Below are 72,089 nucleotides of genomic sequence, written 5' to 3'. Positions count from 1 at the left end.
CCAGGAGGTGGCATCGCCATCCTGCACAGAGACACCATCAAGGTCACCACCAACACCCTCGACACCCTCAACAACGCAGAACACATGCACTTCCTAATCCACATCAACAACAACACCACCCTCAGAGGCACACTCGTATACAGACCCCCAGGGCCACGCCCCCCCTTCTGTGACACTATCGCTGACACCATCAGCCCGCACGCCCTCACCTCCATAGACTACATCCTCCTTGGCGATTTCAACTTCCACCTGGAGAACCCCCATGACCACAACTCCTCCTCCCTCCTAGACATCCCCACCAACCTTGGACTCAAACAACTGGTCACAGCCCCCACCCACTCAGCAGGACACACACTTGATGCAATCTTCACCTCGAGCCAACACATAACCTACACCCACACCACCGAACTCCACTGGACCGACTACCACTGCGTCCACTTCTCCTACGCCAAACCCCCCACACACCTCCACCATCCCACCACCCTCTACCGCATGTGGGACAAGATCCCCACAGAACACCTGAACTCCCAACTGGCACAGAACCCCCCCAACACCAACGACCCCAACACTGCCGCACATAACCTCAACAAATGGATCAATACCTGCGCAGACTCACTTGCTGCCCTCAGAAAAAACATTACCACCCACAACATCAAGAACGCCCCATGGTTCACAGAGGAACTCCAAGAGTCCAAAAGCAAATGCTGCAAAGCCAAAAAAACTGGAGTCTAGAACCCTCCACCACAAACTTCTCCTCCCTCAAAACCTCCACTCGCATACACCACCAACTCATACGCACCACCAAAAGAGCACACTACAAGGAATGCATTGACAACAACTCCCAAAACAGCAAAGAACTCTTTTACATCATCAAAGAGCTCTCCAAACCCAAAGCCAGCAACCTGGACCCCACGCACACACAAACCCTCTGCAACTCCCTCTCAAACCACTTCCACTGCAAAATCCAGGACATACACAACAGCTTCATACCACACACAGCCACCACACACACACCCCCCACCTGTCCAACACTGACCCACCTCACACACCCCCCAGCCTTCTTACCACCTGGGCCCAAACCACCGACGAAGAAACAGAAAAAACAATGCACTCCATCCACTTTGGATCTCCCTCCGACCCCTGCCCCCATCGGATATATAACAAAGCCAGCCCAACCGTCGCCCCCAAACTTTGTGCTATTATCAACAGCTCATTCGAAACCGCCATCTTCCCAGACCCCTGGAAGCACGCAGAAGTCACTGCTCTCCTAAAAAAGCCCAAAGCTGACTCAGACGACCTCTCCAACTACCGCCCCATCTCTCTCCTCCCTTTCCCCGCCAAGGTTGCAGAGAAAATAGTGAACTCCTGTCTATCCCTCTTCCTCAAGGAAAACCTCACACTCGACCCCTCCCAATCTGGGTTCAGCAAGAACCACAGCACGGAAACCTCCCTCATCGCATGCACTGACAACATCAGAACCAGAGTCGACAAGGGCGAGGCCGTCGCACTCATACTCCTGGACCTCTCCACAGCCTTTGACACTGTCTGCCACCACACACTCCGCACACGCCTCCACAACTCTGGGATTCGGAACAAAGCCCTAGACCGGCTCACCTCCTTCCTTACCGACAGAACCCAAAAAGTCAGTCTCCCACCCTTCCAATCCACTGCCACCAAAATCACCTGCAGAGTCCCCCAAGGATCCTCCCTCAGCCCCACACTCTTCAACATTTACATGATCCCGCTGGCCAACATCCTCCAAACTCACAGAATCACCATCCTCTACTACGCCGACGACACACAACTCATCTTCTCCCTCACCTGCAATCCAACCATCGCCAAAACCAACCTCCACGCTGCCCTCCTTGACACCGCCGCCTGGATGACAGCTAACCACCTGAAGCTCAACTCCAACAAAACCGAGATCATCATTTTCGGCCCCCACAAAAACATATGGGACGCCTCCTGGTGGCCCACCACTCTAGGCCCCGCACCCACCCCCGCAAACCATGCACGCAACCTCGGCATCATCCTAGACCCCCTCCCTTTCCATGGCCCAGCAAATCAACGCCGTCACCTCCTCCTGTTTCAACACACTCCGCACAATGAAAAAAACCTTCAAATGGATTCCCACGGAGACCAGAAAGACCGTCACCCACGCACTCATCAGCAGCAGGCTAGACCGCGGTAACGCCCTCTGCGGCGGCACCACACTCAAACTCAAGCGCAAACTTCAGCGAATCCAGAACACAGCTGCGCGCATCATACTGGACCTCCCCTGCCATGAACACATCTCACCACACCTCAAAGCTCTCCACTGGCTCCCCATAGACAAAAGGATCACCTTCAAGATCCTCATCCACGCACAAAAATCCCTCCACAATACCGGCCCAACCTACCTCAACGAAAGAGTGAACTTCCACACTCCCACCCGTCACCTCTGATCCGCCGACCTCTCACTCGCCACAGTCCCCGCAGAGGCAGATCCTTCTCCTATCTCGCCCCCAAGTCCTGGAACTCCCTCCCCACCAACCTCCGCAAAACCCAGGACCTCCTGCTCTTCAGGAAAAACCTCAAGACATGGCTCATCGAACAGTGATCACCCCCCAGCGCCTTGAAACCCTCACAGGTGAGTAGCGCACTCTATAAAAAAAAATTTGATTGATTGATTGATTGACCATTGGTATTACCCTGATGCCAGACTGCCATCCTTACACCTGAAGGAGCACAGATACCACATCTCAAACTCTTGCTACTACTAGCTGGGCTTGGTTCAAACTAGTGCGCTTCTGAGCGGAGACACCCTCTATCCCCCAAATATTCCACTCATAAACAATCCATGGCTTCTACTTCCACAGGAACAACTAGAAAAACCTATTCTTCAGGCATGTGGTTTGCTGGTCCTGGGGACCTGTTTGCCAATGGGGTGCTGAAAACCCGCACTGATGCAGATGGTGGCACAGACTCCATACTTATGGGTGGCTTCATACTCCATCGCTTGCACAGTACACTTCATGAGACATTGCCAGATTACCCATAAGAGCCCAATGCAATGACTTTCCTCCTCTCACACTGGTGATCACCTCCTTGGATAGTTGTCACATTATATCCAAACTGTACCATACTTCTTTTCACCTGAGGCCCACTGGCACAGAGAAGGCTAGGGCAGCTTGGGAGCGCGATCTTGGTATCTCCCAAAAAGACAAAACCTGGTATCATTGCTGTACACAGACCAAACTTGTCTCTGGTAATCACCTTCATGAATTACTACACTAGAAGTATCGCAACAGAGCCTACACAACTCCACGGGTGCTTACCAAACTGAACCCTACCAGACCAAGCAACTGCCCTAAATGCCAAGAAGAACTAGCTGATTTCCTCTACTTATCACGGACCTATGGGGTGATTGCAACCTACTAGGGGGCATTTATAATGTTCTGTTTCTCATGCTTGAACAAACGCTTAGACCAGACTCTGTAATGGCTCTAGTGGGATATGTTATGCCACTCCCCCAATGAATACTTTGTTACACCGCCATAGGCCTCCTCATTGCTAAGTGGCAGGTCTTACTCCACCGGGGTGAAGCTACATCTTACACTGTGTCAACCTGGCTGAACGACTTATCCTACTGTGACACCAACTCCAAACCTTATACTGTTGTGTAGCCATTTTAGTTTTAGCTCCATGCATGTTATTTTAACACACTAGCACTTTAACCTAGATATATTTTATTCAGCTTCACATTATTATTATTCCAATAATCATTTTTACGTTCTTGTTTTATTTTCATCTATCTAACTGTTTTTGCCTAGGCCAGCACTCTGTTCTCAAACAAGACATTCTTGATCACTCTGTGCTTCATTCAAGGCTGCAGTTCGGTACATTGCCGGTGACGTGGTTGAAGTTTAGTCTCCAACATTTGTAGAAAATACACATCCTTATGTAGGGACATTTTCTCAGAACATCAGCTGTGTTATTATATAAACACTTCCTTGTCCCTTATACGTTAGAGGGAGATTCCAGCCAGGGAACCACAACTGTATGCTGATTGCTGAATGCTTAGCTACAGATGCTAATGCAGACCACAGGCCTTTGCTCAGGTATGGGGGTTGATGTGTTCCCAGGGGAACCTAAAAGGCAGAACTAGAGCTTAACATGCTGTGCTCAAATTATAAGTTAGATAGGAAATAGTCCATTGATCATAGTGACAATATGATAGCTTTGTTTTTATGCTTCACTCTTCTCGTCACAATTTTAATACTGTCATGTTGTGTCGTCCTGGTTATTGCAGCTCACGCTTCGCTATCTAAGATGCAGTCATTTTATTAAACTCAGTATTGAAACATATACTGCCTCTGTTTGTCGTTTATATATGAGACTGAATTATAAATGAGAGAACCGGATGCGACCTGAGTGACCACGACTTCCCTGAGAAGCCTAATATGTCATGCGCTCGGCTGCCCGATCATCACTATCCTTTGGTAGAGATGAGGCACTGCTAGTTAGCTGGAGCAAAACCCGGATTAGAGCGACAGGTGTCACCCGCAGTGGGTTAGACTCAGTCTCCCACACCGCGGACTATTCAGCTGCTCAAAATCCAGTAGTCTCATTAGAATAATGAGAGCCTATGTGACAATACCTCCCAGCAACTGGCCACTTCCAGACCCAAAGATATTTGGCAGCCAGTGTGCGACTGTATCTCAGCACTGCCTTCTGATGACGCATACTGACACCTTGCTACTCAATGGGTGCCCTAGGGGGTTGGGTTCCCTTTATTCAGGTTGGGATTGTGGTGCACTACTTTCTATACTAAATTCTTGCTGTCATATATTCTTTATTTATTTGACCCTCAGTCTTGTCATTTCATTTTTTCCTTGCATGTTTTTGCAACTCTGTGCATTTATTTCTCTTTTACTTTACTTTGTGTGTCACACAAGACATTAATGTTCATCTTACTTGGATTTGGTTTCACTGTTTTGTATTATTTTGGGGAAAAAGAGTAATGCTTAAATTAGGAAGAAGCTAACATATTATATCATATCTTCAAAATGAGTTGCTTGGAGTAAACTAAAATAGAACTGTGCACCTACCAATTAGATGTATTTATCATTCCACCAAGTAAATAGCCAAATCATTCAAAGTGTAACTCACTGAGTAATATACCCACCTAGTCTCTTTTTGCCACATGTTTCTAACTCTTACACATAATGGTGGGGTGAGAGTTAAGGAAAAGTGAAACACAGACATGCTGTAGAGAAGGACATAAATGAATTACTTTAAAGGGTGGAAATTAGTGTAGACATAGAATGAATCCTCTAAACAACATATTTTTCCTCTGGGGAATAAACATTAAATGCACTTGCTCAACAATGATCCTATGACTATCTAAACTTGCATGTATTTTATTTATATATATGGTTTTGTACGTTGTATGACAGAACCACCCATGGCAGAATCACTCATGGCTCAACAACATAGTCGGATCAATGACCCATCTTAACCACACATGCTTTTACCCTGCCCCCCACCCTGAATCCTAAAATCTGCCCCACCCTGTCCTAAAAACTATCATCACCCTTCCCCTCTGCCCTGAACTCTAAAACCTACCCCACCCTGCCCTTAAAAATTCCCCAACGCACCCCGGTCCCACTTACCTGGCTGCCGCTTTCCTCTTCCGGCTGTTCCTCCTGTGTGCCTGAACCATGCAAATGCATTGTGCCCCAACCATGCACTTGCGTGATTCATACATATGTGTGGTTCAGGGCAAGCGTGGTAACTCTAGCATGCTTATGGCCTGCGTGGCTCCGGCTGCGTTGTTAAGGCTGTTTTCTGGTTTTGAAAAGTGCTGAGCAGGCATCATGGGTGTTGGAGCACTGTACATACGTTTGCATTAAACTATACCTTTGAAGCAGAAGACATAATGCAGGACATTTAATGGAGCAGTGGGTATAGGATAACGGAAACACAATTATCAAGGCATCAGGAACTGATTACAGACAATCACACCATCATGCAGGTTGGACATATTAGTCTATCAATTGAATAAAGAGAAAATCTGAACATTTGAAGAAATTCAAAGCTATTTTTTGTGTCCAAGAAAAAGGTTTACAAGAACAAAGATCACATACAATGGCAGGTTACTCATATGATGCACGGCACAATGGACGTAATACAGTGGCGGTCGGTAATTCTAGGAGGGAGGGGGATGGATGGGAGGCACACATACACACTCACTTACACTTATTTATTCACATACATGCGTGCGCACACACACACACACACACACACTGTTGGAAATGGCCTTTCTGCAGGGTCACCCCCAAACTTTTTGCCTTCCTCCTTCTCTTTGTGTGACCTCATTTTTGCTAGCTTTAGGACTCTGCGCACTTTACCACTGCTAATCAGTGCTAAAGTGCATATGCTCTCTCCTTAAAACATGGTGACATTGGCTCATACACAATTGGCTTACTTAATTTACTAGTAAGTCCCTAGAAAAGTGCACTACATGTGCACAGGGTCTGTAGATTAAATGCTACTAATGGGCCTGCAGCACTGGTTGTGCCACCCACATAAGTAGCCTCTTAACCATGCCTTAGGCCTGCGATTGCAAGGCCAGTGTGTGCAGTTTCACTGCTACTTCGACTTGGAATTTAAAAGTACTTGCCAAGCCTTAAACGCCCCTTTTTCTACATATCAGTCACCCCTAAAGTAGGCCCTAGGAAGCCCATATGGTAGGGTGCTATGTAGGTAAAAGGCAGGACATGAACATGTGTGTTCTGTATGTCCTGGTAGCGTAAAACTCCTAAATTCATTTTTACACTGCTGTGAGGCGTGCTCCTTTCATAGGGTAGCATTAGGGCTACCCTCATATACTGTTAGAGTGGTAGATCCTGATCTGAATGTAGTAGCCAGGTCATATTTAGTATGGCCAGAATGGTCAAACAAAATCCTGCTTAATGGTGAAGCTGGATTTTATATTACTATTTTAGAAATGCTACTTTTAGAAAGTGAGCATTTCTCTACACGTAAATCCTTCTGTGCCTTCCAATCCACGTCTGGCTAGGTTTAGTTGACAGCTCCTTTGTGAATTCACTCAGACAACCCAAAACACAGGATGCTCAGTCACACTTCATACTTCTGCATATTGAATGAGTCTTCCTGGGCTGGAAGGGTGGAGGGCCTGACACTTTCATGTCAAAGGACAGTAGCCTGCCGTCACACAAAGGACTGCCACACCCCCTACTGGGTACCTGACAGACAGGATGGAAATGAAAGACATTTCTTGACAAGACACTCTTGTAACAGACACTTCCTGGGGAAGAATCAGAACCTGCAACCTGCGAAGAAGAACTGCCTGGCTGCCCAAAGGACTCACCTGACTGCTTTCTGAGAAGGACTGCTGCCTTACTGTTGCCCTGCTGCCTTGCTGCTCTCTAGCTGTGCTGAAGAAGTGCTCTCCAAAGGCTTGGATAGAGCTTGCCTCCTGTTCTCTGAAGTCTCAGGACTAAAAAGACTTCCTTTCTGCAAGAAGAACTCCCAGTGCCACGGAAATTGATGCACAACTGGCAGAAAATGGCGCACAGTCTGCATCGCGATGAATAATTCACTGCACGCCGAACCGGAATGACGCAGCCTGACTTCGCAAGGAGAAGATCGACACTGTGCCAGCGTAGCGATCAGAAATTCGACGCACAGCCCACTGGATCGATGCAAAGCTGAGCCAGAACGATGCAGCCCGACTTCCTGCGAGAAATCGATGCAGCGCCTGCCGTGCGGTAGAATTTTCCACGCAGCGCCCACCAGATCGAAGCAGCCCCTGTGACTTCGTCCTGCCAGCTCCGGATTTCAATGCATCATCCCTGGGGCGTCCGAAAACTCCGCAACCCAAAGAGGATTCAAGACAGAGCGCTGGAAATTGATGCAAAGCCTTCCCTGCATGGAAAATACACAACACATCGCCATGTGCGGCCCGAGAAATAGACACACACCTCCCTGTTTTCCATGGATCTCCTCCTCTGCGGTTCCTTGTGGAGATTTTGAACACAAACCAGGTACTTTGTGCTTGCAAGAGACATTTGTTGCTTTTAGGAAACTAAAGACTCTTTATATAATTTCTACAGTGATATTTTCAACATATACTTATTGCATCTTAATCGTTTTGACCTACATTTATCCAGATACATATTATATATTTTTCTAAACACTGTGTGGTGTATGTTTGTGGTGTTCTACTGTGTTATTACATGATTTATTGCACAAATACTTTACACATTGCCTTCTAAGTTAAGCCTGACTACTCAGTGCCAAGCTACCAGAGGGTGGGTACAGGATCATTTGGATTGTGTGTGACTTACCCTGACTAAAGTGAGGGTCTTTGCTTGGACAGGGTGTAACCTGACTGCCAACCAAAGATCCCATTTCTAACACACATACACACACACACACACCACGCCCCCACACACACACATCTTTTCACAACACTCATTACCAAATATCCGAACATACACACACCAAACATTCATTTAAAAAAAAAACACGCTCTGCATCAGAGGTCCCACGGGTGTCAACCAATGAGGGAAGACAGCAGTCCCATCCTCGTCACAGAGTGGGATGTGTCAGTGAAACTGCTGATCCCACCTCACTCTCTGACAATGTGCCACTGATTGACACTCTCCCTGGGCGCTTCAGGGCTTAAAGCTGAAGTGCCCAGGTTGGAGTCAATTGGTAACACTATCCTTCTTCACGAAGGGTACCTCACATACATTTTCTGAAATGAGGATGCAACGCCCACAGGAGTTGCGACCTCCTCAGTCCAGCAAAGTTCAGCTCAGACAGTCAGGATTCTGCACAAATAGCACAAGACTAGTTCCTTGCTGCCTGACCTGACAATGAGGGGTGGCTGTAAGGCTGACCTTTGCTCAGCCTCACAGACACTCTTCTTGAGGGGCAAACGCAAAGGGGGCATGGCCCCTCAGCACTAAAGGATAGGCTGCGGCTGATTATTGTATGGCCAAGTCTATTCTTAGGTGGTCAAGCTGTTGCTTTTACAATGTAAAAGTCTCTTTTAAGTTTGGCTTTAAGCTTTGAGAGTAACAGCAGTAGCAGAATGCTGTAGAGTCAGTGTCGTAACAAAGCTTAAACAGGCCCCTCTGCAAAGTACCTGTAGGTGGCCCCCTTCTCCCTGGACCCAGTCAGGGGCCTGCCACCCGTGCACAGTGTACTGTGCTTATGGGGCCCCCTGGAGTTCACCCCCCCCCTCCCAGAGGGGTCTGCGGGAGCCTTTGTTAAGCCCCTGTAGAGAGTTCACTGTCGGGGCTAGAGGTTGGGTTGACTGCTTTGAGTTTGGTGAGCATAAAGGAGGAAACTCCAAGCCCACTCAAGCTGAGCCTTTCATAGAGAAGGAAAGGGAGGCGGTCCCTGTACAGTTTCAGAAGTGTCCTGGTTTCGTTTGGGCACGCTTGGTGGGCAGTTCAGTTATTTTGCAGTTTATAATTAGTTTCTTTCTTCAGTAATTCCATAAACTCTAACTGATTTCACGCTTTCAATATTTCGCTTACTGTTGTTTTATTATTAACTTTCCAAAAATGTTTTAGCTTTTCATTGTATCTCTTTGCTTTACGTGTTAACAATATCAAGTGATTGCACAGTTCATTTCCCTCTTCGGGACGAACGTGTGGGTGTATATATTCTTTTAAAAAATAAGAGGAGGTCAGCATAGAAATAAATGGAAGAGGAATAGAAGAACAGTGACTTCATGATAATGAAAGGCACATTAAAATAGAAGAGAAAGGCTGAGGAAAAGGGAAAAGAGACTGAAATATTGAGAGCAGCTCGAAATAAGCACAGAAAGGCAAAACTGATATAAAACTAAAAAACGGAGAAACAGAGAAAAAATGAAAAATAACAGAACGAAATGCAAACAACACCCGCACACTAAAATAGGAGCAGACAAAGATAGAGGGTTGGAAATGAGAGAGAGAAAGACAGAGGAGAACGTGAAAGATGCCTATACATGGAGAGAGAAGAAAAAGGACAAATAGGCAAACCACAAAAAAGAAAGGAACTGAAAGGCGGGAAATGAGCGAGTAGGAGAAACAGATACTGCCACGAAATGGAAAAAAGCCTCTGCTGGGACTAATGCTTTTTAAAGTAGGTAATCATTTATTATAATCTCAAAGTCATTTAAGGAGTCTTACTCCATATTATTACCTTTATAAAATGCTGCCTTCAACAGTATACTCTTCAACAGAATACACACTTCTTTAGTGCAATTTTTCAGAGCATCATTTTATGTTACTGATTATATGGATGGCATCGACCAACCGCAAACACATGGTAAAACACATTTCATAATTCCATGCAGGAGTTACGTAATAATAGAATAATCCTTGTAGACATGCACACAGTATACCTATAAATATTGATAAATTGGGGCCATGGTGGAACAGGATAAACAAAACTTTGGAAACCTCGTGGTATCAGCAGATAATGTACATTTTACACTGTTCTTTTTTCTATTTTCTCAATAGAAATAATATGTGCGCATCTCTACTTACCTGGGAGAGAAAAAAACACTTAGGGGACGATCCCTGACTTTGCAGTCGGGGAATTATGTATTATCACCTCCACCAAGATTGATTGAGATATCCACTGGACTAGGCTATTTAAGGAAAAGACGATATTTGAGGCATTTCACAATATTGGGGCATGTCCTATTGAGTTTTCCACCAAACAAAACAGCCCATCTGGGCGCATTCAAAGTTATGTGAGAGGTCTTGTGAGAAAACAATACATTTACCAACTGTCATCTGTATATATTGCTGCTCACTGTGTGTTCAAGGTTATGAGGTCATTATGCATGGTTCCTGGTACTCAGATGCCAAGGTTTTGTGGGTGAACAGTGCCGTACCTGCTGAAAAAAAGCACTGGCAGCCATAAGGAGAAGGACACACTCTTTTAGTGGCTTCTTCGGAGAAAAGAGGCTTCTCTTTGCGCAATTTGTATTGAACAACAAAGAAAAGATGGTTTGTCCCATCTCCTTGGTGTCAGAATAATATCTACAGCAATCCAATATATGATAACTGAATGATAAAGATGTGTGGGAGTGGCAGAATGTGGCTTTCAGTCATATTTAAGGGCTCTAACAACGGATATGAGTAATCAAAGATAACTGCCAGTAGTAGAAAAGAAGAAAATACTATTTCTTCTTTAATGTACCTTTTGATTTTTTAATTATATATGCAATCTCTGTGATCTTTTATTAGTCACATGGCCCCACCCCCTCGCTGCCAGACTAGTCTTCTCTCCCTAATAGTAATACATTATTAGTTGAGCAGAGAGGAATTCCAGTGTGAATTTCCACTCCACTCAGTCACGTGTGAAGAGTTATTTCTGCACCTTCATGTACTAGGAAAGGGACAGTAGACCTGTATGCAATGGGAACAGCTGCATTACAGACTGGACTCATTCTCTGGCCAAAGCCTATTACTCATCAGGGCATGTACCCCCATACACGTCAGCGTTTCCGCCCTCCCTTACAAATCCCACTCTTTTCCATCCACCCTGGCCTGATGCCAGCCACCATTCACACTCTTACCAATTGGAGGTGGTAAATGTACGTGATAAACCCCATGGAAAATGGATTATTATGTGGAATTCTGGCCAGTGATTCCAGATCCGAATCTCTATTCTCCGTTCCAAGATGTTTAACTTATAATTTAATTCAAATATAATATGTTTATACAGGTAAGTATAGGTTTACTATACTTAATGTCCATACATATATGTTACCTATTGACGGTTATAGTTAGGACCTGTTTGACAAATCTTCACAAAATTTTCCCAAAACAATAGACTACTGTGTCATTGTGTATGGTAATTTTGGGGGTGATTCGTCAAGCAGGGGATGAGAAAAAGTGGGCTTCAAAGAAGCGGGTTTCCCATATTAATTCTCACAGGGATTTTGAACACGACTATGGCCTGAACCGCTGGACGGAATTACACCAAATTTGGCAGAAAGCTAGCAGTTGGCCTAAAAGCATGCTCTCATAATTTAGTATACATCCATTCAGTAGTGTTAGAGATATTAAAGGAAAAATAAATATAGATATCTAGGTACACGGAGGCTCTGCGGTTCCCAGAGATCTCATGCTGAGATCTGATTGGCAGCCAACACTTCGACCTGGAAGTGTTGGGAAACATTTTAGGACTCAGCTTAGCTGAGTCCCAAAAAAAAGTAAAAGGAAAAAGAAAAGGGGGCAGGGTAGGTATACCATAACCGCATAGTCCTGGTACTGGGGTCCCCCTAGTACCTCACCAGGGCAAAAAAGCATTTTGTATACATTTTCAGCAAAATTGAAGGAGAAACTGCTGAAAAAAAAACAAATGCGGTCCCCTGCGCTTGTTTAAAATGTAGCCCCCAGGTGGTTCAGGTCCTGGGGCATAAGGCTATATAAAATATAAAGGATGGGGCTCATTGGCTGCACATAAACAATCATTTGAAAATTACTCTTTGTCCCTTTCGTGTGTGCTGCATTGTGCACCACACATAGGCGTGCCAAAGCGCCATTAGTGATTGTTTATGTGCAGGAAGGGACACCTTCCCACACATAAACAATCACACCCCTCAACACAGACATTCTTGCACAAAGGTGCAAGGATGCCTGCGTTGGTGCTGACAGCTAAACCTAGCGCCTGCGCAGGAGGAAACGCAGGGGTGCACCGTAGTCACTTAAATACAGCGCATCCCTGCATTTCTAAAGTGGTGCAGCACAGCACTGCCAATTTTGGCACAGCACCGCGCTGCGCCACTTTTCTTTAAATCTGGCCCCAGGATTTTTGGGTGGGCACTGGTGGCAAACAGAAGACTATTTCCCTCAGTAGGTTTGTGGTATAGCCTTGTCTCCAATTTATCATCTGCTACCTTGATCTCCATGTCCAGAAATTGTACCATGTGCCTACTGATGTTACCTCTGAAGTGTAAATTATAGTTATTGTGATTGAGGATTTCAATGATTCTCTTAGCAGCATCTTCATCACCTCTCCAGACTGCAAAAACATCACCAATAATTCTTAGCCATTTGCCACAATACTATGGCCCTCATTATGACATTGGCGATAAATTCTGCTTACCGCCGCAGTGACGGCCCGCCAACATACCGTTGCAGTGGCAAACATCCATTCACCATATTATGAGACACACACACCAAACCGACAGAATACAGCCACAAACACATATTCGCCAGCCCAAAGGTCAATGTTAAAGTGTCAGTATGAACACCGATACCGTTATGCCAACAAAACAACTCCCACCACATTATGACCCACAAATCACCACGGTGGACATCCAATTGGGGGTACACACCATTGCGCTCAGAATGGCCACTCAAATACAAAACAATACAACATTGGCCAAAACTAAAATCACACACCTGACATTCATACACCCACCACACACTCCCACCCACAGCACTATAAAACACACACTCACATTCCCCACAACCCTTTACGAACATCAAAAATTGACATACACGAAAATCACAGTCGACTACACACACACACCACAAACACCCATTCATCCGTCACGAACAACACATCACAAGCTCCACCACATTACTCAACACCCTCTGCACAACACACACCACACAACACCCATGTCCCCACAAAGGCACCCCTGTTTCACTGATGAGGGGTTGCGGGTCATGGTGGAGGAAATACTCAGGGTAGCAGCACAGTAGTTTGGAGCACAGGTACAGCAAATATCCATTGCCAGGAAGAAGGAGGTATGGCGGAGGATCGTGGACAGGGTGAACATCGTGGGACAGCATCCAAGAACAATGGACGAAATCAGGAAGAGGTGGATCAACCTTCGGGGGAAGGTATGTTCTGTGGCAGCAAAGCACCAGCTCGCCATCCAGAGGACTGGCAGTGGACCCCCACCTCCTCCCCACAGCTCACAGTATGGGAGGATCAAGTCTTGGCAATACTGCATCCTAAGAGACTCACTGGAGTAGCCGGAGGACTGAACACTGGTGAGTCAATATTTACTACTTATCACCCCCCATAACTGCATGCCATCCCACCCCCTCACCCTGATTCCCATTACTCCATTACATCCCACATAGTGCACCTACACGTATGACTGACTCCAATGCCAGGGCTGGGGGGGGTGTACAGCCCCCCAGCCCTGCATGTACAGCCCTCACAAAAGCATGCATAGCATGGAGAACTAACAATCACACAATACATCACCATACATAAACAAAGGTGGCAGGGCAACAGCAACAATAGAGGGGAAGCTAGGGATGTACAATATGTCACAGACCTGAAGCATAATACATTACTTGCATCCCCACAGGTGCTGCAGCCAATCCTAGCGCGAGGAGGTGCCACGACTATCCATTCTCCCAACAGAAGATGCCCTCAGTGATGACAGTAACTCTGAACTTCAGGATCTGGATGAACTACCTGGTCCATCAGAGACCACTGGTCAGTCGGCCACCACAGCCCTCTCACAGTCCACCACAGAGCCACCCTCATCAGTATCCAACACCACAGCACCCACCCAACATCCCCACACCTCTGGCCCCAGGACATGTCAATCAGAAGTGTGCCCACGTGTACAGGGACCCCAGTCCACATCTCACTGCCAAGACAATCAGGGACCTGGGGTAATTGGCAGTAGGCACACTATTCAGGGGACATAGGCACAGGGGAACAGGGACACTGGGAGGACAGCTGTGCGCCAGGTGGAGGGCAGGCCCAGGGAACCGACTCGCCAGGAGGCACACACTAATGTCCTGGGGGCTTACAAACAATCCGAGGACAAGATGGGTCAGATCCTTACCAACATGCAGGAGAAAAAGCGGCTGCAGGAGGTACACCATCAGGAGATCAGGGAAGATTTGCAAACCCTCCACACCACCATGCTGTCCGTAGCAGGGGTGCTTGCAGTTATGGCCAACATCGTGAGGGAATGGATAGCACACCAGCGGGCCCCTGCCACTAGCCAGTCTACTGACCAGCCCTCCACTTCTGCTGCAGCTAGTGGACATGAGGCCCTGACACAGGACCCAGAGCCCACCAGCACCTCACCTCCTGGGGGTGAACCACCCTGCAAACGTTCCCTGTGACCCAGACAGAAGCCAGAGACACTTTCTAAGACCAAGAACACTGCCAGGAAATGAGACTCTCCTGATTGTCCCCCTTGTGTCCTACTCTGTCATGTTGTCCACTGTGAACTGCTTTTGCTCCCCTTCCTATGGCCTCTTGGACACTGGACCTGTGCTACAAACAGACTGGACTTACCTCTACCATCACCCCATTCCATTGCACCTTACCATCTATATTTTGCACTACAATAAACACCCTTAAACACAACATGAGTGATAGTGTTTTATGTTATGAAAATGTGCAATTATGGAAACCGTCTCATCTAGTGCAAATGATCTGAACACTGTGATAGCAAACAAATGAAGACCTTTAGCTGTCTGTAGTCATCACATCAGTACACAGTTGTTATAACACCAACATCTGGTGACAGTCAGTTGAGATGTAAAGGAATTGAATGCCATCCTGCTACAGCCACACAGAAAACATCAATAGTCAGAGAAATGGTGAGTTACACTGTCTCACCTGTGTGTCACTGGAAGCATTGACCTATAACTGATGTTCTGTTGGCCACATCCTCATCCTCTGCCTCCTCATCCTCACTGTCCTCAGGGTCCATGGCTGCCACAGGGGCATTTCCAATCTCCGCCTCCTGCAGGTAAGGCACATGTCTTCTGAGGGCTAGGTTGTGCAACATGCATCATGTTACTACTATCTGGCAGGCCTTCTCGGGTGAGTAGCACAGGGATCACCCGTCAGATGGAGGCATCTGAACCTGGCTTCAGGAGACCGAAGGTCCTTTCAATAATTCTTCTGGTTCACCCATGTGCATCATTATACCGATTGTCAGCCCCTGTCCTGGCATTCCTCACAGGGATCAGGAGCCACGATAGGTTTGGGTAGACAGAGTCACCTGCAAGTATTGAGGGACAAACATTAGCCTTACACAACAGTATGGGGTAACTCCTGAAGGCACACACTGACATACATTGGGTGGGGACTCAGGCTCACCTATTAGCCACACCCTGTGCCTCTGTAGTTGTGCCATCACATTTGGGATGCTGCTGTTTCTCAGGACAAAGGCGTCATGCACCGACCCAGGATATTTGGCAGTGACGTGGGCGATGTACTGGTCAACCAGGCACACCATTTGCACATTGAGTGAAGGAAAACTCTTCCGATTCCTGAACACCTCTTCATTGTGGCGGGGGGACAAATGCTATATGTTTTCCATCAATCGCTCCAATAATATTAGGTATATGTCCCATTGCATAGAATCCTGCCTTCACAGTGGCCAAATCTTCCACCTGAGGGAATGCAATGTAGCTGCACATGTGGTTGACCAAGGCAGACAAAACCCTTACCAGCACGATTGGGAACATTGGCTGTGACATTCCTGCTGCCAAGCCCGCTGTCACTTGGAAAGAACCAGTTGCCAGGAAATGGAGCACAGATAGAACTTGCACAAGAGGGGGGATCCCAGTTGGATGACGAATAGCTGATACCAGATCAGGCTCCAATTGAGCACACAGCTGTGTTGGTGGTCCTGTCCAGTTTGTAGGTCAGTATTATGTTCTTGTCCTCCAGTGTAGCCAAGTCCAAAAGGGGTCTGTACACAGTGTCTTGTCTCCTACTCCTATTCATCCGCAGAGGTAGGTATCTAAGAGATACAAGAGTGAGTAGGGTGTCACAATTTGAACAATGGAACCGCCACTTCAATTTACATTGAGCATTAATGTGATGGCACTCTAGGAATGGCAATGTATGTGCAAATCATAGCAATGATGCATTTCTAGATTAGCTGAATGTTGTCCACCACCATAAAATGGCGAACGCCTGTCCTGTATGTAGGGACAGGTGGAAGTGAGGTAAATCCGCCAACATTGGGTGTCATGGCGGAAGGCGGTCTTGAACCATTGTGCAATTTCTCATTGGCTAATATGGGGCTCTGTGGAGTACAGTGGCCAATGGGGATCACCGTCGGCGGTGACGGTGTACATTGCCGTGGACGTGACCGCCATTTTATCTCTATGACTTCACATGATTCCTGATTTCTACAGGACAACACCTACACTGTGTGTGCTGCTGTGACCTGTGTCTAGATCCTGCAGTGGCCCGGGTGACCGGGAAAGGGCCCCTGCCTTCACTTCGGAGGAATTGGAGCGCTTGGTGGATGGGGTCCTACCCCAGTATGGACAGCTGTATGGGCCTCCAGACCAACAGGTGAGTACACCATGGGCATGATGCATGTGACAAGGTTGCATGGAGATGTGTGTGCAAGCACTGTGTCATTTGGGCGGGTAGTGTATCTGGTGGTAATGTACATGGTGGGCGACAGGTGATGTGAGTGCCAATGGAGATGGTAATGGGATTTGTGGGCCATATGTTTGACAGGCTGGGTTGTATGATGGTGTCCTCCTGTCTGTATTACCTCTGCAGGTCAGCGTCCATCAGAAGAAGGGATTGTGGTGTGCCATCGCCAAGGATGTGTGGACGCTGGGGGTCTACAGCAGATGGAGCATCCACTGTAAGAAAAGGTGGGAGGACCTGAGACGCTGGGCCTGGAAGACCGCGGAGGCCCAGCTGGGGATGGCCTCCCAATGAGGACCGGTGCTGTAATTTTATTTGTGTTTTCACTACTGACTCCAAGTTGCACTTAGCCTAGTAGCACACCATCACATTAGTGACCAACAGCTTAATTTTCCCCATTGACTTAATTTTAGCACTAGCCACCGCCACGTTAAAAGCTGCAAGTAATTTTCCATGCTCACGTTATACAATGTGTTCATGTTTTTATTTTGCATGTTTGCATGTTATTTTCCCTCCAAGGGCTTAGGCCGATAAGAATGTACTAGGATGGCAGGGAATGGTTTGGTTTTGTTTAAGGGTACCTTGGGATTTTGGCCAAGTTTCAAAGCTGGCCTAAAGTAATCAGCATTTTTTGAATAATAAACTTATGAGGAAGGAGTTTGAAGAAATCTCCTCTCTTGTTTGTTCAAAGTATAAGAGGTTGAGACCAGATGGACCGGGGAGTGATTCAGATCTCAGACATGCTCAGTACACTGAGGTGTGTCATCCTTCCTGTGAGGATAATTGATCTCTCTCTCTCTCCACGATCGATTCTGGGATCTGGCAATCTGATGCTGATAGGAGGGAGATGAAGCAGATGTGCCTGTGCCTCATGGTGATGCATATTTTTTAATTCATTATTTGCTTTTCATTGTGATATAGATACATATATTTGCTGTGTATATTGTAGTGGAGAATTATTTGTACATGTTTTCATTTCAATGCTGTGACCATTTTTAAATGGGTGCTTTCAGCATGCTGACCTTCCTTTACGAACCTTGCGAAATGACTTAATAAATGTCTTCTTAAGATGAAGAAGTGCATTCCAGAGATTTTTGTCAGTGCATGAGTGTTTCAGCACGGTCATTAGTGGAGCAAAACTGGTGCCCGTTGGAACCTGACCACCCTGATGGCCCCCATACTGGTGGTAGCCCACCCAGAGCTGATCGGTTGCTTGAGGGCTTCAGAGCAGCCACAAGGGGGTGAGTACAGTGGGCGTTACAACTATAATGGGATCCTGGTGGTGGGTGTCAGTTAGTGGGTGCTCCTTAATGCCACATCAGACATTGCAGCTTGATCCAATTCAAAGGTAATGGGTGTATTGCAAAATCTGGTGACCTAACTAGGTTGCATTCCATGTCAGCGAGGGCTTAGGGGGTCCCAGGAGGGGTGCAATTGGCCGTGTTTGGCTCTCATCTTGCTGTAGTACCTAGCCAATGGAATGCCAGTGCGATGGATGGTACTCAATCCTGATCCCTGTGTGTGACGGTAGTGTGTATGCCATCTGTGGTGTTGATGCTGTAATTGACCCAGTGCTTCCTTTCTCTCCCCCTTTTTTCTTCTGTCATCATGTCCATGTGTGCATTAGCATCATCTGGTGGAGGAGCAGGGGCACCGGGGACAGAGGGAGCTGCATCCCACAGGACCCAGGAGGCAGAGTCTTCCGATGCCAAGGGACCAGTGGGTCGGAGGGTGAGGGGAACATCACGGCGGAGACAGGAGGTGACAACACTGACTCTGATTCCTCTTCTGAAGGACGCTCTCTGGTATTGGCGGACACCTCTGTGACCACCCCAGCTACAGGTATAGCCCGTACCAGCACTGCCCTCCCAGTAGCCCCTCACCGAGTCGCCAATGCCTGCTCACCCAGGAGGGTGTGCATCTCCTTCGCCCCAGGCACCTCAGGCACTGCCCCAGTCAGCCCTGCTGCCCTTGTGAGGAGGCTATTGACCTCCTGAGATCCATATTTGTAGGACAGTCAACCATACTGAAAGCCATCCAGGGGCTGGCATCCCAAATGCAGCAATGCATTCCTAGAGGGCATCCATGGTGGACTGGTGGCCCAACAGAGATCGTTTCAGGCTCTGGCCTCCTCTCTGATGGCAGCCATCATCTCTGTTTCTACTGTCCCCCCTCCAACTACCACTTCCCAGTCCCAGTCTCCTCAACCCCAACCCATCCCATGCACACATACAGACAAACATGCACACAAAACATCACACAAGAGTGGCACAGACAAACGCAGGCAGCACACTTCAGGCCACAAGCACTCACACAAACAACAGACACTTGCACACACAACAACATCCACTGCCTCCACAGTCTCCCTTTCTCCTTCTCCTCCCTCACAGTCACATCTGCACTCACACCTGCATGCACTGCATCAACAGCCACCACCACCATCACCACACCAAGCAGCACACACACCTCACTTGCAGACACCTTGACAACATCAATCCACGTGTCCCCTGTGTCCTATCCCACCCTGTCTGTCCTCCAAGAGACACGAACGCAAGCACTTAAACTCCCAACAGCCATCCACCTGACATCATCACACTGCCCATGCACCTGCACACAAGTCCAGCAGACGTGCATCTCCAACAACCACTCCCTCAACCTCCACTCCCATCCATCCTCCCTCATCCCGCCTCACTGTCCCTAAGAAGCTTTTCCTTGCCCAACTTGACTTCTTCGTCCCTCTCCACCCCCCATCCTACCCATAATAGCAGGGTCCCAACGACCCAGCCCAGCACCTCAGCCAAACAGTCCACGGGGAAAATGGAGGCACCTCCTAGTCGGGGAGGCAAGAAAGGGAAGGATCCCACTCCACCACCCAAGAAAGGGAAGGATCCCACTCCACCACCCAAGAAAGGGATGGATCACACTCCACCACCCAGGAAAGGGAAGGATCCACTCCACCACCCAGGAAAGGGAAGGTTCCCACTCCACTAACTAAGAGAGGCAAGAGGCCACCTTCAACAGCAGTGGCTAAGGAGCACTCACCTCTAGCAGAGGCTGGCAGGGTAACACCTCCAACAGCAGTGGGCAAGAAGCCCTCACCTCCAGCAGAGGATGGTAGGGTAACACCTCTAACAGCAGTGGGCACGGATCCCTCACCTCCAGCAGAGGCTGGCAGGGTGACACCTCCAACAGCAGTGGGCAAGGAGCCCTCACCTCGAGCTGGGACACAGCAGCCCTCACCTCCAGCTGGGACACAGCAGCCCTCACCTCCAGCAGAGGGCACGTAGCCCACTCTCCAGGGACTGTTGTACAAGGTGCCCCTCCAGAACAAGTGGGCAAGTTCCCACCTCAGAGACTGTGACCTTGCACTTCCCAGCAGAGGAAAATGGCATGGAGCTTCCTCCAGAACCAGTGGGCAAGTTCCCCACCTCAGGGACTGTGACCTTGCACTCCCAGGAAAGGAAAACAGGCATGGAGCCCCCTCCAGAACCAGTGGCCAAGTTCCAGAACCAGTGGGTCAGTTCCCCACCTCAGGAACTGTGACCTTGCACTCCTCAGCAAAGTCAAATGGGCATGGAGCACCCTCCAGAACCAGTCGCCAAGTTCCCCACTTCAGCTGAGGTGGCCCCCACTCCCCTTCCCTCTGAGGTGCCTGCCCTTTTCCAACATGATGCCCCTGCACAGTGTAGTGTGGATATTGTCAGGAAACAAGTTGGGTCTTGGACTGTGCCCTGTGGCCATGTGGGCCTTTTGTACTTTGGACTGGCCATTGGCCATTTCTGAATATTTACTCCAATTTCTTTATTCACATGGACAATATGGTGGCTGTTGGCATCAAATTACAATATCAGTTATACCTATATGTTGTCCTTGCATTATTATGACGTGGGTCCTGTGACACTGGTTTTCTCCCTCCCTTCCTTGTGTGCTAGGCGGCTGTCCTCACCGTCATTTTCTTCATGGGCGTTGGTGTTCCAGGTGGAGCATGGCATAGAAGAGCATTGTGAAGACTTGAAGTTCCTTTCCATGGCGGCATTGATCTTCTCTGTGTCTCAGATGGTCAGGCTTTCATCTTGCGTGCAGTGTTTCCGCCATGGCGTTGGTACCGCCCTTGAAATCATGGCAGTTTGCTATGTCACAAAATGGTGGGCCGTACCTTGTCTTCCGCCTAGCTGTTGATGGCTGCCGCCATGTTCAGTGGTGTTAACACCATGGCGATTGGTGTGGTACATTGGCTGTCTATTGGAGTTATCACCATCATGATCATAATTTGGCTGTAATTACCGCCAGCCTGTTGGCAGTATTATCGCCACTTTAACAGTCACCACTATTGTTATAATGACCACCTATATGTTCACTGAACTCAGCGAGACACTCAACACCTCCTCCTCCCACCAGCCCACAAACAAATTTGCATAGCTGGGGGCGAAGCAAGTGCCCATCGCTATGCCCTGCAAGTGCTGATACACCTTGTTATCAAAAGTGAAAAAATTGTTAGTGAGACAAAACTAAATCATTTCCGATAACATCTCCAAATGCATTAGATAAGATTTACTCTGCAAGCATTCAGACCCGCTTCATGTTGTAAACTAGTGTAGGGGCCTGTGATTTCGAGGGTTATTGGAATGAAGTATTTTTCCTAATGGATGCTGAGTCCTTTAAAAAGGCTGGTAATGCAGAAAGAACTGGCCTAAGATAGTTATCTACATATCTAGAAGTATTCTTCAAAGGTGACCCAATAGAATACACAATTGTCCCTGGAGGATTAACAGCATCTTTGTGTAGCTTAGGGAGCAGATAAAGAATGTGAATCTTAAATTTCTCACATTTAAAAAAAAGACACTCCTCCCATTCTAAAAGACTCCTCTCTCGTCAATCTCCAAGCATGTCTATTTAGTTCTGACTCCCTGAATTCAGCCCTGCTGGACATAGCTTGTTGCATCAGACAATTGTCTCCTGCCTTCCTTTAAATACATTTCTTTGGATAATAGAATCACATTACCACCTATATCGGACTGGCATATGACCACCTAAGGGTCGGATTAAGCCTCTCAATTGATTTGAATTGATTAGGGATCAGGTTTTTCCTATGGTGAAAATGTTTATATTTGATGTTTTTGAAATCTTTAATGATACATGTTTCAAAAACATTGATCGCTTCACAAGAAATCATGGGTAAAAATATTGAGCCTGGTTCAAAGTTACTACGACAACTTCTGTCAACCTCAAAATCAAAGGTAAGTTAATTCATATAAGGATCTTCATGGTACGACTCAATATTCTCAAGAGAAGTCCAAGTATGTAAGTTTTCAATATCTCTAATTTGTAAATTTCTCAAAGGCTGTGACATTTGAGCATCTCTGGAATTATTGGGTTTGGTATTAAGCCATTTTTTATGCTCTAACTCTCTAGTAAAATGGAATAAGTCCACTCTTCTCTGTACATAATTGAAATCTGTAGATGGACAAAAGGATAGTCCTAGAGATAGCAGATCAGCCTCTGCTTCAGTTAATATATGTTTGGAGAGATTTACCACATTCATGATGCTCTCACTAGTCCCCTTGTTGTCATTCTCACTGGGGCCTTGTTTTCCAATCCCTGATCATTTCTGGGTCTTCCTCTGCCTCTTTTTCCTCTGGCACCTCTGATTCTTCGAAACCTTCGTTCTGTAGTTTTTTACTTTCCTGCTCTGATTTAGTAGCTGGAATTGCTTTAAAATTTTTGTCCTAGCACTTCTCTGCCCCATATAGGCAAAAGTAGTTTTTGAAGCACCTGAAACATTGCTACCTGAAACTTCACTTTCCGAAGTGATCTGATGACTCGTTCCTGAGTTTACACGGCCTTCCAAATCTTCACCATTAGATAGGTGTTTATTGCTCACAGTGTTTATTGCACTCTATTTCACTGTAGGGATGTTGAACTGCTGTAACCCGTGAGAAAGGGCGTTCGGCCGAAACGCATCAGGAGAAGCCATCTAATAAATGGTATCATGCACATTCCAGGAGTGCCTGAGTGATTCCTCTTACCAGTATGTTTTTGTGTGTGTGTGTGTGTGTATATATATATATATATATATATATATATATATATATATATATATATGTATATATATATATATATATATATATATATATGTTCATATATATATATGTTCATATATATATATATATACACACATGTATATATAGAGCGAGAGAGAGAGCGTATGTAAATGCAGGGTTTAAAATAGTAAATCTATTGTTATCTATACCATCAACGTCTTTGAAATGTTAGTTTCCGTTATTTTTGCTATGATATTCGGTTCTGGTAAATAGATATTCCCTACTCAATATTCCAAACTACCGCCACACTTTAGTATAGGTGAATGTCGAGTCAGATGTATTTGCGATTAATTTATATTGGGATATTGATGGAAAACGTTCCTATTTCTAGAAGGAAGTGCTAAACTCAGAGGAGAATATTTACCACTGACATTTCACCGCCATGCTAGCTCCAAGGTAAAATAAACCTTACTCCATATTTAGAACTTGCTAATGAAATTGGTGGATGTCCCACTATCACCTAGCTCGAAATCACTCTCCATGTAACCAGAAGAGAGGAATTTGTACACAGAAAGTTGTTTTAATGTTGGTACAGAAGGAGTTAACGTATGTTTTTATTTGTCAGATGCATTAATTTCTGAAAGCATGGCTTGTGTCCTAACACGAATTTGAACGCTGATGGAAATCTGAGCCGGCTGTCCATTTACATATCAAAATTATGCCTGTTGCTAAACTTTTGTGTAGCTCTAATTGGGCTGTGTTAGAAGACTGGCAGTAAACATCCATGCAAGTATTCGAACAAGGATCCCTCCTTCGGGAGAGGAGCTCTTCAAATGAGGTGTTTAAAGTCACCTCTGCTTTGCATGATAATTGTCATGCAAAACAATACATCGCGCGGGGCACCAAGCGCAGCACTTTGAAGATGTCAGGGTTCCATTTAGATAAAGATAATTAGGCATTTAAAACCTATCAATACCAATTTGTAGGCTCGCCAATTAACACAGCGCGTTTGCAGCATGCGGCTTGTAAATGTAAAGCTCTATTTTCTCCCAGGTTTCCGCGAGAGAGCATGCATAAGAAACTGCAGATGCAGGAGACTGTCTGTGGGTGGCAGTGAAGTACGAGTGGAGTTTAATTCATCCATCCATCAGACAATTCTTTTTCTGTTAGCATTGTTATAAAAAAATGCACCAACGGCGGGATTCCAAAGTTTGCATCAGTGCCAGGAAATTGTGCAGCAGTCATTCCGGATTCCAAACATTACACTGTTGCACATGCAAAATAGCACCAATATTTGAATGACCTGGAAAGTGCTAAGGTAATACATGCACCAGGTGATTAGTGCAAGTCACCATTGTGCACCCGTTGATCTGAACAAGGGTCTGTGAAAAAAGTGTACCGCACCAGAGCAATCTGTGTAATCTTGAAATGTCAGCAAAAACTTTGTATTCCGGCCCTCCAAAACTCCATAATCCGTTTTAGATGATTTTAGAAATGAACTCTGTGTTTGTAAAAGCAACATATTGATTCTTTGCCTTAAAAAGCCACAGCCTTCTGCCACCCTGCACTTACTGAAGAACTGTGTACAGCACATCCATTACATCTTTTAAGACATGGCTTGAAAACCATTTTTTTAATCAATGTCAGAAAGGAGTCAGACACATATGTTCAGAATGCATGGACCCCAGTAATGACAGTATTAAATAGTGGCACTCACCACCAGTAACTTTTACACAACATGGTCTGGTTTAAAGAAGGGGTGTGGAAAGTTGCAAAGTTGGCTAATTCACAATTTTCTGTATTTTTTCTAAACTTGTCATGCTCTTTAAAATGCATTTTGTTTAAATCAGAGCAATGTTAGCAGCCCACTGAGGTAACAAGAAACTATTCCCATTGCAGCTTTGTTGTGAGGGTCATCTGGTTACTTCTGCCACTTAGGACCACCGAGCTTACTCTCAACCAGGTGTTGGCACAGCTCTGTAAAACAAAGACTGAACACCTGCTCTCTTGCCATCAAACAGAACAGCCCTTGGTAAGCCTTCACTTCACTGTCCTTTACTCAACTATCCAGTGTCTTGCAAAAGGATTCCACTCAATCTAGCCAGGACTGATGGGGCAGCTTCTGGCCATCCCCAAACATCTGCATTTTGCCTGTAATTTTCTGGTGTGAAGCCATACTGCCTGATAAAGGTTTCCTTCATACAGGGGGAACTCATCCTGTCTCTTCTTTCTAGGACCAACAGGGCACCCTCTCATCCCTAGGTATGTGCCTCCAGAGACTAGCTACCCCCATCCAATTCTCTTCAAGGAACCTATGCATCTCTAGAGCAACTACAGAGGCTTCAAACCACTTATCAATGTAATCCTTCACAACAGAGGTAGACATCAAATCCTTGGGAATGTGGACCCTTGTTTCTCCAGAGGGCACTGTGGGTACACTGCCATCATTACTGTTGGAATCCATTGTCCTTGCCTTAAGTACCAACTCTCTCATGTTCAGTTCATGAGGCAGAAGTAATTTCCTCTCAGCCAAGGTTCAATCTGCATCAAGCTTCTTTTACTCTTCCTCCATGGCCAGTTTATTTTCCTCTATCTTAGGATTGCCCATCTGAGGACCCTTCCTGGCCACCAGCTCCTCTGGGTACAGACCTGGTGATGACTTACTGCTTTCTGCTCTAGAATGGAGTTCAAGTTCAGGGGACATGTTATCCCTTGTGTTCTGCACTTCGAGACCTCTGTCTAGATCCTCCACTTTCTCCTCCACAGCATTCTCCTCTTCCTGGTCATTCTCTGCTGCTGGCAGTGATTGATGAATTACCATCCAGGTCCTGTGAGCCTTCTGGAGCTCCAGCTTCCTGATGTTCCTTTTGGCTGAAAGTCTCCTCTCCTTACAGTACTCCTTGAGGACAACCACAGTGTAGTTTCAAGTTAGCCAGCTCACGTTCCAACCTCGTAGGTGTAGCCACAGGCACAGACAGTCAGGAATAATTAGGGTGCATTTGAAAAAAGCAAAACAGCTAATCAGGGAGAATTTAAAAGAAACTTGAAAAGGTATCAAATAATTTATCTGGGATGTTAGTGTTACACAAAATCACTGTATGGTACTGCACAAACACACGTCCTAGATCCCACCAGTGTCACCAATGTAGGAAATTGCGATTGCTGCATGAGTAGGGTTTCACCCCCTCAACCAGTAACCCAGGTTCCTACCATTATCAATTAATATAAAAGTTTTATCTATGAAGAGCTTCTTACCAACCTTAGTCTAAGCACTCGACGGACCACATTTTTTAAGTCATTTGTGCATTCAAGTTCATCTTCCATACACAAAAGGCTTGATTTACAAATAAGGTATTCACAAACAGTACTTCAGATGTGTAAATCCATTTATCTAAGCATAATATAATCTTAACTCTAACAAAAACACCTGCTCACCAGAAGGGTGGAGGTGGAAGCATTCACCAAAATTATGGGCCACATTACAAATCCCACCTCCATGACAACAAAACATCTTGGGCCAGATGTATCAAAGGGTTTTACCCATTCTGTGTCTATGGGAAAATGTGTTCGTACATATGGCCCCTTATGTCTTCCCAGCTGGTATCTTTGTCAAACCCAGTCTGGGACATATGTAAGGCTCAGTCCTTTGTGGCAATGACTTCCTAGCTTCTCTAGAGGTCCCCTGTCAAGCACAACATTTCCTATCTTTTTTTGTAAAAAAAAGTCAATAACGTTAATAAAGAGACTAAACGCCTATATCCTCTTTGGTCTGATGCTGGGAGTCACTTCAAAGAACCCTCAGAGTTTCTTTGAGCTAGCTTTCATCAATGTCCACTACGAAAGTACATAAAGCATTCAGTAACTTAATGTAAGGATCGCTGATGACCGAAGCCCACATACTATCTTAGAGTCTTCAGCCCTGACCCCAATCCTATGTGCAGCAATACATTTTCTTTTTCACATAGCAAATATCCCACAGTTCTGTGTGAAGGGAATTGTTTCCCTGTTGCTGAAAAAAGCTGGTCTGGATCCAAATGAACTGAAGGATTTAGACCTATTGCTCTATTCTTAAGGTTGGGGAAAAACCCTACACTCTGGAACCTAACTCTTTGGTCTGTCAACTGGGCAATCTTCTAGGACCCAAAATGAAGTAAAAAATAGTGTTCTGCATAATTCGCAGAATTTGCTTTTGTGAAATTAAGTGAAAATGTAGCAAATTTATGAGTATTTATATGAAATAGAAATCCAGCATTTCACGCTATATTTTACAGCAAAATGCATCCTACTCATTTTACTCTAAAAAATAGTGCAAAAAAAACGCACCACAAACAACAGTCACATTCAGGCCCATATTTATACTTTTTTAGTGCCGCTTTTTGACGCAAAAACGGTGCAAACTTACAAAATGAAATTGTATTTTGCAAGTTTGCGCCGCTTTTGCATAAAAAATGGTGCAAATGAGGTGCTAAAAAAGTATAAATATGGGCCTCAGTTCTTATTAAAGCCTGGGATTTTGGTTTGATCATCAGCTAGCTCTAAATGCCTAGATACAGAAAACGTGTTCTTGCTTTGCTCTTCAGAGAATTCTGAATGCAATTCTAACATTCCTCCCTCAGAACAGTTGGACCCCCTCAACGAATGCTCTCCTATCTTGACCATGGGAAATAGCCTCTTCTTCTATCTTGCAGAATAATAAATTGCAATTGCTAAATTCCAGAGAGTACAAAAGAAGGCTATGTATTTAGTATCTAAGCACAGGACGTTTGATCTTGTTTCAGAAGTAAGCCTCTCCCTATGGGCTTTAGTGTTCACTTCAAGGCTCTTTGTATGGTCACCGAAACTTTATAGGTGTGTTACTGCCCCGGTAGAGGAGAATTATCTTTCAGTTTACTGGGTCCCACAGTGTGGAATATTCTCTCTCTGAAGCTTCGGCAAGTTTGTTCTCATCTGCTGATTTGCAAGAAACAAAAATCGATCTTTTCCTGAAATTTGCCTTTCGTGGCCTCTCCATTCCTCCCTCCTTTTCTGTCCCTGTGTGTACGTTTGCACTACACATATAAATAATCAATAAATGAATGAAGTGAATCCTGTTCATGATGAGTACCTGTGCTAGGAGCAGGGAGTGAACGTCTGAGAGTGCGGATGCTATGGAAACCTTCAGAATAACAACAAATCAAATTATTTTTGGACCTGGGAATGAGCCTGAACACAGGTAAATTGGGGTGGCATATGGGAAAGGGTTTCTTCAGAAGGGAAAATATTTTCTTTGTGAAGCAAAAATACACCTGAAAAAATTGGATGATTGCAAATAAAAGATGTTCTTTACAAAAACCAACGTTATGGCAACACTTGCTATTTTAACCAAGGGTACATCCCTGTTTGCTTTCCGTTGCCCTATGTGGAGTCTGAGGCAGAACGTAGTGGATTTCTTATATTTATTTCTGCTGCTGAAGGAAAAAAAATAAGAAATACAAGGCAGAGCTTCGATACCAATATCTAGAAACACTTTGGGCTGCATTCTAGATCAGGAAATTACAAGGTGCATGATAAAGTCTTGGAGAATTACCTCCCTTCTCTGAGCTATTATTCATTTCTGAAAGGACACGATTTCTTGTTAATTATTTTGACATGAGTGACTGAAATGAGTGCAATCGTTGCGCTCAGTCAATAGAATTAAGCAATCACACTTGCCTAGCGCAAACTACTTATCACGAGGAAGCCTACTGCCAACTGCTCACAAGGAAAGAACTGTGCTGTTCGGGGAATGAGGACTGGATGTGCCGTATTTGGCGGAACGAATGGCAAAAAAAAAATCTATACTGGTCACCCAAATATCAAAACAGGTCCAACTTTGTGATTTATCCGATGGTAGTATCTGCGTGACTTTGAAGTGAGCATTCAGCACCGGGATGTCTGTAGTAAAAGTCACCCTTCATAAGTTCTGGAAACACTAGAAGGAGTAAGCGCGATCCGAAGAGCATCCCTAAAATAATCACCGGAAGAAGATAGTTAGCGGCTTGTGCAGGTGGCAGCAGATGCGAGATGTCGTAAAAACAATCAATTTGAATGGCACGTCAAGGTACCAATGGACCAAAGATTCCTCGTTTCTCATTGCATTTCTGTAAATACTTGGGAAGTTTATCTGCCTCACATAGACAGTAATATATATATAGATCTCCCATCTACCTTTTGGCACAGGCGTTGGAGAAATAAGATTTGGAGATATAGCAAAAGTAATCAACTCGATAAAATCTTCTAACTGCTAAATGGTGTTTCATTGCTTTGGAAAAGTATATCGGGCAGCCCCAGGACAATTCACAATAGTGGGCACAGGGCATTAATAGTTACTACATATAAAAGGTGAAATGTATAAACCATAAAATTATAAATTGATATCTATGCTTAGCTGCAACATTAAACTATTAGCCAAAGTGCAATGTCATCGAACGCTTGATTGGGTTACTACTTGCCAGGTGTTACCTTGTTCCCAAATAGGGTATAGTTGCAAAGTCCTTGCTTTATTAGCCGAGAAGACATTGATGAAAAATACATCTACTTTATATTGTTTCTTCATCGATTTTATGTCCGCTTTTAACTTAGTAAAAAGACAAAACAGTGGGGCAAACTTTTGAAATATAGTGAAATTGATTCTGATAACGCGTCCCACCTTTGATAATTTAACTTATTCTGGGACTCGTTTTAGGCCAATGAACCTTTTGACCCTGATTGGAGACTCCTTAGGACGAGATATCTATTTAACATTTCAATTAATGGATCAATAGCCTCATCAATATTCACAATAACTAATCAATCAAACTAATCAATAAGGATATTTATTCCCTATCAGTTACAATCTAATAGCATGTTTATTAGTCTCAATATCATTAAACACATCAAAACCACTACAATATGGCAACTCAAGTAAGATTTTATAAAAGCATAGATTATGAACATTAGAACAAAGCACGATGTTAACATGAATCAACTTTAGCAGAGTAACATTAACACGTTATTCAACAAAGCAAAAATTCAGTCATTTGTCTATTTGCATCCGAATTTAGTGAACTCCTTAGCTAACCTCGAATTAGCATCAGCATGTTGGGCTTCATGCAAAACAATTGAGCAACATGAATTTAGACAACATCTAACTATGGACTCTATCAAAAGAGCAGTTGGTACCTAGAAAGAAAAGGCAAACAGACAATTACAATATATCATCATATAGTTACCCTTCCAAATAGGGCAGCACACAGCGTCAGTCTTCGTACTCAGGACATCAGTCGATTCGCCATCAGCCGTGATATAACAGCAAAGTCTCAGCAAGGTATAGCAAGAAGGAACTCTTCCTGTGTAAGGAGGAGAAGTAAATTTCGGGTAAGGCAGGAAAGTGAGGATGGTTTAAGGGATCAAACAGCTAAAAGACAAAGGGGGTCATTACAACATTGGCGGTAAAAGCCACTTACCGCCATGCAGAAGACCGCCAACACACTGCCGTGGCCGCGGAATTCCGCCACGGTCATTATGACCCAAAGTCCGGAATCCGCCAAAATCTAGACCCCCACACAAGTCCGCCACACCAAAGGTCAGTGATAAACTGGCGATAACAAAACTGACACCGTCACGCCAACAGGAATACGCCCACACTATCACGACCCACGAATCAACGCTGCAGTCTTTCATCCGCGGTATTCCATTGGCGGTACACACCGCTGCGCTCAAAATACACACACACATACAAAACACTACCACATTGGACAAATCGAAATACACACACCTGATACACATACACACACCACTCTCACACACTCAATACAATATAAAACACACACCCACATCACCCACAAACCCCTACGACCACAATTGCGACTGAAGGCCAGAGAGAGACACCACCATCTACAAACTAGCATCCACAGGCACTATCACTCACATAACATCCACGCATCTCACACAACACACCTCTAAATATCACCCCACACATCACAACACACACCACCCCACACATCACCCACACCACCCCATGTCACTGCAAAGACACCCCAGGTTCTCTGAGGAGGAGCTCAGGGTCATGGTGGAGGAAATCATCCGGGTAGAGCCACAGCTATTCGGATCACAGGTGCAGCTCACCTCCATAGATAGGAAGATGGAGCTATGGCGAAGAATCTTGGACAGGGCCAACACAGTGGGACAGCACCCAAGAACTAGGGATGACATCAGGAAGAAGAGGAACGACCTACGGGGGAAGGTGCGTTGCGTGGTCTCAAGACACCACATCGCGGTTCAGAGGGCTGGCGGCAGGCCCCCTCCTCCTCCCCCACAACTAACAACATGGAAGGAGCAAGTCTTGGCTATACTGCATCCTGAGGGCTTCACAGGAGTAGCTGGAGGAATGGACTCTGGTAAGTCAAATCTTTACTACTTCATCCCCCACCCAACCTGCATGCCGTCACATACCCCCACCCTCGCCCTCACCCCCATCACTCCAACTCCTCACACATGTCCCAATATCACAAACCACACATCCCAAACCCAAGCCCTGCATGCAACAACAAAGCATGGACACCCATCACCAAAGCATGGCCACTGCACATACCCATACACCCCCTAAACCATCATCACACAAGGTCCTACACAGGAATGCAAGCACTGGGGTACACGGTCACCCTCCCATTGCACACCATGGCACACACAGATGCAATAATCATGTTTTTACACCCCCTCAGGACCCCTACCCAACATTACCGGAAAGGAGGGTCCAGATATGTCCACTCCACCCACAGAAGAGGCCCACAGTGATGACAGCAGCTCTGTACAACTGGATCTAGATGACCAGCCCGGCCCATCTGGGACCTCGGGACAGTCGGTTCCCCTCACACTGGCACAAGCCACTACAGAGCTTCCCCCCTCTGGAAACACCAGCACAGCACCCACCCAGCGTGCCCTTACCTCTGTCCCCAGGACACGTCAAGCAGCAGTGTGTCCACCACTACAGGAAACCCAGGCTAACCCACCACCCCAACAACAACAGTGACCTGGGGGCAGTGGCAGTGGGCACACGGTTCAGGGGACAGAGGCCCAGGAACACAGGGGAACTGGGAGGACTGCTGTGCGACGGGGGAGGACAGGCCAAGGGAACCCACTCTTCACGAGGCCCTCTCCAACATCATGGGAGCCTACCACCATTCCCAGGAGACAATGGCAACGGTACTGGCCAAGTTTCAGGAGACCCAGCGGCTGCAGGAGGAACAGTATTTGGGGTTCAGGGAGGAACTCAAATCCATCAATTCCACCCTAGGCACCATTGTAGGGGTGCTGAAGGAACTCGTCAACACCAGGAGGGACACTGTGGCACAACAAGGGGCCCCTGACACTAGCCTGGACGATGAACTGCCCACCACCTCCGCCGGCGCTAGTGGACAGGAGACACTGCCACAGGACCACCAGCACCCCACCCCCTGCAGAGGGAGAACCACCCTGCAAACGGTCCCTGAGATCCAGGACAAAGAAAGAGAATGATGCCAAGACCCCCGCCAAGAAATGAGACCACCCTGATTGTCATCCTTTTGTCCCACCTTGTCACCCTGTCCATTCTTAAACTGCCCCAGCTCCACTTCCTATGCCCCTTTGGACAATACACCTGTGAGACTAATAGACTGGACTCTGCCATGGACATTCCTCCACCATCACCCCTCACCATTTTACAACCCCCTCCAATATTGAGCACTTAAATAAACACCCTTAAAGTACAAAACAATCAGGAGTCTGTCTGTGATTTCGAAATAGTGTCTTAGCAATTACAGTGGCAAAATGCTCTTTCAAATGTAATGGCAACATACCTATGTCACACAGCTCTAGTCCACGAGGAAACAAAGCAGATGTCACACAGTGGGACCCACATCTGTGAAGTCATAAGGGAAAGTGACAACTCAGTGACCATACACTGGGTGAAAATGACAGACAGTAGAGAGGTAGTAGATTAAAATCAGATGTAGCAGGCAGTGTTGTCTTCTTACCTGTGTCTCACTGGAAGTATCTGCAATACTATCGGTAATAGGACATCGACAACAGCAACACGGCGATCCTGCAGATCACCGTGTTCCTGTTGTCGATGTCCTCTTCTTCTTCCTCGTCTTCACTGTCCACAGGGTCCACAGCAGCCACAAGACCTCCATCTGTACCATCCTCCTGCAGAAAAGGCACCTGTTGTCGCAAAGCCAAGTTGTGAAGCATACAGCAGGCCACGATGATCTGGCATACCTTCTTTGGTGAGTAGAATAGGGAACCACATGTTATATGGAGGCACCGGAACCTGGCCTTCAGGAGGTCCGCTCTATAATCCTCCTAGTTCGCCCATGGGCCTCATTGTAGCGTTCCTCTGCCCTTGTCCTGGGATTCCTCACTGGGGTCAGTAGCCATGACAGGTTGGGGTAACCAGAGTCACTTGCAAATGGCGAGGGACAACTGTTAGACACACACTAACTCATAGGGACATCCACAGACCCAGACAACTATTCCCACTGTATTGGGTCCATGTCCTCACCTAATAGCGACACCCAGGGCCTCTGGAGTTGTCCCATCACATAAGGGATGCTGCTATTCTGAAGGATGTAAGCGTCATGCACTGAGCCAGGGAATTTAGCATTAACATGGGAGATGTACTGGTCTGCCAAACACACCATCTGCACATTCATGGAATGGTTTCTGTACACCTGTTCACTCCTGCGGGGGGTACCAAGGCCACATGTGTCCCATAAATGGCACCTATGATGTTGGGGATATGTCCCAGGGCATAGAAATCACCTTTCACTGTAGGCAAATCCTTCACCTGAGGGAAAACGATGTAGCTCCGCATGTGTTTCAGTAGGGCAGACAACAGTCTGGACAACACGTTGGAAAACATAGGCTGGGACATGCCTGATGCAATGGCCACATTTGTTTGAAAAGACCCACTTGCTAGGAAATGGAGTACTGACAGCACCTGCACTTGAGGGGGGATCCCTGTGGGATGGCCGATAGCTGACATCAGGTCTGGCTCCAACTGGGCACACAGTTCCTGGATTGTGGCACGATCAAGCCTGTAGGTGATGATCACATGTCGCTCCTCCATTGTCGACAGCTCCACCAGTGGTCTGTACACCGGAGGATGCCGCCATCTCCTCACGTGCCCCAGCGGACGTTGCCGATGGAGGAGAACAGCAGGCAGAGAGTCAACCAACTCTGAGGTACGTAAACACAGCTTACTCTGAAAATATTAGCAAATTGAAATTTACCTCTATGAGTATTTAGGCAAGGCCTAGATATGTGTGACGCAGTCCAAATTAATGCCATGTGGGCCCATGAAATGGCGGCTGCCTGACCTGTAAAGTGGGACAGGGGGACAAGAGGTAACAGCGCTGGCGTTGTACACTGTGGCGGTAGGCGGTCGAAGACTGCGGCGCAATCCTGCATTGGTTAAAATTGGACCCTATGGGTCCCAGGAGCCAATGACGATGTAAGCTGGCGGTGACGGTACGCACCACCCCGGACGTGAACGCCATTTTCTGTCTGTTCAATCACTTGATACCTGATCTTCGACAGGAGAGGACCTACACTGCAAGTGCTGCTGTGACCTCAGTCAGGAAGAGGCAATGGCTCGTGTGTCTGGGGAATGGGCCCCTGCCTTCAGCACGGAGGAGTTGGAAAAACTCGTGGATGGGGTCCTCCCCCAATACACGCTACTCTACGGTCCTTCAGACAAACAGGTAAGTACACTGTGAGCATGCTGTATGGGCAATGCCTGTGTGGAGTGGGGTGGATGAAAGATGGGGGGGTGAGAATGAGGCGTGCATGAAACGACAGTGAGTGTATGTGCGTCATGGCCAATGAGTGTGACGGTGCAGATGGTAATTACTTTTCTTTTTCCACAGTACAATTCCTATAGGTCAGCGCCCACCAGGAGAAGGACATTGGGCGTGCCATCGCCAAGGAAGTCCGGACCCTGGGGGTCTACCACAGACGGAGCACCCACTGCCAGAAAAGATGGGAGGACATTCGCCGCTGGAGCAAGAAGACGGCGGAGGCCCAGCTGGGGATGGCCTCCCAAAGTGGGAGGGGTGCCCGTCGCACCATGACCCCTCTGGTGTTCAGGATCCTGGAGGTGGCTTACCCGGAGTTGGATGGGTGCTTGAGGGCATCACAGCAGACACAAGGGGGTGAGTACACTCTCATTCTGCTGATTCAGCTCGCATTGGACGTGTATAGGTGGGGGAGGTGGGCTGTGGGTTCCCCTAGGCCAGGGAGAGTTTAGTAGACAAGGACTCTTCTTAAGGCGGGCCCTGTGGCACCCCACCCCACATGTGTACAGTGCCAACTACACCTAGTCAGGCTCCTGTGACATCCATGTGTGCAGAAATCGGGCATAGCCTTGTAACCCATGTCCCTGGGATTGAATAGTGGACTCCAAGTGCGCGGCGTAGTGCAGGGGGCTTCTGTGTCTGTCGTGTCCGCCAACGGTAGCGGTATTGCATGCACTCAACATGTCTTTCTTCTGTCTTCCCCCCTTTTTGTGGTCTCCCTGTTCTTGTGTGCATTAGCATCATCAGGCGGAGGAGCAGTGGCACCGGAGCAAGAGGGAGCTGCATCCCACATGGCCCTGGAGGGCGACACTACGGAGTCTGAATTCACCAGTGGGAGGGAGGGCGAGGGGAGCTCCACGGCCGGGACAGGAGCTGACACCAGCGATACAGACTCCTCCTCTGATGGGAGCTCCCTTGCGGTGGCGGGCCCATCTGGGCAGTTGCAACAAACCAATGCATACTGGAGGGCATTCATTCTGGTCAGGCAAACCCTTCAGCGAGCTTTTCAGACTCTGGCCTCAGCACTGATGTTAGCCATTGTCCCTGTCTCTAGCCTCCCCCCTCCAACTTCCTCCACTCAGACCCACACCCTTGTACCTCAGCCTATCCCAAGCACACCATCAGACCAGCATGCACACACCTCAACACACAAGGGAAGCTCTGGCAAACATAAACACCACACATCCCACAGGGACTCACGCAAGCATCAGACACATGCAGACACACCAACATCCATTGCCTCCACTGTGTCCCCCTCCTCCTCGTCTCCCTCCTCCCTCCCTGTCTCATCTCCACTCACACCTGCATGCACTAAATCCTCAGCCACTATGTCAATCACCAGCACACCCACCACCACACCCCGCTTACGTGCAGTCACCACCCCCACTACCATTCACACGTCCCCTGTGTCCTTTCCCAGTGTGTCTGTGAGGCCACCTCCCAAGGAACACAAACGCAGCCACACACCCACCCAACAGCCACCCACCTCACGACAGCCTCCAGCCCATGCACCTTCACCCAAAGTCACCAAACGTACACCTCCTACAACCACTACCTCTTCCTCCACTCCCAAACCCCCTCCCGCTACCCATCCCAGTGTTCCTAAGAAACTTTTCCTGTCCAACCTTGACCTCTTTCCCTCACCTCCCCCACCCCTTCAGTCTCCTAGGGTCCGACTCTCCAGGTCCCAACCTAGCACCTCAGCCACAACATCGGCGGGACCAGTGGTGCCAGTAGTCACCGGATTCTGGAGTGCACCAGGCAGCAGGGCAGCCAGTGTGGCAAGGAGCCAGAGCACGGACAGTCCCCCACCTGTCAAGCATAAAAAGTTGGCCAGTGCCCGTCGGGAGAGGGGAAAGAAATCAGCCACCAAAGCCGCTCCCAGGGGTACAGTTGGGAGTGTGGAGACAGCTGCAACACCATCCAAGGTGGGGAAGGGGCACAGTAAAACCGGCAAGTCTGGGAAGATCAGCACGGCGGACAAGACTGCCAGCAGCACCGCTGCCCAGGACAAGATCGCCACCAGCCCCACTGCCCAGGACCCCGCCGTCAGCAGCACCGCTGCCCAGGACAAGACTGCCACCAGCAGCACCACTGCCCAGGACAAGACCGCCACCAGAAGCACCGCTGCCCAGGACAAAACCACCACCACCCCCGCTGCCCAGGACCCCGCCACCAGCAGCACCGCTGCCCAGGACAAGACCGCCATCAGCAGCACCCCTGCCCAGGACAAGACCGCCACCAGTCCCGCTGCCCAGGACAAGACCGCCACCAGCCCCGCTGCCCAGGACCCCGCCAGGACCCTGCCGCCAGCAGCACCGCTGCCCAGGACAAGACCGACAGCAGCACCGCTGCCCAGGACAAGACCGCCAGCACCACCGCAGGACAGTGAGTGCCAATGATTACAACGCTACTGAGGCCGCCAGGAGCAGGATGAAGCACTCTTGGCACCAAGCCCCCTCCAGAACCAGTGGAGAGTTACATCCACTACCTCTGTCCTTGGCAGGATGAAGCACTGTGGGCACCAAGCCCCCTCCAGAACCAGTGGAGAGTTACATCCACTACCTCAGTCCTTGGAAGGATGAAGCACTCTGGGCACCAAGCCCCCTCCAGAACCAGTAGAGAGTTACATCCACTACCTTAGTCCTTGGCAGGATGAAGCACTCTGGGCACCAAGCCCCCTCCAGAAACTGTGGACAGTTACATCCACTACCTCTGTCCTTGGCAGGATGAAGCACTCTGGGCACCAAGCCCCCTCCAGAACCAGTGGAGAGTTACATCCACTACCTCAGTCCTTGGCAGGATGAAGTACTCTGGGCACCAAGCCCCCTCCAGAACCAGTGGAGAGTTACATCCACTACCTCTGTCCTTGGCAGGATGAAGCACTCTGGGAACCAAGCCCCCCCCAGAACCTGTAGTGTGGTCAGTTTTATGTATCCTTTGCACGTTAGCTTCAGGCTTTAGGCCTTTGTGCACTTTGCCCTGTATGTATTTTATTCCTTTGCTCGCAGCTTAGAGCCTCTGTGCAGTTTGCTCTAAATGCTTTTTATTCGGCTTCGTACTGTTATTTTTCAAATAACCAGTTCTACGGTCTTGTTTTATTTTTTATATCACACTGTTTAGCCTACTTCAGCACTGGAGTCCTCAATAACACATTCTTGTTCACTCTGTGCTTTAGTCAAGGATACAGTCTGGTACATTGCCGATAGACGTGGTAGGAGTTTAGTCTTTGGCATTCTTGTGTAGGGACATTTTGTGATCACACTGACATGTTAGTTATAAAAACACTTCCTTGTCCCAATACACGCAAGAGGGAGATTCCGACCAGGGAACCACAACTAGACGCTGACTGCCTTGTTGCAGATGCTGAACCAGATCACAGGCCTTTGCTCAGGTATGAGGGGTTATGGCTTCCCAGGGAATCTGAAAGGCAAGTTAGAAGCTTTACATGCTGTGCTCGAAATAGAACTAGCTGAGAGAGAGTAGAAATTATTAACACCATGATAGCGTTATTCTTATGTTTCACTCTCCTCGTGACTATTTCAATCCTACTGTGTTGTATGGTTCTGGTTATTGCGGCTCACGCCTTAATATCTAAAATGCAGTCGTCTTATTAAAACAATCTATAAAACTCAAACTGCCTTTGTCATTTGTATATGAGATCGTACTGTAAATGAGAGAGCTGGTTTGGATCTGAGTGACCACGACTTCCCTGAGAAGTTCTAAGATGTCATGCGCTCGGCTGCCAAATCATCCCTTCCCCTTGGGAGAGATGAGGCACTTCTAATTAGCCGGAGCAAAACCGGATTTAGGGTGACAGAGGTCCTTCCAAGTGGGTCAGACTCAGTCCCCCACACCGTGAACGATCCTGCTACCTAGAAATCCAGTAGTCTCATTTAGGATAATGAGAGCCCACGCGACATGGCGACGCCAACGATTGGTCTGGCTCTAATTTTCGGGTCCGGCTGACTCTCTCGGTCTCATATATATATTGACTCCTCGGTTCCGTATACGGAGACATCTGTGGCACTGAGGACTTCCGCCACTGCAATATTGGAAGATCCTATTAATAGCGGTTGGTTGTTCAAGCTTGAACTTTGAAAGAAAAACCCCGATATTGGTGTGCCTTCTCTGCCCTAGTGCTGTTTTTATAATGGCAAATCCTCAAGTAGTGAACATAGCGCTTAATATGCGCCATCCGCTCACGGGACATCTGATAGCACATGGTCTCACGAACCAGGGGGTCCGGTCACGTTTGTGGTGGATGCCCATGCAGCTTATAGAACAGAGCTTTTTTATTCTTGGGTTGTATTTCCAGCAGTTGATGGGGGTACGAACACTTTTCACGAATACACTCTTGCTAATGTCCCTGGTCAATACAGGGCATATGCATATTTAGAGATACCTCTATCATATCAAGAACATAATAATTGGCTTGATGGCGCCCTACCCCACACTATAGCACCTGTTAGGTTAGGTCCACTGAGTAATGATGGTCCTACCTGGCCTTTATTGGCTACCTATACACCACATCCTGCGGTTGCTCAATTGGCAGTGGCTGAAGTTCGTCACTTATATACAGAATTAACGGCTACTTATAGACGTTTGGTTCAATTTGTGATGCAGACACTTAACACAAACCCAGCGCGTGCTGCTCCGGCGCAACAACATGCAGTGGTTCCGGGGGTAAATCCGACCACTTTACACTCAGTTATGGGTAAAGTCCCAGTAAAACGGGAGGAAACTCCATTTTGGCTGGCGCAAAAAATTAATACGCTGGAAGCAGTATTTCCCCATATGGGACCTCAAGATAAACATAGAATATTGACGATGTGTTTGCCGTATGGAATGGTTCCTACTGTGGACCATTGTAATACTTGGGGCACGGTGTTTGCCGCGCTCTACACTACAGCACACGGTACACCAACATTGGCTAATCTACCGGAAGTGCTGAAACAAATTCAGGATGAATATGGAGCTGCCCCAGCCTTAGATTTAGGGATGCAGCTGATGGGCAATTTTGCCGCGGTTTCTTCTATGATTTTGAGTAATCTCAAAGGGGAGGCAGTAGCACTAGCGGTGCGTATGCGTCTTCGAGACATCCCGCAAGGTAACCAGGAACGGGAACTGCTGAGAATAATAGCAGAAACATATTCGAATATCGGTCGCGATAGCCTTGGGGCTAGACCGCAGAAACCCCAGTTACAGGGTAAGAATAGTAAAGATACTACTAAACAACAGCAACCTGAGGGTACTAAAAAGCGCTGGGAGACAAAACAACAGACATCTAAAAAGGATAGGGGGCAATCTCCACAACCGGAGACCCCGCAGAATAGGTATAATCTCAGGAATAGGGATCATTTGAAGATGCCTGATAGATATCAATATACTGATACGCGCCAATCTTATTCCTTTCAGGACTCCTCGTAAAAGAGAAATGAGAGAGGTGGGTGATCAGAGCAGAGAACAGAGTATGTGAAACCGAGACAGGAGTCACAACGCTCAACTGAGGTTTCTGTCAAACAAGAAGAGAAACCGATCCAACAGAAACAACAATTTCAAAAGAAGAAGGTGGCAGCAGTCTCAGTTAGACATGCCACTCAAGAAGAGAGTTCTCTTGAAGAACAAGATATGGGCGTTGGCACTGTTAGACAGCGCGGCAGAGGTCACAATAGTTCGCCGGAATCTTCAAGAGCATCTGGAGGTGAAAGCAACTGATGACTTCATACAAGTCGAAACAGCAGATATGCGTGTCTCTGATCACGATAGAGTTTATACAGTAACTTTACAATTAGAAGGGGACATTGAGCGCACTATAAAAGCCATCTTTTGGGACCGTGTGGTCAAATTGTATGATGTTCTGCTGGCCGAACAGGATTGGCCTCCTAACTTTGTTTGTGACTGTCCAGTTGGGGAGGAGGTTATTACACCTTCATTCTCACCACTTGTTCCGGGAGAACTAGCAGAGTCCTATAGTAAAACATGGGCCCTAGCACAGGCTCCCGCCCTATATATAAATAATGTGGGGTGGGATAGAAATTCACCTTATCATGTAATTCCGATAAAGGGCGAACCTCAGCCGCAACCGCAATATCCTATAAAATTTGAGGCAAGGGCATCGGTAAGGAATATTCTTACACAATTGGAGTACCAGGGAGTAATTGAATCCTGTGTCTCGCCGATGAATAATCCCTTGTTTCCAGTTGCTAAACCGGACCATTCATATAGGATAGTGGTGGATTACAGACATTTAAATGGACATACACGCACATATGCAATACAAAATTCACACAGCGCAGCGCTCATGAATAATATTGTGCGGAAGAAATACAAAACAACATTAGATATCTCAAATGGATTCTTCTGCCAAAATATAGCGCCCGAAAGTAGGGACTACACGAGCTTTAGTGTGTTTGGCTCTCAGAAAAAGTTTTGTCGTCTGCCTCAGGGGTATAAATAGCCCAGGACTATTTTCGGCTCGTATAACAGAGATTCTGCACGAGTTGGACCCTGAAGCATTATCATATGTTGATGATATTGCAGTAACTATGATATTGCAGTAACGATGAGTTACTGCAACATTTAAGGCGCGTAGCGCGCATTGTTGTGGGATTTGCTGATATCGGCTACAAATGTAATTTTAAGAAATCAAGAATTGCCTTCCTCAGCGTCATTTTCCTGGGATATGAGTTGTCGAATGAAGGCAAGAGCTTAGCGCCACACTTTTTGGAGAAATGTGCTCAGTTGCAGCCTCCTAATACGGTTCGGAAACCCCAGTCGTTATTGGGGTTTCTAAATTTTGGCAGAACTTACATTCCTGATTACGCTACACGTATAAAACCATTATACGAGTTGATTCGCCCAAATTTTTCATGTAGGTTATGGACGAATGAGCATACAAATATTCTTTGAGATTTGCAAACTGATCTCTTAGCAGTAAAACATTTACACACACGGGACAATAAAACTAATATGGTTATCAGGGTTATACCTGGTGCCGTGGGATTTACATATGTCACCTTTAACGAGGGTGAGACAGTCCCGATAGCATACAAGTCGCACTTGTACTCGGCTGCAGAACAACATTTTGCACAAACTGAGAAAATTCTCACTGCTGTACAAATGGCTGTTATTAAAGAAAGACCTCTTGCCGAGGGCCAACGCATCATTATTGTTTCCCCGATTCCAGCCTTGGAGGCTGTTACAAAAGCGAGTGTTCCTAATTCGAAAGCTTTACACCCGCGATGGATATAATGGGCAACGTCTTTGACAGCCACTGATGTAGATTACATATTTGACCCTAAACTGCAGACTCAAGAATTTCTTCAATATGAAATGGAGTACCCAGTTCCCGCTGGTACATTGCCTATTGACCAATATCAGGTGGTCATGTATACCGATGGCTCTGCGCAACCAGCGTTTGGGACTAAACAACAATATTCTGCTGCATGTGCGGTGGTGAGCGGCTATATGGAGGGGGAAGTGTTCTGCCCCGACATACTTATACGCAGACCTTGGGAGATTGTACAGCACAGTTGGCTGAGCTGAAAGTTCTATTGTTAGCCTTGGAACACGCGGATCCGGCGATATTTACATTGCTGGTTTGTGACTCCTGTTACTGTGTTCAGTCTTTCAATGAATATTTGCACTACTGGAGGGTGAATGGGTTCAGAGATTCCAAAGGTAACACCATTAAACACAAATTGCTGTGGGGGAAGGTTGCGGATCTGAAGGAAACACTTCCTAAAGTCCATGTTGTGCATACACTTGGACACCAGCGCGTTGGAATACACGTTGCTGGAAATACTTTGGCTGATGAAGCCGCAAAATCGGCAGTGGCAGTTGCCACTGTGGCCGCAGTAACTTGTTCGAGTTCCAAACCAGACACAGAGATTTTGACTGCTATAAAAGCTACGGCTGATGGCACGCCATTTCCTAAAGGATTCCCTTCTAAATATAGTTACTATATGGGTGGTATGCTAAACGCTGTAGTTAAAATACCAGGCGTTGGTGTACGTGAAATGCCCAATAAAATTGAGAGACCTCGATTAATAACTGCAGCACATGAGGGGGCGGCTTCTGCCCATGCAGGCGTGGCAGCCACAATTTCACTCTTACAGGCCCGTTACTGGTGGCCTGGTCTCTATAAAGAGACAAAGCAGTATGTCCTTTGTTGTGACATCTGTCAACAAATTAAAGTTTCCACGGCTAAACGCCAGCAGCAGACGCCCCTCCTCATATCAAATAAACCTTTACAGTGTGTGTACTTGGACCCTTGTGGTCCACTGACACCAGACAGTGCATACAAATATATATTAGTTGCTGTAGATTCGTGCTCCAGATTTGTGTGGGTCTGGCCACAGCGCTCGGCTGATGCTCGAACTGTTATTAAAGATTTGCGCATCTTTGTCGATACATATGCAGTTGCGGCTTTTCATTCGGACCAGGGCCCTGCCTTTGCCTCTAAGGCATTCAGGGACACCATGGCTTCATTGGGGGTCCAGCTCCAGTTCTCGTCTCCATTTCATCCCAAGGGAAATTCTGTCATGGAGCGTTTAAATCGCGATTTAAAGCTATCCTTAACGGCCAGAGTTATAGGTACGGGTCGTGGTTGGCTAGCCCACCTGTGTGGAGTACAGAGAGCACTTAATAACTTGCCAAGAAGGTCCCTGGGGGGTCGTACTTCATATAAGTGCCTGTTTGGAACACAAATGTATGTTCCTGATCTAGATGGTCCTGGTGTGGAGACGGCGGATACGCCCTTTGACATAAATGATTGTGTCACTGTTTTGCAGGATTTACAACAATTCCGTGAAGATAACTCTTCTGCAAGTGCTGCCTCCACAGGAATTAAGGATGAACCGGTAACGTCTACTGGTTGGATTCCCAAGATTGGGGATCTTGTGCGTGAAAAGGTCGCAGTGAAAAAATAATTTGGTCCTTCTTATCGGGTGCCTGTCCCTGTGATAGGGATCAGCGGCACAAGAACTGTGATTTTGCCTCCGTTGCGAGGGGCCAAAGGAGATCGCTTTGTTTCCATTGACAATGTCAAGTTACAACATGTGGCCGATTCTGCAAAGCAGACCAAGAGGAACACCCAGTAGTTCCGGAATCCCTCTCACTACTGGGGAAGAAGTTCCGCTGCAGGTGATTTGCACCAACGCTATTTCCTCTCCGAGCTTGGGGAAGGTGGAATCTGATCTTACGATTGTTCCACAGACAGCGAATGATTTGGAATCCTTTGATCAAGTTGCTGTACGTTCTACTGATGTTGCTGAAAATGTGGTTTATAGCGTGCCAAGGCGAGAGCCACCATCGGCTTCTTTGTTTACGATTGCACCTTTTGCGAGAACTGCCTCTGGCTGCTTCAATACCACTGATGATACTGTGTCGGACTCCTCGTCCTCTTTAACATCAGCCCTGGGTCCACGTAAGCTGCTGTGTTGGCTCAAACATACATATTTTGTTGTTCCTTGGAACTATCTGTGACTTTTTATGACTGTGATGACTCTTTTCCTGTGGCTGGGGTTTGTGGTTACCTTTTTTCTGGTGATACATGGTCATTTTCTTCCTGAACGATCTGACATTGAGCACGTGGAGACAGTGTTGAAACCACATTTTTCATCACATATGGTTCAGAGAGACTTGTCCTTTGTGAACATTTCTGCTGTACCAATTCCGGATGGGATTGTGTGGGATAGAGTGATGTTTGATATATATGGTCCCACTGAGATGATTCAGATACCGTATGTTCTCAAATTGTCAATGAATGATATTGTTATACCAGGCATTGTTTCTGATGATTGGGATGTGAAGACAGTTGATTCTATGTTGACAGAATTGCAGTTTTATACTGTCTATGAGAATGAAGATGCTTACCAGTTTAGAGACAATTATGGTGACATGTTTTGTTACAATTATTATGGACAACACTTTATTCATAAAGCCAGTAGCCCTAAATCAATATTTGAGTATATGCAATGGGAACATTGCCCGACTCCTCCACAGGGGAGTTCTAAAACTTATTCTGACAAATTTGCGTATTTTTCTGGGCATCATCAACAAAGTGCTAAGTCGTATTATTTTAGAGTTATTCCGCATGGTTATAAGCAAATGTTATTGACTGATACTAAATTGCTGTATTCAAATTTGTTTGTGTCCAGATGATTTTCTTAAATGACACTGTACAACAGACTAGCTGTTTGGGTTTAGCAACGATTAGGGAATTGAATTTGCCTGGCATACCTGTCCCTTCCAAAATGAAAAATTGGCAGCAATATATTAATGCCACGTTTAGTGAGCTTACAGACTGGGTCCAGAATGGTACACTTAACACTTCATTGACACGTCCAGGCGGGTGGTTATTGTGGCCCATAGACACTAATAGGTGTCATCAAGGTTTTGCCACCTCTTCGGGGGGATACAGGACTAGTAGGGCAGACCCTCGCTACATATCACCAGAACATGCTGACATCATTACTACATACAGCGTGGGGAAGCTTTGTCAGCAATGGTTGAAGTCATCCACGCTGGATGCAGTTAAGACACATCTCACGTTACTGTCTAATGATACTGACTTGCAAGATTTTTTGTCAGGACCAAGAGTACCACGGAAGAAACGTTTTTTGTATGAAGTATATAATGAGATTTAGAAGCTTTCCCAACAAGAGGCAGCGGCCCGGTTGGGGCAAATTGATCAGGAAAATTTGATTCAAGCTTTGTCTGTTGTGGATAATGGGATGCATACCCTATCAGACCGTGTATACACAATTGACAACGTTGTTTCCTCTGCTATAGACATTATTAAATCGGATATGTCTTCTTTATATCATGGGCAGAGTCAAACACGGTCCATCATGCAGTTGGGTTGGACTCTACAGACATTGAAGGCAGGTCGCGTTCCGTGGCAGCACATTCGTGCCAGGGAGAAATTAATTTCCTTTAATTTGACACGTCAACAACAACTAATGGCTAAGAAGGAAGCGACATATGTTATGTTAAATATTGAAAAGTTGGAGAAATTGCCTTTTACTGTGGCTGAGATTCCATCAGCAGAGTGGTTGATTCACGGGGTTATTAATTTGCCTATCTCCACTCTGCAATTTACTTCTTGTTTAAAACACATTCCGGTGGGTAGATATGAACAGTTGGGAGACAGTTACATACATGAGGTGTGGGAGCTACCCTTTCTATACAGATGTCTTAATGGTATGAGGGAGGTTTTTCTTAGCGGTAGCGAATGCAAAACTTCTGTCAGCCATTCGATGGTTTGTAAACAGCTGTCTTTGCACGGGGCGTGCAATGCCTCGATTTCTAACTTAGCTTGTTATCTTAAGGGACTTCCAGTCCCGGTAATTAAAAACACTTTCCAGGTGCTTTCAAACGGCAGCTACGTCCTTCTTAACGGTGAATCCTGTTGTGGCATGCGTGCCGGAATAGTTTACGTGGTTGTTGTCACCAAGGCCGTTACGTACTGCGGGAATGTGTTGTTTCCCCCCACTCGAATTAAGGAGGTAGCGGACATCTGGCCTCATATTGCTACTTCCAAGGTGAATTTCGACAAGTTGAGTCGACTGAAAGCTCTATTGTTTCAAAAGCATGTGGCCCTTACATCTGCTAGCGAGACCTACGCACTTCAGGTGGCAAGGTCATCAGCGGAAATACAGCCCCTTTTAAATACTAACTTTCCGAGCCACTTTGGTGAACTCGTGGGACATATATTTAATGCGTCCAGCACTGCTGGAATTGCAAATTTTTTCAAAGCCGTTGGTGTTGGTTTTGCTCATACCTTCTCTTCCATATTCGGTTTAATACCTTTGGCAATTCACTCTATTTTCGGAAGCATTTTTGGGGGATTTCCGATTACTTTGGCTTTGTTGGCTGGTGTTTTGCTGTTGCTGCTGTTCTTCCGCAATGGCTGTCCCACCGCGCCGAGATCCCATATTGGCACTCCCGTCAGCGCAGCTGTGTCGTGAACGCATGATGCAGCATTTTGGAGCAACACTCCTGGGACAATTGGAGTGTGACTGGTCTCTGTCATTCCGACCGGTTTTGGATTGTGTGCAACCCGTGTTTCGGTGCCTTTGGTGCTCATTTGAACATGTACTGGCTCTCTGTCTCTCACTGCAGTGGTCGATACTGATCTGTTGATGTTCCCGATTAGGGCTCATTCCCAGACTTGTGCACTGCGGTTGCGTTTGCTTCGTGAGGCTGTTTATGAGATTCCCTTCCTGGAGGAAGATGGTATTGTCTCATTCATAGGCCCTGCACGTGGTGCCACCCTGGATGGTTTTGGGGCTTTGGAACACACCTGCTCCATGATGGTTTTTGGTGTGGATTTTCCGATATTGACATCTGTCGAAGTGGAGAATCTCATGCTTTCCGTGGCTTCTGTCTAAGAATTTGATTTTTTATTGAAATTGACATTGTATCAAATTTGGCTTTTAACGTCACATGCTTTCCAATATATATTAGTTTTCTGCTTTGCTGTCCTCTGGACTTGTCGAAATATATTCGATGTATTTTTTTTGTATCAGGGGCATATTTTTATATTATTAGAACCACTTGCTACCGACAAGGGGAGGGTGTAGTGTGGTCAGTTTTATGTATCCTTTGCGCGTTAGCTTCAGGCTTTAGGCCTTTGTGCACTTTGCCCTGGATGTATTTTATTCCTTTGCTCGCAGCTTAGAGTCTCTGTGCACTTTGCTCTAAATGCTTTTTATTCGGCTTCGTTCTGTTATTTTTCAAATAACCAGTTCTACGGTCTTGTTTTATTTTTTATATCACACTGTTTAGCCTACTTCAGCACTGGAGTCCTCAATAACACATTCTTGTTCATTCTGTGCTTTAGTCAAGGATACAGTCTGGTACATTGCCGATAGACGTGGTAGGAGTTTAGTCTTTGGCATTCTTGTGTAGGGACATTTTGTGATCACACTGACATGTTAGTTATACAAACACTTCCTTGTCCCAATACACGCAAGAGGGAGATTCCGACCAGGGAACCACAACCAGACGCTGACTGCCTTGTTGCAGATGCTGAACCAGATCACAGGCCTTTGCTCAGGTATGAGGGGTTATGGCTTCCCAGGAAATCTGAAAGGCAAGTTAGAAGCTTAACATGCTGTGCTCGAAATAGAACTAGCTGAGATAGAGTAGAAATTATTAACACCATGATAGCGTTATTCTTATGTTTCACTCTCCTCGTGACTATTTCAATCCTACTGTGTTGTATGGTTCTGGTTATTGCGGCTCACGCCTTAATATCTAAAATGCAGTCATTTTATTAAAACAATCTATAAAACTCAAACTGCCTTTGTCATTTGTATATGAGATCGTACTGTAAATGAGAGAGCTGGTTTGGATCTGAGTGACCACGACTTCCCTGAGAAGTTCTAAGATGTCATGCGCTCGGCTGGCAAATCATCCCTTCCCCTTGGGAGAGATGAGGCACTGCTAGTTAGCCGGAGCAAAACCGGATTTAGGGTGACAGAGGTCCTTCCAAGTGGGTCAGACTCAGTCCCCCACACCGTGAACGATCATGCTACCTAGAAATCCAGTAGTCTCATTTAGGATAATGAGAGCCCACGTGACAAACCAGTGGAGACTGTTATCCACTTGAGAGACTGTGGCTTTGCACTCCCCAGGATTGATCAGTGGGCAACCCACCCACTGTAGAGACTTGAGAGACTGTGGCTTTGCACTCCCCAGGATTGAAAAGTGGGCAAATCACCCACTGTAGAGACTTGAGAGACTGTGGCTTTGCACTCCCCAGGATTGAACAGTGGGCATGGAGCCCCTTCGTGGATCTGGTGTTGTGCACTCTTCCGGCTGAGGTGCCCCCACCTTCCCTTCCCCCTGAGGTGCCTGTTTTATTTCTATCTGATGCCCCAGCAGTGTTCTCTCCGTCTTGTTCGGGTATTGAGTGTGGGCCTCGCCCATGCCTTTTGGGCCCAGTGTTCCACGGACTATGATGGTGGAATCCCTTGGACTTGTGTTCTTGGTGTATATAATTGTTTATAGTGTAAATGTATATATATGTAAATATTTTTGATTTATGTAATTGAATATATTACAATTATTCGACTCATTTCCTTCTGTCCTTGCATTCTTCAGGGGGCGTTGGGTGGTGTAACTGTAATGTATCATGCTGTATTTGTGTGTGTTGTAGTGGGTGAGGGTGGGGGTGTTGCGTATTGCGTGTGTGTGTCACTGTTTTTTCCCTCCTCCCTCCCCTGTGTCGTAGGTGCAGTACTAACCGAGGTCTTCATCGCCGGCGTTCGTGCTCCTGGTAGAGGAGCAGGAAGATAAAGGCTGGGAGTATCTGAAGTTCGGTTCCATGGCGTCCTGGTTCCTCATGGAGTGTGTAGAGGTGAGCGTTGTCCCTTCCAAGTCCTATTTCCGCCGTGTTTTTGTTCGCGGTGAATCCGCCCCGGAAAAGGTGGCGGATTGGACTGTTGTAATTCTGTGGGCGGTGCATTGTCCTCCGCTTGTCTGTTGGCGGTTACCGCCGCGGTGTTTGTTTGTACCGCCTTGGCGTCGGAGTGTTAAAGTGGCTGTCTATGTTGGCCTTTTCCGCCATTGTCGTAATTCCATTTTCTTTTACCGCCGGCCTGTTGGCGGTTTTACCGCCGCTTTAACACTGACGGCCAGGGTTGTAATGACCACCATTTCTCTCAGAGTAGCAAAAGTAAGGCAAGTAATGGCTTCAAAGTGACAAGGAAGATTGCTAAGAGTGGCTAAGTAAGAGGAATGGCAGAGAATGACTGATTTCTCCTTGTGTCACGCCGTTATATTAAACTTGTCGAACAAGTCTCTAATATCCCATTGGGCAATATTTGGTGCATCGTTATCTCTTTCCAATGATCCATCACACACCTTACTAGAATTTTCACCTAAGGCAGTTCTCACGTAGTTTATTGGTTTCTGTGATTGACGTCTTCAATCGGTAGAATGTCAGGTAAGAAAAGTTACACTTGTCGCTCCAGTCAGTAGTTCCATTGTCCTCTCCCAGTACAGGCGACCTTGCACCTGTTTGCGAATTACACTGTTGCATTCGGCAAGAATGTCTCCTTGAGCAAGTCGGGTCTCATGAGAAAGAATTTACTATGGTTACACACTCATCTCTAGCTTCTGGAAAAGTACAGCTTCACGTCCTTCAGGAAGACAGCACATTGCATATTAGAAAAAGCACATTTAATATGAGACCAGGCAGCTAGGCCCAGACCTTTGCTAACTAAGGCCTAGTGATGAATTTAGCAAAACCTCAATACACAACTCTCAATGCTACTATAAATCATACATTAGTACATTATTAACTCATTATTAGTCAGTTTCATTAATAATTGTATACAGTGGTGGCCACTCCCTGCGGGCACATTTCAAACGTGTGCATTAGTACTGCATAAACACATTTTCTATGCGGCTTCATTATACATTAATTTGCAAGCTTTCATGTTAATATTGATTATAAAAGTCACACTCCAACAACCCCTCCTCTGATGACTCTTGTCATCACTCAAATCTTTCCTTTCACAGTTTATTCATCTCCTTAGCTCCTTCATCTCAATCTCTTCCTCCATTTTGGTTACATCAAATTTTTCTCTGAACAATTTCTCCCTTTTCTTTTCTTCCCTCCTCTGATTATTTTTCGCCCTTTTCAATTTGATTCTTTTGCTAATTTTGCATGCCAACCATAATCCAATTAAACAAGCCAAAACAGTCAATATTCCCTGTAATATTTTTCCCAATAGTCCATGCCAAATATTACTAAACCAGCTTCCCACTTTAGCAATTCCCTTTCCAACCTTTTCCCAAACTCCTGGTTCTTTCAGTTCCTTCAAATCTGCACTATCTCTTGTTAGGTTAGTAAGCATACTTCTAATCTCATTACTATTGTCCGGAATATAGGCACAACAATGTCGCTCATTAAGCATCTTACAGACTCTGCCATTTTTCGCTAAAAGAATGTCTAAAGCAAGCCTGTTTGGAAGAGTCATAGCCCTCTCCGCAGCAAGTTCAGTATCCATCTGGATTATAGCTCCTGTGAAATTTGTCAGCATGTTATCCACAATAGTAGACAACTTTCGAATCTTTATTGAATTCAAGATAACTCCCACTGAAGGAATTATCGCCCCAAATATGTCTCCTTCTACACCAGCAGCACTCTCTCTCTTTTGTCTAGTACGATGTAATTCAGACAATTTCGGAAACTTCTTCAAATCCTCTAACTGATATATCTTTGGGAAAACTATCCCCAAATAACATGTCCCATACTATCCTTTTGGAAGACGGTAATAAGCATTAAGTCCACATATATAATAGATCCCAGGGATCGCTGGATCCTGTCCATTTAACATGAACGTCCACTTACTCTGAAACAAAAACACATGCTTACATTCACTCGTTCCCACAAACACATTGTCATAATATGACTTTGGTCACGTAATGCAAAGCTTACCTACGTGTAATGCATCTAAAGCTAATTTCCCTTGTTCCCTAACTGCACTATAATTCTCACTACTAATAAAAGATCATTGCTGCAAGCCTTTCTCCAATTTCCCTTTCAAAGCCCTACTTCTGTCTTCCATGTGATCTTAAAAGCTTTTCTCTACAGGTGTGAGCAAACATGTCAAGTTATTGATAGGCACATAAGAAAACACAAGGTCATGATTAGAATAGAAATACTGAAAATCTTTCTGGTTATAGAATTGTGTTAGTAATAAACTACAGCTTATCCCATAGGTTAATGGCACACTCTGATAGGTAACTCCCTCTTGTACTGAAACAGGAATCTGCGTACATACATAACAAGCTTTCGCATCCATAGTATCAACGTACTCACTCAGCAAGCGATAGAGTACATTAGTAGATAGTTCCCTTTTTGTGGTAGTTCCTTCATGCAAATATTTTGTATCTTGCTCAAACCTCTCCCAAGCTGTTTGTGTAGCAGTGGTCTCAGAAATTGTAGCATTGTTAGTTTCACCCTTATTCACCAATGGCAATCCCACAATCAAAACTGTAATGAATATCACACACACGACAACCAAAGCAACCCCCAAACATTTGAAACGTCTACATCTCCTATTATCATTTCTAGTGTTAGCCATGATCTGTAAAGAATCAGAAAGTAAAGTGCTATAAGTGTAAATGACAACCAACTGAGGATGGTTTAACACTTTTTCCTCTTTTTTTTTTTTTTTTTTCAGCAAGTTAAAACAAGCAAAGGTTTTCTGCAGCAATTATTTACAGCTTCCACATTCACTCCCAGGATCTTTGTCAATTCCGGTTAGCAGCTTGTCAAAAATCAGTTCTCAAAAGTCAATTCAGGATAGCAGTGTCACATCCGGTAATTCATCAGTCTCACTTCTTAACTTTCTTTAATTCAAATTTCACGTCAACACAGTCTCTTCCTCTGGCCAGACTCAGGTTCCAAAGTACTGAACTGGAACTTCTCGATCAAAACAGAACGCCAAGAACTCTTGTTGTCACTCATCTGACGTTGCATATGCCCATTCAGGACCTGTGTATCTTCTGTTTACTATTCACTTCCTTTTCAACTTGCAGTCACCTTGCAATTCTCCTTCTCTCAGGTCTTCTTTCCTTGTTGTATTGACCTCTTCCTCTATTTTATCGTCAACAACCACCTTTTCTTTTGTCACATGCAATTCTGGCCACTTTTCTCCTTTCAGTGTTCCTCCTGTCTTTGACCTCCCTTGTGGCAACTCGTTGCCCTCCTCTGACTCTATGGTGTTCTCTCTTGATGGACCTGCAAGTGGCTCAGGAGGAGTCTGGATACTCTGACTCTCTTCCGCCTCAACTCCTTCACCCTCTGGGTCTGTCAGGGGCTCAACTTCAATACCACATCCGTCTGCTTCTGGGAGGACCTCTCTCTGGGTCGGACCTCCTGGCGCCTCAGTTGAGATAGGCTCACTCATCACCCCTCTGGGTCTCTTTTGTTGTTTCAGTGACCAAGCCGTCCTCAACAGGCTCTCCTTCTGTCTCAGTTCCCCTTTGATTACACTGTGGCCCTGAGACTTCCTTTTCTGCAGCTGTTGTTTTTGACCACTCAATTTCCTCATCAGTTGGACACGTCACCTTCTTTTTGTGACTGGCGTGGATCCAGTTTGGAATTCCCGCACACTTCACAGCAGTAGTAGTTGTCAGTATTACTTGATATGGCCCCTTCCAACATGGCTCCAAACACAACTAGCTCACGTGTTTCTTGACAACAACCCAGTCACCAGCTTTCAGGTTGTGACCTGGATCATCGGTGGCAGTGTGGTTGCTTCTACCTGGTGAGAGAAAGAGCGGACCACGTCAGCCTGACCCTTGCAGTAGTCCAACACCATATCATCCGAGATATTCACAAGAGCATTTGCAGGTACTGCGTGCAATCTCATAGCTCGGCCCATGAGAATTTCATGAGGAGACAGTCCTGTTTTCTTGTTGGGTGTATTTCTCATTGACATTAGCACCATAGGCAATGCATCAGGCCATTTCAAATTTGTAGCTCCACGCATCTTTTCCATTCTCGTCTTCAGGGTACCATTCATCTGCTCCACTAATCCTGAGGCTTCAGGACAGTAACTACAATGCAGCTTCTGTTCAATGTTCAATGCTGCGCACAAAAGCTTAACCACCTCATTGTTGAAGTGACTTCCTCTATCTGATTCTAAAGAGATCGGAAACCCGAAACGTGGAATAAATTCCCTAAGCAGCAGCTTTGCTACTGTGAGACTGTCATTTCTACGTGTGGGGTATGCTTCAATCCAGTGACTAAAGATACACACAATCGCCAACACGTACCTCAAGCCTCCACACACAGGCATCTCGATAAAATCCAATTGCATTCTGCTAAATGGACCTCCTGCTCTCCCAATGTGACTGAAATTTACCACTGTCCCTTTCCCCGCATTTATCTGCTGACAGATGATGCACCTGTGACAAACCACTTCTGCAGCTTGTCTGAATTTCGGGTTAAACCAGTCAATTTTGAACAACCTAATAATGGCATCTCTCCCAATATATGCTTGACCATTGTAAACCCTCGCAAACTGTGACAAAAGACTACTCGGCAAAACCATTGTCCCCTTGTCTGAAACCCACAAATCATCTGGTCTTTGTACACATTGCATCTTAACCCAAGAACGTTTCTCATCTCTGCTGGCACGTCCCTGCAACAATTTAAATTCTTCCAATGTGTCAACCACCCTCAACGAGTATCCTGTGCATGTCTCATTTTCTGTTTCAGGTAATAATTCCCACTGATCTTTAAACGATTTACAGTTCAATGCGCAAAACCTTGCGACTTGATCCGCATATCCGTTTCCCATTGAGACAAAGTCTTGCGATTTCACATTAGCGCTGCATTTCACCACGGCAATTTCATGAGGTAACTGAATCGCGTGCAACAACTCCTTAATTCTTTCACCATTTTTGACGGGAGAACCAGAAGTCAAGAAACCCCTCTGGGACCATAGCTGGCCAAAATCATGGACAATTCCAAGTCCGTACCTGCTGTCAGTATAGATAGTTACCTTCAGTTTGTCAGCAGCATGGCATGCCCAGTAAGAGCAACCAATTGAGCCACTTGAGCAGAGTATACTCTTTCAAGCCAAGATGCTTCTAGGATACCAGTGATTGTACACACAGCATATTCAGTCCTCAGTACTCCTACTGAGTCTTTCAAACATGAGCCATCAACAAAGATAATATAATCATTTTCTTCCAATTGGGTATCTTTAATGGCAGGTCTCGGTTTGGTGCCCAGTTCTGTTACCTCAAGACAATCATGTTCTACCTCATCAGTATCCTCAACTTCTGTATTCTGATTTGGAAGCAAAGTTGCCGGGTTCAGCACTGTACATCTTTTTAAAGTTACATTAGGTGACCCCAATATAATCGTTTCATATTTCGTCAATCTTGCATTTGTCATGTGCTGCGTTTTGGTACGAGTTAACAAAATCTCAACTGAGTGTGGGACCATAACTGTCAAAGGATGTCCCATCACTATGCCTTCGCATTGTGTAAGGCTTTGACCAACTGCTGCTACTGCATGCAGACAACCCAGTAAGGCTGCTGCAACTGGGTCCAAAGTAGCTGAAAAATATGCTACAGGTCGGTTTGCACCTCCATGGACCTGTGTCAAGACAGACAAGGAACAAGCATCACGTTCATGACAAAACAGAACAAAAGACTTTGTGTATTCAGGCATACCTAAAGCTGGAGCCCTGCACATACACTCTCTCAACTCAATGAATACCTTCATTTCTTTCTCCGACAATGTTATAACATCTGGCCCATCTTTAACCTCCTTAACAGTCAGTCTCACCAATGGCTTGGAGATAACTGAGAAATTCAGGATCCATTGACGACAGTAGCCCACCGTTCCCAGAAACATCCTAACGTCTCTCCGAGATATCGGGGGATTCATCTGCAATATGACAGTCACTCTTTCCTTAGATATTTTCCTCGACCCCTTCTCAATTAGATGACCTAAGTATTTCACGCCTTTCTGACAGTATTGCAGTTTCTTTGGGGACACTTTGGTTGTCATTCTGACCTCGGCGGTAAAAGGCGCCTACCGCCGGTCAGAAATCCTCCATAATTCCGCCGCGGTCGCGGTAATCCGCCACGGTCATTCTGACCCGCAGCAGCCAAACCTCCGAAAATCCGACAGCCACAACAGACCGCCAGACCAGCGGTCGGCGGAAAAGTGGAGGTGACCAAACCTCCACCGTCACGGCAACAGAAATACGCCCATATCATTACGACCCACGAATCCACGCAGCGGTCTTTCAAACGCGGTTTTCCATTGGCGGTACACCCCGCCGCGGTCAGAATACACACAAACGAACAAAACTCAGCCACATTGGACGATTTGAATTCCACACACCTGATACACATACACACACCACTCCCACACACACAATACAATATAAAACACACACCCACATCACCCACAAACCCCTTCGACCAAAATCCAAAAAGAAGCACTGAGAGACACAGCAGCGATCACAGAACACCATCACACAGAGGCACACTACACCATCACCCACACAATATCCACACACAAAACAACACACACCACCACACTCAACACACTTAACTACACATACTCCACCCCACACATCATACACACCACTCCATGGCACCCCAAAGACACCCCCGCTTCTCAGACGAAGAACTCAGGGTCATGGTGGAGGAAATCGTTCGGGTAGAGCCCCAGCTCTTCGGCACACAGGTCCAATACACCAGCATTGCCCGGAGGACGGAGCTATGGCAGAGGATTGTCGACAGGGTCAACGCTGTGGGACAGCACCCCAGAAATCGGGAAGACATCAGGAAGCGATGGAACGACCTACGGGGGAAGGTGCGTTCCATGGTATCCAGGCACAACATCGCCGTGCAGAAGACTGGCGGAGGACCCCCACCTCAACCCCCACAATTTACAACATGGGAGGAGGAAGTCTTGAACATCCTGCATCCTGACGGCCTCGCAGGAGTCGGCGGAGGAATGGATTCTGGTAAGTTGAAGCTTCAATACTGCTTCCCCCCCACCTGCATGCCAAATCATACCCCAACCCTCACCCCCATCCTCGAACCCCACCCTCACCCCCACCCCCATCCTCACCCCCACCCTCACCCCCACCACCATCCTCACCCCCACCCACAGCACACCTATTCCCTGCCAATGTCTCACCATCACAACCCACATATCCCAAAACCTAGGCCTGCATGCGTCCACTAAGCATGGACACCCATCACCAAAGCATGCCCAATGCATATAAACATCCCCCCCACAAGCCACCCTCACCAAAGCCCCCACACACGAATGCCAGCACTTGGGGACACGGGAACCCACAGATACACCCATATGGCACACATTGAAACTATAACCATACCTCTATACCCCTGCAGGACCCGACCGCCAACACACCGCCACGGAGGGCCCAGAATTCTCCACACCCCCCACCCAAGAGGCCGTCAGCGATGACAGCAGCTCTGTCGACCTGGACACTGATGACCAGCCCGGACCATCGGGGACCTCTGGACAGTCGGTTCCCCTCAGACAGCCACAGGCCACTACAGACCCAAACCCCTCCGGGAACACCAGCACAGCTCCCACCCAGCGGGCCCATGCCTCTGTCTCCAGGGCGCGTCAATCAGCGGTGTGTCTACCACTACAGGGCACCCAGGATAACCCACCACCCCAACAACAACAGGGACCTGGGGGCAGTGGTAGTGGGCACACCGGCCAGGGGGCAGAGGCCCAGGGAAACAGGGGAACTGGGAGGGCAGCTGTGCGACAGGGGGGGGACGGGCCCAGGGAACCCACTCTCCACGAGGCCCTCACCACCATCATGGGAGCATACAACCGCTCCCAGGAGACGATGGCGACGGTACCGGCCAGGTTCCAGGAGATCCAGGTACTGCAGGAGGAACACTATCGGGGGTACAGGGAGGACATCAGAGCCCTCACCTCCACCCTGGTTACCATGGTAGGGCTGCTGCAGGAACTCATCAACACCAGGACGGACACTCAACAACAAAGGGCCCCTGCCACTAGCCTGGACCAAGAACAGCCAACCACCTCCGCCGGCGCTAGTGGACAGGAGGCCCCCGCACAACAGCAGCCCACCAGACCCCCACCTCCTGCAGGAGAAGAACCACCCCGCAAGAGGGCCCTGAGATCTCGCAAGAAGACAGAGTAGGATGTCAAGACCCCCGCCAGCAAAGGATACCACCTGATGTCATCCCACTGTCCCACATTGTCACCCTGTCCATCCTTGAACTGCCCATGCTCCATCTCTCCACAGGCCTATGGACAATGCACCTGTGTGACTGTTACTCTGGACTCTGCCATGGACATTCCTTCACCATAGCCCCCACCCACTTGAAACCACCCATCCCATTTTGAGCACTGAAATAAACACCTATTTTGCACAAAACTATCTGGAGTCTGGCTGTGATTTCAAAATATTGTAATTGACATGACAGTGCAAATATGTCCTTGTACATAGTGAAGTCAACAAACAGCTGCCACAAAGCTGTAGTCCATGGGGAAACGAAGCACAGGACTCGTAGTGGGGACCCCAGATCTGAAATAGGGAGGGAAAAGCCACAACTCAGTCATCATACACTGGGGCAAATAGACAGGCAGCAGAGATGCAGGAGAGTAGTTCACATTTACTAAATTATGTTTGAATTGTTACCTGTGTCCTATTGGAAGTACTGTTCAATGATTCTGTCCCTGTTGTCTGTTTCAGCCCCGTCGTCTTCCTCCTCGTCACTCTCCACAGGTTCCACAGCTGCCACAACACCACCGTCTCGACCATCCTCCTGCAGGAAAGGCACCTGGTGGCGCAAAGCCAGGTTGTGAAGCATGCAGCAGGCCACGATGATGTGACACACCTTCTTAGGTGAGTACATTAGGGATCCACCTGTCATATGCAGGCACCGAAACCTGGCCTTTAGGAGGCCGAAGGTGCGTTCGATCACCCTCCTAGTACGCCCATGGGCCTCATTGTACCGTTCCTCTGCCCTGGTCCGGGGATTCCTTACTGGGGTCAGTAGCCACGACAGGTTGGGGTACCCAGAGTCCCCCAATAGCCATACACGGTGTCTCTCTAGCTGTTCCATCACGTAAGGGATGCTGCTATTCCTTAGGATGTAGGCGTCATGCACTGACCCAGGGAATTTGGCATTTACATGCAAGATGTACTGGTCAGCCAAACACACCACCTGGATGTTCATGGAATGGTAACTTTTTCTGTTCCTGTACACCTGCTCCCTGTCTCTTGGGGGAACCAAAGCCACATGGGTCCCATCAATGGCACCAATGACGTTGGGAATATGTCCAAGGGCATAGAAATCACCCTTCACTGTAGCCAATTCGCCCACCTCAGGGAAAAGGATGTAGCTCCTCATGTATTTCATCAGGGCAGACAACACTCTGGATAACACCTTCGAAAACATGGGCTGAGACATCCCAGAAGCAATTCCCACTGTTGTCTGAAATGACCCACTTGCCAAGAAATGGAGTACTGACAGGACCTGCACCAGAGGGGGAATCCCTGTGGGTTGGCGGATGGGGGACATCAGGTCGGGCTCCAGCTGGGCACACAGTTCATGTATAGTGGCACGGTCAAGCCGGTAGGTCAGGATAATGTGGCGTGCTTCCATTGTCGACAGGTCCACCAGCGGTCTGTACACTGGAGGATTCCTCCTTCTCCTCGCCAAACCCAGCGGACGGTGCCTAGGAAGGACAACATGGAGCACACAGTCAAGCAACCCACAGGTACGTACTCACAGCTTGCACAGTAAACGATTCTCTATGCAGTGAATGGCGTGTATGAGTGGCTATGCAAGGCCTAGGCCTGTGTGATGCAGTTGAAATTGAGCCATGTGGACCCTCGAAATGGCGGCTGCCTGACCTGTGAAGTGTGACAATGGGATGTGAGGTCAATGCGCTGGCGTGGCACACCGCGGTGGTCGAAGACCGCGGCGCGAAGCCGCATTGGTTAACATTGAAGCCTATGGGTTTCAGGAGCCAATGGCGAAGGGCGCCGGCGGTGGCGGTACGCACCGCCGCGGTACGCACCGCCGCGGGCGTGACCACCATTTTCTATCTACTTATTCACTCGCTACTTGAACTTTCACAGGAGAGGACCTATACTGCAAGTGTTGCTGTGACCTCGGTCTGGAAGGGACAATGGCTGCTGCGCCTGGGGAAAGGGCCCCTGCCTTCACTGGAGAAGAGTTGGAGAAACTTGTGGATGGGGTCCTCCCCCAGTATGCGCTACTCTACGGTCCTCCAGACCAACAAGTGAGTTTAATTCAATATGGATTTGGGGCCACTGGCTGGCTTGGGGGCCTGGCGGGGGGCCTGGCGGGGATGGGGGGCATGTTGGGCCTGGCGGGGGGCCTGGCGGGGGGCATGGCGGGGATGGGGGGCATGTTGGGCCTGGCGGGGGCCTGGCGGGGGGCATGGCGGGGATGGGGGGCATGTTGGGCCTGGCGGGGGGCCTGGCGGGGGGCATGGCAGGGATGGGGGGCAGGTTGGGCCTAGCGGGGGGCCTGGCGGGGATGGGGGGCATTGGGCCTGGCGGGGGGCCTGGCGGGGGGCATGGCGGGGATGGGGGGCATGTTGGGCCTGGCGGGGGGCCTGGCGGGGGGCATGGCGGGGGGCCTGGCGGGGATGGGGGGCGTTGGGCCACTGGTAACGAAAATGCAGACAAACTTGAACGTGGTATTTCTCCCTCCCTGTACGTGTCACATAGGTCCGCGCCCATGAGAAGATCGGGATTTGGCGTGCCATCGCCAAGGAAGTCCGGACCCTGGGGGTCCACCATCGACGGGGCACCCACTGCCGCAAGTGGTGGGAGGACATCCGCCGCGGGACCAAGAAGACCGCCGAGTCTCTGCTGGGGATGGCCTCCCAACGTAGGCGGGGTGCCTGCCGTCAACTGACCCCCCTGATGTTCCGGATCCTGGCGGTGGCCTACCCTGATTTGGATGGGCGCGTGAGGGCAGCACAGCAGACACAAGGGGGTGAGTACACGCATAATCTACTCTGTTGTCGCGCAGTGGAGGTGTCTGGGTGGGGGAGGAGGGCTGTGGGTCCCCCTAGGCCAGGGCGATATCTGTAGGCTGGGCACCCCCGTAAGCCCCTGTGTCCCCAGCCACCACCCTCAGTAGTGTGTCAGTACAGCCATCCCTGGGCCGTGTCATCCATGGGTGCAGTTGTCAACTCTAGGCGTGTAGGGCATGTTCCACGGAATGCGTAGCGGACCCCAAGTGCGCAACTTAGTGCAGGGGGCATCTGTGTCTGTCATGTCCGCTAACTGTACCGGTGATCCATGTACTCAAAATCTCTTTATTTCTCTCTCCCCCCCCCTTTTTGTTTGTCTTTCTGTGCTTGTGTGCATCAGCATCATCAGGCGGAGGAGAAGTGGCATCGGGGCAGGAGGGAGCTGCATCTCACATGGCCCAGGAGGGCCATGCCACAGAGTCTGACTGGACCAGTGAGACGGAGGGCGAGGGGAGCTCCACAACGGGGACGACTGGACCCTGCAGCGATACGGACACGTCCTCGGAAGGGAGCTCCCTTGCGGGGGGGCAACATCCGTGCCCCCCGCCATTACAGGTACAGCCGCCACCCAGCGCACCATCTCCGCCCTCCCAGCAGCCCCTCAGCGTTCGCCCCGTGCCCGCTCTGCCAGGAAGCCGGGCATCTCCTTCGCCCCAGGCACCTCAGGCCCTGCCCCTGTTACCCCCGCTGCCCTCAGTGAGGAGGTCATTGACCTCCTCCGAACGCTCATTGTTGGGCAGACTACCCTTTTGAATGCCATCCAGGGGGTGGAGAGTGAGGTTCAGCACAGCAATGCATACCTGGAGGGCATTCATTCGGGTCAGGCTGCCCATCAACGATCGTTCCAGGCTCTGGCCTCAGCACTGACGGCAGCCATTGTCCCTGTCTCCTACCTCCCTCTACTAACTCCCTCCTCCCAGTCTCCTGTTCCTCCGCCTGTCCCACCCACACCATCAGACCAGCCTGCACACACCTCAACACCCAAGAGCAGCTCATCCAAACATAAGCACCACAGATCACGCAGACATTCACACAAGCAACATTCCGATGCAGACATGCCAACAGTCACTTCCACCTCTGTGACCCCCACCTCCTCGTCTCCCTCCTCCCTCCCTGTGACGTCTACACTCACACCTTCATTCACCTCACCATCAGCCAGTGTTTCCATCACCAGCACACCCACCAGAAAGGCCGCACACGTGCAGTCACCACCCCCACTGCCATTTACACGTCCCCTGTGTCCTCTCCCACTGTGTCTGTCACCCCCTCTTCCACACCACACAAACGCAGCCACCCACCCACCCAACAGCCATCCACCTCACGACAGCCTATCCCTCCTGCACCTGCACCCAACGACAGCAAACGTGACTCACCTACAAACACATCCTCTCCCTCCACTCCCATTCCCACTGTACCTATCACTCTCCATTGTCCCAGGAAAATCTATCTCTCTACTGCTACCTTCTTTCCTGACCCTGAGCCCCCCCCCTCCTTCTCGTCGGGGTAAAAAGAGCACCTCAGCCACCACCAGCCCTGCAGCCCCCTTGACAAGGGTGCAGGGGTATTTCTAGCCCACCAGCCCGCATGTCTGGATCTTCGCCCAGCAGCAAGGGGACAGGCAGCCCACCCCCTGGGAAGAGGAGCAGAAGGCGGAAGGGCCGCCGCAGGAGCCCGGGTTCTATATCCCCCCAGGACACTACCCAGCCACCGTCAACAGCCACAGCTCCAAAGGGAGGAAAGGGCCACAGACTCCCGACTAAGGAGGGCAAGGGCAGCAAGGCGGAGAAGTCAGGCAGCAGGCCTGCTGCCCATGGAGGACCCGTCACAGCTGCCCAGGAGGAGCCCACAACCCCCATAGCCGCTGCCCAGGGAGGAACTGTCACAGCTGCCCAGGGAGAGCCCACCACCCCCATAGCCGCTGCCCAGGGAGGACCCAGCCCAGCTGGCCAGGAGGGCCCCACCACCCACAGCCCAGGTGGGCATTGAAGGAGCACCATCCCCGCTGCCCAGGAGGGCACCACCAGGCAATGAGCAGTTGGCCATAGAATGGCCGCCGTCTCCAGCACCGCTCCGCTGGGGACCGCCGTCTCAAGAACCGCTGAACTGGGCCCTTCAAGGCAAGAACCGTTGAACTGGGCCCTTCAAGGCAAGAACCGCTGAACTGGGCCCCGCCGGCTCCAGCACCGCTCCGCTGGGGACCGCCGTCTCAAGAACCGCTAAACTGGGCCCTTCAAGGCAAGAACCGCTGAACTGGGCCCCGCCGGCTCCAGCACCGCTCCGCTGGGGACCGCCGTCTCAAGAACCGCTGAACTGGGCCCTTCAAGGCAAGAACCGCTGAACTGGGCCCTTCAAGGCAAGAACCGGTGAACTGGGCCCTTCAAGGCAAGAACCGCTGAACTGGGCCCCGCCGTCTCCAGCACCGCTCCGCTGGGGACCGCCGTCTCAAGAACCGCTGAACTGGGCCCTTCAAGGCAAGAACCGCTGAACTGGGCCCTTCAAGGCAAGAACCGCTGAACTGGGCCCCGCCGGCTCCAGCACCGCTCCGCTGGGGACCGCCGTCTCAAGAACAGCTGAACTGGGCCCTTCAAGGCAAGAACCGCTGAACTGGGCCCTTCAAGGCAAGAACCGCTGAACTGGGCCCTTCCAGGCAAGAACCGCTGGCCCTTTGGCAGACGTGGCAGGGCAGGATCTGTCTCGGGCAGGGCTGCAGGATGTCCTCTGGCCAACATGCCTCCTCCAGTGGCAGTGGAGTCTGTTATGGACTGTTTGGACTGTGGCTTTGCACTCCCCAGGATGGCCCAGTGGGCAGGCCACCCACTGTATGGACTGTATGGACTGTGGCTTTGCTCTCCCCAGGATGGCCCAGTGGGCAGGCCACCCACTGTATGGACTGTATGGACTGTGGCTTTGCTCTCCCCAGGATGGCCCAGTGGGCAGGCCACCCACTGCATGGACTGTATGGACTGTGGCTTTGCTCTCCCCAGGATGGCCCAGTGGGCAGGCCACCCACTGTATGGACTGTATGGACTGTGGCTTTGCACTCCCCAGGATGGCCCAGTGGGCAGGCCACCCACTGCATGGACTGTATGGACTGTGGCTTTGCTCTCCCCAGGATGGCCCAGTGGGCAGGCCACCCACTGTATGGACTGTATGGACTGTGGCTTTGCACTCCCCAGGATGGCCCAGTGGGCAGGCCACCCACTGTATGGACTGTATGGACTGTGGCTTTGCTCTCCCCAGGATGGCCCAGTGGGCAGGCCACCCACTGTATGGACTGTATGGACTGTGGCTTTGCACTCCCCAGGATGGCCCAGTGGGCAGGCCACCCACTGTATGGACTGTATGGACTGTGGCTTTGCTCTCCCCAGGATGGGCCAGTGGTCATGGAGTCCCCTCGTGGATCTGGCGTCGTGTACTCAAGTGGCTGAGGTGCCCCCCCTTCCCTTCCCCCTGAGGTGCCTGTCCTTTTTTCTTTCTGATGCCCCTTCAGTGTTCTCTCCGTGGAGTTCTTGTCGTGGGACTGGGCCTTGCCCCTTTGCTCAGGACCCCTGTGGTCCACGGACAGTGGTTGGACTACATATAGTTGATGTATATATTTTGTACATAGTTTATTTATTTATTTGGATTACTGCTGTCCATTTTTCAATATATCTGCCCGTTTAGGATCTCTTCTTTTGGTCTTTGCATTATTTCGGAGGGGGGGGTTTGTGGGTTGTGACAGTGATCTGTGGGAATGCATTGATGTGTGTGTTGTAGTGGGTGTGGGTGGGTGGGTGTGTGCCGGTAATCTTTTCCCTCCCCTGTGTCGGAGGTGCAGTACTCACCGATGTCTTCCGCGCCGCCGGGCGTGCTCCTGGTACAGGAGCAGGTATAGGAGTGCGGGGATGACCTGTAACTCGGGTTCCATACTGCCGTAATCTCGCGTGGAGTATGTGGAGGTGAGCGTTTTCCCGTTCGTAGTCTGTTTCCGCCGTGTTTTTATCGGCGGTGCTCCCGCCCCGGAAAAGGTGGCGGATTGGTGGGTCGTGATAGGGTGGGCGGTACATTGTCTGCCGCCTGGCTGTTGGCGGTGACCGCCGCGCTGTTTGTTTGTTCCGCCGTGGCGGTCGGAGTGTTAATGCGGCGGGTTGTGTTGGCGGTTCCCGCCAGGGTCAGAATTGCATATTTTTGACCGCCGGCCTGTTGGCGGGTTGGCCGCCGCTTTATCACCGACCGCCAGGGTCAGAATGACCCCCTTTATGTCCATTCTTTCCCAAGTGGTTCAGTAAGGCAATAGTATTGTACTTGCTGTCATTTCATGTTTTGGATGCAATTAACAAATCGTCAATGTACTGCACTAGAGCTGAATTAAAAGGCAGTTCCAATGACTCCAAATCCTTCTTCAATATCTGATTGAAGATAGAAGGTGATTCCGAAAGCCCTTGAGGGATTCGACACCAACTGTAAACCTTGTCCAAGAACTTGAAACTGAAAATAAATTGGCTGTTCTCATGAAGAGGCACAGAGAAGAATGCTTGAGACAAGTCTACAACTGTGAACCATTCTGCGTCACATGGGACCTGGAACATTATCACAGCTGGATTTGGCACCACTGGTCAACATTTCACCACTAGGTCGTTAATCTTTCTCAAGTCTTGGACAGTTCGAACTTTCCCACAAGGCTTTCTCAGTCCCATTATAGGTGAATTACACAGACTGCTCATCACTTCCTTCAGGACCCCTTGCTTCACAAAGTCTGAAATTATTTGCGTTACCTGTTTAAGGACATCTTGTGTCATATGATACTGCGGTACTTGGGGAAACACAGCATTAGGCTTCACAATGACTTTGACTGGATCTACTCCTTTTATCAGACCCACTTCCTTTCCTGTCAAGTCCCACACTTTCTCTTTGACTGTCCTCTGCAAATCTGCTGGCAGATCAGTCACTGTGAACATTGGGAAAAAGCTTATCAAGGGGAACTCCTCATCTGTGGTCTCCGTCTCAGGCTCTAAGATCTGTCCATCATCCCCTTCATCTTCACTGTATGTCTGTACCTCAATCCCTTCATTAGAACAAGTGATTGAACAACTTGTCTTGCACAGTAAGTCTCTTGATGAGGCTTGAATCACAGACTACAAATCTGTGCAGTCCCCGGAAAGTACCAATCTCAACCTGAACCGGATCAGTGATCGGGTTAGTCAGGAGCTGGTTTGCCACTCCTACTACCTTTATTGTACGTCCTGAGAGAGGCAACTGCGGAAACTCTGCACTTCTGACTGAAGAGCGTGTAGCTCCTGTGTCAACCAAGAATGAGACCTTGTGACCCATCACTTTCCCTTGCACGTAAGGTCCTCTCTGATCTACTTTTAAGGACGCTGCAAGCCTGCACTCCTCACTGTCTGAGCTTTCATCCGACCATTCATCGTTTATTCGATTCTCATCACGCAATGGGAACTGTTGTACTGCATTATTTTGACCCATTCCTTGACCTGTGACCTGTTGAGGAAGCATCACCTGTTGCTGTCCCATTGGTGCTAAGGGCAACTGCATTTGCTGTCTAGGTACCACTGGAATCTGCTGTTGCACTTGCTGCATCTGCACTGGTTGTACACGTGGCATCTGCACTTGTTCCATGGGTTGAAGACCCTGCATCTGAACCATGTTGTTCTGAAAGTTCGAATTTGGACCCCTCATTCTTGGTCCTTTAACATTTTGGAATGCATTGACATCATCGCTTTGTTGAACAACACCCTCCTGCACCATCATCGGGCATTCCCGCTTCCAGTGTCCAACGCCTCCGCAATCATTACACGGTAGCACTTTTTTATCCCTTGCACATCATTTTTAACCACTACAATATTCAAATCTGGACCACGGTTCGCAAAACCTCCTCGTCCTCTGCCTCTCACTTGCGCCTGGAACATTCCATTTCCTTGTGGCTGTTGCACCATCTGCTGTGGACCATTTCCCTGCATCCTTGCTTGTACTGCCTTAATTTGCATCACCATCACTTTTTCCTTCAACTTTCTCTGCTTTAACTCAATCTCATCACTACAGTACTTCGCATACTGCAACACTTCATCAATCGGCTTTGCTTGCCAACATATCAAATGATTCTTAATCATCTGACTAATCTCAGGTCTCAGCCCTTCAACAAACCTGAACACAAGGTGATTCATGTCCTTTGGCCCTATAACCTCTGTACCACTATAGTGCTTGAACGCCTTCAACAAACTCTCATAGTAGGCATGTATTGATTCTTTGGCCTCCTGTGCCATTCGATCAATCTTATGCCCATCAATATTTTGCAGCGAAACTTTCTGCTTCAAAAACTCAATCACCTTATAGTAATACATCATCACCTCAGGAGCTCCTGTGGCTCTGTCCCTTGCCAGTTCTGCTGTCAGCCAATCCACACTCCTCTTGCAATCAAGCCACAAATCAGCTGGAACTATAATCTCAAACAACGTGTTCAAGTTTTCCCAAAGGCACTTCGCAAGCTTCACAAACCTGTCTGTCTGCTGATACCATTCTATCGGCTTCTCCCTCAACCTGGCAAAGTCATTTGTGAAAGACAGAATGTCACCTCCCGACCATGGTACATGGACTAGAACCCCTCCAGCTGTTTCTCTCATGGGTAACATCTTTATTGTACCCGTATCAGGCACGGCTTTCGCCTGCTGCTGTTCTGAGCAGTCACTTTTCCTTTTATCTCTTTTCTTTGCCTATCTGCCTTCCCACTTCTCTAATGCTCCCCAAACTTTTGCACTCTGTAGTATTTCTTTAAGGTGTGTCTTCATCCCAGTAGATCTCATGTGATCAAAATCTTTAGGCTCGAAGTCTAACCTGTAACTCATCTTTAGATGTTTTGTGTGGTCTAAGTCTATGTCGTATTTGTCTGCCAAATTCGCCAACCTCTGGTGCACCTTGCTCACTTCCTTAGTTATCTTTGGGCACAGATACCTCAATTCTGCTTCAATATATGATTCTAGCCTATACACGCCCATGCTCCCTTCAACTAGCTCAGCTGCTTCCATGCCCAAACTCACAAAGTTCAGGTATTCTTCTCTTTCTGACCGCTCTGCTGTGGCAGGAGTAGTCTGTGGTGAATTCAGCTTGTCTAACCATTCATTCAATTGTTGCGCCGTTAAACCTTGCAACGAGATATTTCCAGCCTGCATCATTGGTGTTTGCGGCGCATTCGCACTTGGGACCTGCAGGATTATCTCATGGTATCTGCAGGAATCCCTATCGAACTAAAGTCTAGCAGGGACCTATATCTTTCTATTGTCTGTCACACTGGAGTCATTCCTTGAGAGCTCCTGACGAACCCTCCTCTTGCTATCTCTTGGGTCATTACTCCCTGATCGCATACGCTAGGCTTTGCCTGTACATACAATGGTACTGGTGGACCAACTGTAATAGGTAAGGATATGGCCGCTGGCGACTGCCTGCTTCCCAAAACTCTGTGGAGCATTAACTCCCATATCCTGATTCTTTAAGGGGGCTGTGGCTGCCTGCGGTCCAGTGACCGAGATACAGTTCTGCAACAATTGTTGCTGTGCCGGAGGCAGTAAAAGTGGGGTTGGCTCAGTTTGTATCCACTTTGGTCTTGTGTATGCCGAATCTGACATCACCATCAAACTCGTAGTAGTTTCTAGTACTGGGACATCAGGGTGGAGCCTCTGAACCGGTGGTGGCTGCAATTGTGTCTGCATCTCTGGAACAGTAGATACACTGACACTATTCTGTCTTGGGGCCAGTATTTACCTGTACCTGGTTTGTTGCCCCCTGATTTTGCGTCGAATTCACAGGACCGGCCCTAGTACTTGGTCTATTGTCATCTATGGCATATGGTGGTGGTCGATCATATAACAACTGATTAAGGAACTCATCATCATCTGTGTCATCTGCATCTGCCCAAGACTTCTCAGTCTCCTTTGCTTTTCTAGAGCCCTTATCTGTCTTACAGGTGACTTTACCCCTTTGAGCTTCACCTTCTTGCGTTATTGCTGGAAACATTTTAACTCCGCCTATTATTTCCCTTCTCCACATCCTGTGCTCACTATCCCACCTATCCTCCGCTAGTGTCTTTTCTGCTTTCCTCATCCTCCTCTCAAACATTTGTTGCCTTTGTCATATGGCCATCAACTCCCAAATTGCTAGCGCCTCAAACTGTGCTGGCCTCGGAGGTGGCTTTTGCTCATTTAATGCCTTTTGCAAATTCTCTAAAATCATTATATTGAACAATCCGTGCTCCGGGAAAGCTAAACACCCATCTTTCACTGTTAATTTGCACCACTGCTTTAGCCACAGACATGGCACAACTCCCCTTTCCTCCATTACGGCATAAGCTGGTGTAGCCTCTGGCGGTGTAGGCTCCCCCACACTCACGGTAATGTACATATCTCCCCTCAAAGCAATCCTTAAAGCCTTGAAAAACTTCATTTTTGCGCCTTTTATGTTGTGGTGATCGAATCAGGAAGTGACTTTAATTCCCAGAACTCTCTTCGCCCACCTTCCCAACCAATTGCCTCTCATGGACGGCTGCCAATCCGTGCGCGACCCTTCTCACTAACCGACCTATCCCAGCGCGGCTCCAATGACGTCACACTCACACACCCTGCGGCTGACAAAGTCTTGCGGCTTGTCTTCCTTACTCTCAATCCACACAACTAATGCAATATTGCGAGCACTAACAAAAACTCAAATTTGCCGGTTTACTACAGGAAGAGTAACACAATTGCTTCAGAACTTTACAGAGATTTCACTTTAAGCCTCGGCCGCTACTCTCTCCTTCTCAGATCCCGCACTCGCAAGCAAAATTTGACCTGCAAGTTCTACTCTCGACATGTCAATGGTTTGTCCTAGTGCACTTTAGAACTCACCAAATCTCCATCGAAGTTTTCATTCACTCACATTGACTCAAACTCGACCCATCAACCACGCCGATTGACCTATTAAGCCGCGCAAATTACAACACAAACCAAGTGTCTCATACACTTATCAATATACTCTGGAGTCTTAGACCACGCAGGGTCCGTACATCACCAACAACCACGTGGACAATTTTTCAAGCACAAAGCACCACACTCACATGAAGTTCGCCGACTTCCATACTCTCATACTGCGGAGTATGCACACTCCTACTAAAACATCACCTGGCCTACAATTCTCACAAACCTAACAATTCACCTGCGGTATGCATAAGCTGTGCAAGCGTGACCCCTACTTCACTCACTCTATCACTAGAACGCCGAGAACATACCCAACTCACTCCGGCAAGCTCCGAGATTCCGGGAAAGTCATTTGGGACTTAGGGACACATCCTCTCTCCAATTTGCATTATTCCAAAAACAATTCTAAAACAATGGTCCCTCATCCTAGGGCTCCAAAGGGCCGTAAACTGTCCTCTGCTACCAGAACTGATAACGTGTCCCACCTTTGATAATTTAACTTACTCTCGGACTCGTTTTAGGCCAATGAACCTTGTGACCTTGATTGGAGACTCCTCAGGACGGTATATCTCTTTAACATTTCAATTAATGGATCAATAGCCTCATCAATATTCACAATAACTAATCAATCAAGTAAGAGTTAGGGTATTTATTTCCTATCAGTTACAATCTAATAGCATGTTTATTAGTCTCAATATAATTAAACACATCAAAACCACTACAATATGGCAACTCGAGTAAGATTTTTTCAAAGCATAGATTATGAGCATTAGAACAAAGCACAACGTTAACATGAATCAACTTTAGTAGAGTAATATTAACACGTTATTCAACAAAGCAAGAATTCAGTCATTTGTCTATTTGCATCCGAATTTAGTGAACTCCTTAGCTAACCTCAAATTAGCATCAGAATGTTTGGCTTCATGCAAAACAATTTAGCAACATGAGTTTAGAAAACATCTAACTATGGACTCTATCAAAAGAGCAGTTGGTACCTAGAAAGAAGAGGCAACCAGGCAATTACAATATATCATCATATAGTTACCCTTCCAAATAGGGCAGCATACAGCGTCAGTCTTCGTCCTCAGGACATCAGTCGATTCGCCATCAGCCAGGATATAACAGCAAAGTCTCAGCAAGGTATAGCAAGAAGGAACTCTTCCCTCATAAGGAGGAGACGTAAATATCGGGCAAGGCAGGAAAGTGAGGATGGTTTAAGGTATCAAACAGCTAAAAGACAAAGTCTCTCAGAGTACAGAAGTAAGTCAAGTAATAGCTTCAAAGTGGCGAGGAAGATTGCTAAGAGTGGCTGAGTAAGAGGAATGGCAGAGAATGGCTGATTTCTCCTTGTGTCACGCCGTTATATTAAACTTGTCGAATAAGTCTCTAATTTCCCATTGGGCAATATTTGGTGAATCGTTATCTCTGTCCAATGATCCATCACACACCTTACTAGAATTTTCACCTAAGACAGTTCTCACGTAGTTTATTGGTTCCTGTGATTGACGTCTTCAACGGGTAGAATGTCAGGTAAGAAAAGTTACATTTGTCGCTCCGGTCAGTAGTTCCATTGTCCTCTCCCAGTACAGGCGACCTTGCACCTGTTGCGAATTACACTGTTGCATTCTTCAAGAATATCTCCTTGAGCAAGTCGGGTCTCATGAGAAAGAATTTAGTACGGTTACACACACATCTCTAGCTTCTGGAAAAGCACAGCTTCACGTCCTTCAGGAAGACAGCACATTGCATGTTAGAAAAAACTAATTTAATATGAGACCAGGCAGCTAGGCCCAGACCCTTGCTAACTAAGGCCTAGTGATTAATTTAGCAAAACCTTAACACATAACTCTCAATGCTACTATAAATCATACATCAGCACATTATTAACTCATTATTAGTATGTTTCATTAATCATTGTATACAGTGGAGGCCACTCCCCGTGGGCACATTTAAAACGTGTGCATTAGTACTGTACTAACACATTTTCTATGCGGCTTCATTATAAATTAATTTGCAAGCTTTCATGTTAAGATTGCTTATAAAAGTCACACTCCAACAATCCCGACGGGATTCTGTTGAGGGACCAGCGGGACCGGTGGTGATCTGGACTGCATTTAACAGCCTGGAGGCTCTCTCTTCAGTTTTGTCCGACCACCCTCACTTATCAGCGTGCTCACCCTCCCTCAGTGTGGGACTGAGTGTTACCAGTGGGACTGGCAGTAATCTTGACTGCATTTATCAGTAATCCTTGCACCTGGAGGTGTTT

This window comes from Pleurodeles waltl, chromosome 4_1 (assembly GCF_031143425.1).
Source record: "Pleurodeles waltl isolate 20211129_DDA chromosome 4_1, aPleWal1.hap1.20221129, whole genome shotgun sequence".
Taxonomy (NCBI): Eukaryota; Metazoa; Chordata; class Amphibia; order Caudata; family Salamandridae; genus Pleurodeles; species Pleurodeles waltl.
Note: the sequence above shows the minus strand (reverse complement) of the source record.